General features: G+C 44.5%; 1 protein-coding gene across 3 annotated transcripts; it reads right to left on the minus strand.

The window, feature by feature from the left end:
• Positions 1-21,864: 21,864 nt before the first annotated feature.
• LOC123127318 (putative GPI-anchor transamidase) lies at positions 21,865-26,699 on the minus strand. 3 transcript variants are annotated; one of them, XM_044546968.1, is made up of 11 exons: positions 26,441-26,699; positions 25,479-25,520; positions 25,236-25,380; positions 24,525-24,754; positions 24,373-24,430; positions 23,769-23,846; positions 23,576-23,664; positions 22,762-22,843; positions 22,497-22,676; positions 22,295-22,428; positions 21,865-22,222 (listed from the first exon to the last, which is right to left on the minus strand). In XM_044546968.1, exons 1-10 carry the CDS (start codon positions 26,638-26,640, stop codon positions 22,309-22,311), a joined length of 1,224 nt encoding a protein of 407 aa, XP_044402903.1. In that variant the 5' UTR covers positions 26,641-26,699; the 3' UTR covers positions 21,865-22,222; positions 22,295-22,308. The 3 variants fall into 3 exon arrangements, with proteins under 3 accessions (XP_044402903.1, XP_044402902.1, XP_044402904.1); XM_044546967.1 differs by having other exon boundaries at positions 21,865-22,428; XM_044546969.1 differs by lacking the exon at positions 23,769-23,846 and having other exon boundaries at positions 21,865-22,428.
• Positions 26,700-72,089: the final 45,390 nt, after the last annotated feature.

Below are 72,089 nucleotides of genomic sequence, written 5' to 3' on the forward strand. Positions count from 1 at the left end.
CTGCAGTTTTATTAGGATCCGTTGGGTGTACTTGAAATTTGACTATTTCGTCTACTGGTTTAAAGGAAGTGGATTTGGGCCTCTTGTCGAGGATTACATCATCCTTGTCCACTTTAGAGCGCAGAGTAGTCAGTTCTTCGGCTGCCAGGGCCTCGGATAGCGCCTCGAGGGCTAGGGATGCGGTTTTGTTTTCGGCGCGGAGTGCTATATCCGGATCACTGGTGATAGTGATAACTCCGTTGGGCCCTGGCATTTTGAGCTTCATGTACCTGTAATGGGGTATATCTTGAAAGCGGATGAATGCTTCTCGCCCTAACAGGGCGTGATATCCGTTGTGGAAAGGTGCCACATGGAAGAGCAACTCTTCGGACCTATAGTTTCCGGCGTGCTGAATACGACGTCGAGTTTGATCCTCCCCGAGCTTATTGCTTCTCGACTAGGGATGATGCCTCGGAAAGTGGTGCCGCTTTGCTCAATGCGACTTTTGTCCATCTGCATTTTTTGGAGCGTATCTTTGTAGATGAGGTTTAATCCGCTGCCACCATCCATGAGTACTTTTGTGAGCCAAAAGCCATCTACTATTGGGTTTAAGACCAAAGCAGCTGGTGCTCGGACTGATCTGGCCCTTGGCTCATCATCGGCGGTGAAGGTTATCGCCATGTCATTCCAAGGATTTACTGCAGCTACCTGGTTGACTTCGTCAAGGTCGCGCAGCGCCCTCTTGTGCCAGTTGTTGGAAGAAAAGGTCTCGAAGACCGTAAAGACATTGAGATCGGCATTTTCCGAAGAGTGCCTCTCTAGAGGAATGCTGGTGAGGCTCGCCTCACCGCTCTTAGCCACCTGCCGGAGTACCCCAGCATGCCGGAAGGCTATGTGTTGGCTCGGTATTCAGTGTTGTATGTATCTGACAAGGTTTATCGAGCAGGTCGTCAAGGACAGTTTTGTGTCCCGTAAAGGGCTTCACTTTTTGTCCATGGGATGATAATCAGGTGCCCCGTAGGCATGCATCCTTTTTGTCCGTCCGGTGGGCTGCTTGAAGGCCGGATGTTCCCACCGAGCTGTTTGTGCCTTCTAGGTGCTTTCCATCACACTGTACTTGTGTACGATGTGTTCTAGATCTGCAAAGAGCAGTATGCGGTGGCGGTTGAGGGCGTTAAGGATTCCCTCGTCCGTGCAATTGAGGCGAAATATTGAAACCACGTCGTCGTCACGGAAGTCCTTGGTCTTGTTTTTGATAAGGAGGAACCTGGCCCAAAAGTGGTGGACTATTTCCTCAGGTTGCTGCCGCACGTACATTAGGTCACATATGTTTGGAGGACCTGGATTGTTTCGGGAATATTACATGTAGTGGGTCAGTGGGCTAAAATCCAAATCCTGACCCATTATTGCATCCGGAATTTGAAGAACTTGTGAAGTCACCGATCCAGGGTCCGGAGCGTCCTGGCAGTCTTCGGGCTCAATGCCCGGTTCTATGTTCGGAGGACATGTGGTCTCTTCCCGAAGATGGGTATCCGGCTCGTAGGACTCCGAAATCCGAACATAGCTTCTTCTTAACTTAGGGGGGAAGTATCATCGGCGTGTTCCTCCACGACCGCTACCATATGAGTGATCGGCGGGGACCTAATTTCCCTCTAATCGGGTTTAAGCCCAATCCGGTCATAGTCTGTTGCTACTCCCAGGGCGGCGATGCGATCAAGTAGTTCGTTTAAAGATGAAACATCTGCTGGATCCATCTTTTCGGGGTGTTTGTGGCCGACGTGAAGATGATGTTTAGCGATCTCGAGGGCTGCCCTTGACTTAAAGGTCGTACAGGCGCCCATGGTGAAACCGCCAAGGTGGAGGAGCTGTCCTAGAGCTAGGGTTTCTCCAGAGGTAATGTTGTCTTTAATGACAAGGCGAGCCATCGATCCCACCGTCGACGGTACAGTGGAACTCTCAATGAAAGCACCAATGTCGGTGTCAAAACCAGCCGATCTCGGGTAGGGGGTCTCGAACTGTGCATCTGAGGATCGAAGGTTACAGGAAACAAGGGAGGCACGATGTTTACCCAGGTTCGGGCCCTCTTAATGGAGGTAAAACCCTACGTCCTGCTTGATTGTATTTGATGAGTATAGGGGTTACAAGTGTTGATCTACCTCGAGATCGTAATAACTAAACCCTAGATGTCTGGCCTATATGATTTATGTTAGCCTCTACGGACTAAACCCTCCGGTTTATATAGACACTAGGGGGCTTAGGGTTGTACAAAGTCGGTTTACAGAGAAAGGAAACTACTCATCTAGGCGTTTAAGCTTGCCATCCACGCAAAGTATAGTCCCACCCGGACATGGGGGAAGGTCTTCTATCTTGTATCTTCATGGACCATCAGTCCGGCCCAAGCTACACAGCTCGGACACCCGAGGCCCCCATAATCCAGGACTCCCTCAGTTGTTGCATCTTGTAGTTAACACGCCTTTCCATTTTTATTTAACAATAACCAATGTACTTAGACCGGCACAATACCAGTTTGAATGACTATGTTTGCTTGTTGTTAAATGTTAGGCCTGTTGCAGTTAACACACCTTTCCACTTGTTTTGCTTTACTAGCGTGCTTAAACCTGCACACTGAAGCTATCTTTTGGAGATTATTTTGTCTTCCATGGATATTTTTGGTTGATGTTTAGCCTGTTGTGCTTAACATGTTTCTCGATGTACCTACACAGGACAATTTTGGGAACGAGTGTTGTTTTCCATCAAGGTTACTTTCATCCCATGGCTTATATTTGCTCACTGTTCAGGATATCGGTAGCTGGTACCATATAGGTCGGGGGCTGATAAGGGACTAATCGGTGAATCGGACTTTTAACTGAATATATCTGCAACCCATTTATCTTAGGTTAACTAGGGCCATATGTAATATATCTGAGGCTACATAGCAACATGCACTGTACTCAATGTCTAAATATGCAATCCTAGGCTACATAGCAACAAGGAAGAGTGTTACATTAATGTTCTAATTATGTCTAGATATACGTAGAAGAGCAGCAGCAACGGCAACAACAACAACACAGCCCTGTTTGGACACTCAACTTAGATAGAGGTTAGAGTTAGTTTCTAGGTCATGACTAACCCTGAACTAACTCCATCCAAAGAGTTGTTTGGATGGCAGGGTTAGATTGATAATAAATGCACTAGGAGAACTAGCTCCAATTAGCACCTCTTGGGTTGGATAGTTTTTTTGGGTGGGTTATAGATGCAACTAGCTCAAACAAGCCCTCATGTTTAGATATACTTTAGGGCTATTTGAGCCTGAACTAGCTCAAACTAACTGTAACCCATGGATACAACAGCAATTAATCAGCCGATAATTTGTAAGAATGCACTAAACTCCTTCTGGCCCATAATATAATATGTTAATTCATCTAATATGTGAGTATATTGGATGTTATAAGATACTCCCTCCATTCCTAAATATTTGTCTTTTTAGAGATTTCAAATGGACTACCACATACGAATGTATATAGACATATTTTAGAGGCAGATTCACTCATTTTGCTCTGTATGTAGTCACTTGTTGAAAGTGCTAGAAAGACAAATATTTAGGAACGGAGGGAGTATTATAAAAGAGTGTTGTACTACATCATTGTGCAATTGCTATTTAGCTTCTAATATTGACTTGGTGCTTTTAGGTACATATGTCATTGGTAAAGATCCGCGCTTCGACCCTTTCTGCATATCGGGCAATGAGATATCAATGAACCAGCATCAAATGAGGAAGCTAATAAAGATTGTTAGTAAAATGGGTCCAAAGATGGCAATTAAATTATTTGTTTACACTTTATCCAAGACAACAGCGAACTGCAGGATGGTAAGTAAGAACTCTGCAGCCTTCTTTTTACTGCCCATAATGAGTTGTGTTAGATGACAATGTCTAAATCTTTTGCTTTGCGGTGGTTGCCAAAGCAGTTTACTCAAGATTACCTCTCAAACTACATGATTGGTGGGCATGCAAAGGTTAAAGTATTTCTACCAGAACACGATGATTATCTAGATGTTTTCATGAAGACCGTGAAGGATGGGCGGTCGGCCATCACAAGGGGTTGGACTAGAGTCGTGCGTGCCTTCTGCATGGAGGAGGGCACAATATGGGCATTCTGCTTCACCTTGTTCAGCAACCAGAATGTATTTCGCCTCTTTCTTTATCGTCTTTAATAATACAAGTATACAACCGTGGATCATCATTCTTTATTTGGTTCTTATGTAATTCTTGAACATATGCACCTATGAATCGAATAATGCATTGGTTGTTTGAACCTGATGAATATGAATAAAGCTGCAGCATACATTCAAATTCAAATTCAAATCCGGTACAATTTGAAATAGCAGCAATTAAATTACGGTGAAATTACGCTCTCCAGGTTGTTACGGCACACACGATTGGTAAAATACAAACGTTTGCGATATAAACCATAATCCGAGACGGTTCACAGAGAGGAAACGTGTGCAAGCATGCACACAGTTATCGTTTGCAAAGCGTGTGCGATGTCAGACAATATCACAAACGGTGCAGGCAAACTAAACATTTGTGTTAGTTGCCTTATCGTACACAATTCGCAACCACGAAGTGTTTCTGATGAAGTATGCATCATAAACGTTGCACCACATAATAGCGTGTGGGATAGTTGTCGTGTACGACGATGTTATGATGGTCCGATGTTTCGTAATCCTGTCCGACACTCGTACGACGATTAGCTAATCTTCTTAATAATGAACCGTTTGTGATGGTTTGCGCATCATACACGTTCTATAGTAGTGAACCGTTTGTGATGGGCCGCGCATCGTAAATGTAGCACCACAGAATACCGACTGTGATGGCAATGCGAGCAAAAACAAGTAGGAGTATTGTAGGGTCCCTATCCCCGACAGTTTCTCGGTCGTGTGGGAAGGACCCCCCCTATCGCCGTCACTCGCTAGGAGACGGTTCCAAATGCCGTCGCGGGAAGGGGTTAAAAACCGTTTGCATAGCACCGATGCGTACTAGTGATCTGTCATTGATGGCTGATTGCACCTGTGAATGGAACACATTAAAATCACTAGTAGCATGAGAAAAATAATTATGCCATTTACAATAATCTCTTCTACCCAATTCTTCCTGAGATGGAATCACATGCCCTCCTTTTATTCTGATTAACTTCCCTTGCAACAACATATCAAAAATCTTGTCACACGTACTAACATCAAAAGTATATTTGATTTCCTCTCTTTTATCTGCCCTGGGTTTCAGGGCAGCACATCGAAAGGTTTGACTTAGGTGCTCAAACCCACTCGGCCATACATATATCAACATCGTCTTCACTAGTCGAATCACTATCATGCTCTATGACATTAACCGTAGATTTTCCTTGTCTCTATTCTTATTATCTCTAAACCGGTTGTATGGTTTAACTTCTTTAGCACAGTTTTCCTACGCCCAAACCTTTTGTAAAACTTGTTTAATATCTAAAATTGTTGCCATTCTAATTTATCTCTAATATGAGCAAGCAAACTAGAAAAAGCAAGATCAACTAAATCTTTATCGGCAATGGTCAAACTAAAGCACCAGTTTTTGACATCTCTAATTCTTTTAATATAATCATAAACAAATTCATTTTTCTTTTGCTTAATCATTATCAAATCTTAAACTCTAAGTTCAGTTTCACTACCATCAAAGTACTCAAGAAATTTCTACTTCAATTTGGCCCATGTTGCAATAGAATTAGGAGCAAGTGACGTAAACCAAGTAAATGCAGTACCATAAAAGACAAATGAAATAATTTCACTCTATAAATATGTGATGTGCCAACTTCATTGCATTGTGCTAAAAATTGTCCTACATGCTCAAAGGTAGACCCAGCATCTTCCTTAGTAAACTTAACAAAATCTGGAATTCTAAAACCATGAGGGTAAGGCGCTATGTCAAAGTGTATTCGGGTAGGGGTTTTGATATGCATGTGCTCTACCATAGGTTCCAAGCCAAATTCTCTAAGTATATTAGCAAGTTGACCCTCGAAAATTTCGGTAGGTTGCGGAGAACTAGCTTGTGGCATAGATGCACCATAGATACGTGGCGGTAACTCTAACAAAGAAGTTTGAGCATGGTACATTTGTTGTGGAGAACCATTAAAACATGTATCTGGCACCGGCATGTAAGGAACCATTAAAAATTGATTCGCAGAGCAGCACTGATTCCTCACTTTCTTGGAGGTTAGCCGACTATTTTTCAGTGCAGAATAGCAAAGGTGAGCCAAACTCTATGGTTGCTAGGGCTGGGTAGAAAGCTACGAGCTAGGTGCTGGAAAGAAAAGAATGTAGGAGAAAAAGTAACAGAAGGTTGTAAAAGGATCGGTTGGTTCCTTTTTCTAATGGGCCAAGTACCCCATATACATAAAGGCATGCATGGTCTTTGGCTGAATCAGAGTAGGGCTCCTTTTGCATGTATAGAAGGCAGCCCGTGTTTTGCTTCTTCTGCGAGCAGGTCAATATATAATATTTTCTAATCTCTAATTAGTTCGGCCAACACCCAAAACACATGGGACTGTAGCCCAACCCTATACTAGTACGTACTAGCTTATATTTGGGTTTGCTCCAGACAAACAACTACCTCATGCAGAACCTTCTCGATCTCAAATACTCTCCAGACCATATTTCTTCCTCGCCCCTCTCATGTCTAAGAAAGAAATCCATCATGGAACCATGCCGCATTTATCCTCCGCACTGGACATATTTTTGATATGCACTTTGAGCTGAACTTCAATTCCAACATTTATTAAATTTTTAAAACTAACAAGCCAAATTACACCATCAACACATGCTTGATGTATACCGCACTTCAAAATTAGCTATCTTGCAGCGGGTAGGAGTCTGTTTGATTTGCAAGAGCAGTCAATTGATACATATGGATGTGCAAGCATGTCAGCATCTAGACCATAAATTTCTACTAGGTCCTGAAGAGCATCACGTGTGCTACTTTCTGGCATAAACCTTGATCATAACGCTCATAAAAAATAAATAAAGACTATTTAGAGAAATGGATGCAGGTTATGAATTGTCTTTTCATTTAAGGCGGTCCCATCTCGCGTCCCTCTCGCGTCGCCTCCCCTGCGGGCAGCTCGGGAGGGCTCAGCCGCCGCCTAGTAACTCTCCAGCGCCCTTCTCCCCCCTCCGCTGCTGCCGATGGTCGGCGCCGGGAAAAGCCCGTGCGTGCGACGGCAGCGGCGGAGGGTCTCTCCTCCTTCTCCCGGATCCGCGACAGCGCGGGCGTCCTTATTCGCAGGGTGCGGTCCTCCCGTCGGTGTGGCGGATCCCGAAGGCGGCGGGCTCGCGGCGGTGCACGGGCGCCCGGATCCATGGGTGTGGGACTCCCGACAGCGTGCGGGCTCCCGGCGGCGGCGGGATCAGTCGACGGCGGGCTTGGGCGATGGTGCCGGATCTCGTCGCTCGTGGCAGATCTCGCCACTCCGGCCATCATGGAGGAATCTGGACCTGGGGCGGCGGCCCCGTTAGGCTTGGCGACGGCGCCCTTGGCTGGCGACGTTCGCGGGGGGTGGATGGACAGCGTCTTGATCGCGTGGGCGGTGAGTTGCCGGTGGATCTCCTCCACGCTGCAGGCTCTCTCCCGCTGCACTTGGTGGCTTACGATCGCGGTCGTCGGCCTCGGTGCGTTCGCGGGGGCTAGTAGAGGTGCCATCGGACCGAAGAAAACTCTGGATGACTCGTTCATCCCGACGGTGGCGACGACCAGGGTCATCGTTCTCCTCCTTGCAGGCGCCGTCGACGTCCATGCCCTCCACCCTGAGCCCATGCCCGGGTGAAAACCCAAAATCTCCTCAGATTGGGCAGCGGCGGCACTGCGTTTATCGTACCCTTCTTGGAGGCGCCGCCTGGGGCATTTGGGTGCTCGGTTAGAGGAACTACAGGCGGAGGGGATGCGACCAGTGGCAACTGGTGGTGTTCGCGACGAAGGAGCGGCGTGGCATCTGGCACGTCGACAATGGCACGTCGACAATGGCAGGTCTCAGCAGCATGGAGCAGCGGGGTCTCGCCGGTGGGCGTGTGATGATGGACGAGCGCAGGATGGTCTGGCATCGCGGTGGTGTCGACGGCAACCAGACCAGGCAAGGTAGATCCAGCAGTACAACACTGGAGATGGATTGGTGGCAAGTAGCAGGTGGCTACGGCGGGCTCATACCCGGCAGGTGTCCTGGTTGAGGAGTGCGCCGGACTGGTAGGTGCCCCATACCTGGCAGAAGTCCTGATTGGGACCTCAAGTCTTAGGTGTTATGTTTGGCTGCGAGGTCTGTTTGGTATTAGGCCCGGGCTATCAACATTCCTTCGTCAATTGGATAGGAGTAGCGACAGATGTTGCCTAGACGGTGGCTTTACTCTTACTATTGTACGACTTTGTAAAGTCTTGTGTGAATTATTAATAAAGTGGCTGCAGGCATCATTCAGATGCAGAGGCCGGGGGTCCTTCTTTTTTTCTATTTTTTTTAGAGAAATGGATATATCAAACGATACAAAATATAGTTTGTATAGAAATAGTGGATGTTGGAATTACCATAACAATGCAAAACATGAGGGGGGGAGGGGGGAGATAGGGAGAGAGAGGGGAGGAGGGGGGAGAGATGCATCATCCATAAAGGTGATCAGTTTGGATTCAGAAGTAAAAACACCTGATACTCATGAGAACTCTAAAGCTACTATATGTTAAATATGATTGGTGTTGAACAAATAGAGTATGTATGGTCCCCGAGCACTTACCTAGTGAATTTCAAATTTTGTAATTTTCCAAATATATTCACAGATTTTAAAAACATTCATGAATTTAAACAATGTTTATAAATTTAAAAATTCTTCATGAATATGAAAAAATATTCATGAATTCTAAAACTTAAACAGTGTTTATAAATTTATAATTGTTCATGAGTTTTTAAAAACGGTCATAAATTTTGAAAAGTTCATTATTTTTTCTTTGTAATTCAAAAAATTGTTCAAAATATGAAATAAATATATGTATTTTAAAAATGTTCACAATTTTGAAGAAAACATTTTTAAATTTTAAAAAATGTTCAAGAATTTAAATTATGTTCCTGAATTTAATAATATTCATGAATTTGGAAAAGAAAATCATGAAATAAAAGATAAAAATAAAGAAAACATAAAACCTGTTAGAGAAAAAAAAAACTATCAAATGAAACCTTCCCAAAATTGGAAGGACTAGCCTACATGGCCAACCCAAGAGCGCCCGCAGGTGTCCGCGTTTGCTCAATCTCGATCGCCTCAGCGGTATGCATGGAATTTAATTACCAGAAAGCAAAATATAATTAATTCCAAAACCAAAGAACGACGTGGCAAAGCTGGCTTCATCTTCTAGTATAGATATAGATCGATGTACTCCCAAGACGGCCTTCAACGCAGCCAGCTCAATACCAATTGTGCTGCTAGGCGTATATCTTGAAAGCTTTGAGATTTCCCATCTTACTCCCCGTATCCGGCTATCCCACAATTATCCGTGTGCAGAGTTGGAACTAGAAGACTTGACACCTATTGTCTCTCACAAGTCATCACAACAGTAACATGACTGCATGACCAATCATGTTGTTAGAGATACGACAGGCAAATTATCAGCGATCAAGAGCATAGTGAAGAGAGGACGTGGGCATAGCCCAGTGGTTGGGGGCGCATGATTGTAAACCTAACGACCAGAGTTCGATCCACGTCGGGGACGAATTTCTGGAATTCTCATGAGGGATGCTTCTTCTATATCAATAAAACCGTGGGTGCTAGTGCCCATGGAGTTTCATTTTTTTTAAGAGCATAGTGAAGAACATGTGACACGGGAGACGGAGGTTCAGACTACGACCAGGCCCCGACGCAAGCTTCAGCGGCCCACTAGGCTTGCTGGGCCTGAATGGGCTACATAACTATAACGAGTACTTAAGCAAGTGGGTGTGCGTGAGTAAGGGTAGGCTGGCAGGACGGCTAGAGGCCGGGGGCACGGCTTGTGCGTGTATCTTCAGAGACTCTCGATCCCCAAATTATAGCTCGAATTACTTATAATCGGCCATGATTGATGAATAGCAGGTGTAGTGTTAACAATCTGGCATCAGAGCCGTTTGATCCGTCGGCCCTTCCGACTCACCACCGGCACACGAGGTTCGCCAATCGGCAGCGTGCGACGGCGATGGACCGCATCCCGCCGGAGACCAAGGCCATCTATGACCTTCTGCGCGCCGACTTCGACAAGGTCGACCGCGAGCGCGATGATTCCACAACCCAGGCCATCGCGCGGCTTAACGCCAAGCTCGACCTCCTTTCCGGTCACCTGGATGAGGTTAAGGTTTCGATCGGAGTCGACCTCGACGAACTGCGGCAAGGGCTTGACAAGCCGGCTCCACCGACTCCACCAACCGCTGATCCCTGCGGTGCGCCTGAAACGCTGATCTGGGTGCAGGGCAACAATTCATCAGGTCCTGAGGGGCATTGCCTCGACTCTAAAAATCGGGAGTCAGCCCAGCGGGTGTACGTACCGCCACCAATCAGAGGTATGCATCTCGAACAAGCGCTACAACGTGCTCCTTTTGCTCCCGTGGATTCGACGCAAAATGCTACTGATGTGTACGACGTTGGTCCTTGAATTGAGATGCCGCATTTCGATGGATCCAACCCGAAACTGTGGCAGACCCATTGTGAGGACTATTTCAGGTTTTGAGGCACACCGCAGGGTCAGTGGATTTCTCTGGCTACTAAGTTGTTTGAATCATCAGCTGTGAGATGGCTTGCGTCAGTTCGCCGTAGGGCACCGAACGCCACCTGGGATGAACTCTGCAGACTGCTTCACAACAGGTTTGATCGTAACTTGCATCAGACTGTCCTACGAATTTTTTTTCCACATCTCTCAGACCGGAACAGTGGAAGATTATGTTGAACAGTTTTCTGAGTTGTTTCATCAGTTATCTGCTTATGAGAGTGCCCCAAATACAGTGCATTATGTGACTTTTTTATGGAAGGATTGAAACGTGCAATCAGGTTGGCTGTCGGCATTCAGCAACCAGCCGATTTGGACACAGCTTATCACTTAGCTATTTTGCACGAAGAGTTGGGCGCAAGTTCAGTCAGCCCTTCCCTTGCTAGCATCGGTCGTAGAGCTTCAGCATTACCTTTACCATCCCCACCTCAGGTCTTATCTACCAACACAGTCTCTGCTCGTTTGACTGATGATAAGAAAACAACTGAAACATTCAGAAGAGCTGCTACGGATGATAGGTGGAGTGCCTTGCATGCTTACATGAGAGCCAAGGGATTATGTTACGTCTGTGGTGAGCGATGGAGCAAGGACCATGTATGTAAACAAGAGGTACAACTTCATGTGGTACAGGAGATGTGGGATTATGTGCATCATCTCCCAGCTGATTTTGCAGACTATCCTGAGACTGATATTGCTTCTGAAGCAAATGCCATGTTCCTGTCTGCAGCTGCACTAGGTGACATTCCTGAAGCTCCAGTTATGACAATGAAAATGAAGATTCAATTACAAGGCAGAACTTTAATGTTTTTGGTGGATTCTGGCAGTATTAACACTTTTCTGAACTGTACTGTGGCTGAGTTACTATCTGGAGTATCTAACATGCCTGTTTCTATGGTCAGGGTCGCAAATGGTAAACTGATTCCATGCTCTCAGCAGATTTTACAGGGTAAATGGTCCTGTGGTGGCCACAAATTTGTTAGTAATTTCAGGATTTTTCCACTGGGCTCATATGATGGAATTTTTGGCATTGACTGGTTAGCTACCCATAGCCCTATGCAGGTGGATTGGTCTGCCCACTGGCTTGCCTTTCAGCATGAAGGTGCTTTGGCTACATTGCTAGGAGAAAATGCTACTCCTCCTGTTTGTACTTTGTTGAGTATACATGCAGTAATTACACTTGCAGATGGCACACCATCTAATGTCCCTCCTGAGATTCAAGCTCTGTTGGAAAAGTTTGCCTTAGTCTTTGTAGCTCCAACTGGCTTACCTCCTCGAAGGCAGTATGATCACACTATTCCCTTGGTCTCACATGTTGCTCGGGTATCCTTGAGGCCATATAGAATTGCTCCTGCATTGAAAAATGAAATGGAAAGACAGACACAAGAGATGTTGGACAATGGAATTATCAGACACAGCAGCAGTCCTTTCTCATCACCAATGTTAATGGTGCAAAAGAAGCACACCACTTGGAGACCAGTGATTGACTATAGACATTTGAATGCTATCACGGCTAAGAGCAAGTACCCTATACCAGTTATAGATGAACTTTTGGATGAGTTAGAAGGATCTCACTGGTTTTCTAAGCTAGACCTTAGAGCTGGCTACCACCAGATCATAATGGCACCAAGAGAAGAGTATAAGACTGCCTTCCAAACACACATGGGTCATTATGAATTCCTGGTTATGTCTTATGACCTCACTGGAGCTCCAAATACCTTCCAGTTTGCTATGAACAGTGACTTAAAACCAGTTCTTCAATGTCATAAAGGAAAGAAATTTGTCATTGTCTTCTCTGATGATATTCTGGTTTTTAGTGTTACATGTGCTCAACATTTGCAACATCTGGAAGAGGTATTGCAACTTCTCAAACAACAACAGTGGCAAGTCAAGTTGTCTAAATGTGCATTTTCCCAGTGGCAAATTGGTTACTTGGGGCATGTTATCAGTGGGCAAGGAGTTGCTACAGATCCTTCTAAAATTGAGACCATTCAGAACTGGCCTGCCCCTATTTCTGCCAAGGAAGTCAGAGGATTTCTTGGGTTGGCCGGATATTACCGAAAGTTAATCAGACTCTTTGGAGTGATCAGCAGGCCTCTTACCAATCTTCTTAAAAAGGGCATGCCTTTTCATTGGACAGATATTGAACAACAATCCTTTGTAGCACTCAAGCAGGCCCTTGTGTCTGCACCTGTCCTAGCTCTTTCAGATTTTTCTAAGAAGTTTGTCATTGAAACAGATGTGTGTGATGTGGGAATTGGAGCAATTCTCATGCAAGATGGACATCCACTAGCCTATGTGAGCAAGGCTTTGGGCCCCAGAAACCAAGCCTTGTCTGTTTATGAGAAGGGGTATTTGGCCATTTTGCTGGCTGTTGACTACTGGTGTCAGTATCTACAACTGTCTGAATTTATTATCAAAATAGACCAGTGTAGTTTGTCTATTCTAAGTGAACAAAGACTTCACACTGTATGGCAGCAAAAAGCACTTACCAAGCTTTTGGGGCTCAGTTACACTATCAGTTACAAGAAAGGTAATGATAATGGTGCTGTTGATTCCTTATTACGAAGGCCACACACTGCTTCAGAAGCCCTGCCTGAAATCCTAGTTGTATCTTCAGCTCAACCACTTTGGCTTGAGGAGATTTTACACAGTTACTCGGACGACCCCTTTTGCATTGGGTTGTTGCAACGCTTGGCCACTGACTCTGATGCTGACAAGAATTTTTTGTTAAAAGATGGGTTGCTTCGTCTGGATAACTGTATCTAGGTTGGCAGTGCCTTCGATGACAGCCCGGTTGGTGGCCATTCGGGTTTCCCAGTCACTTACAGAAGAGTTCGTTAGCTTTTCCGTTGGGCAGGCATGCGAGGATTCATTAAACAGTTTGTGCGCCACTGTGTAACTTGCCAGCGGGCTAAACCTGAACGCATTTCCTACCCGGGCTTCTTCAACCATTACCTATTCCCAACATGCCGCGGGAGATGGTCACTATGGACTTTGTTGAAGGATTGCCTACCTCGGGAAGGTATAATTGCCTTTGGTGGTCATTGATAAGCTGTCAAAGTATGGTCACTTTATCCCTCTGCATCATCCCTTCACTGCTCAGACTGTGGCTAAAGCCTTCCTCAATTCAGTTTATAAACTTCATGGTATGCCACTGTCTATTGTCTCCAATTGCGATCGCATCTTTACTAGCCTTTTCTGGAAGGTGCTCTTTCGTAAATCGGGTATTTTGCTTCGCATGAGCTCTGCTCGCCATCCCCAATCAGACGAACAAACAGAGCGTGTTAACCAGCAAGTGGAATGCTTTCTTCGCTATTTTGTCAGCGCTCACCCCTCTCGGTGGGCTCAATGGATACCACTATGTGAGTTTTGGTACAATACTAATTGGCATTCAGCTACAAGTGCTACTCCTTTTGAAATCATATATGGCCATCCTCCACGCCACTTTGGTCTGACAACTGATGACACGATCCAGTCTCAAGATCTTCAGCAATGACTCTCCCAACGCCAAGTTGTCATTGATTCAGTCCGTCAGCATTTGTCGCGTGCTCAGCAGCGCATGAAGGATCAAGCAGACAAGCATCGCATAGAGCACACGTTTGTTGTTGGTGAGTCTGTGTTCTTGAAACTACAGCCCTACCTCCAGTCGTCAGTGGCTCCCCGCGCTAATCACAAATTGGCCTTCAAGTATTATGGCCCCTTCAAGATTGTTGCTCGAGTGGGTGAGGTCGCTTATCAGTTGGACTTGCCTATATCCAGCCGTGTGCACCCAGTATTTCACGTGTCCCTCTTGAAGCGAGTACTAGCACCAGACTGTCAGGTTCGTCCTCACTTGCTCCCCCTTGACACTCATCTCCAGGTCCCTGAACAGGTGTTGCGACAGCGGGTGGTCCGCAAAGGCAATGATTCTGCCGTCCAAGTCTTGATCCGATGGAGTGATTCAACTGATGAATTAGCTACTTGGGAAGACAAAGATACCCTCAAGCAGTTGTTTCCTCGTGCATCGGCTTGGGGACAAGCCGTCTCTAAGGGAGGAGGGGTTGTCAGCGATCAAGAGCATATTGAAGAACATGTGACACGGGAGACGGAGGTTCAAATTACGACCAGGCCCCGACGCAAGCCTCAGCAGCCCGCTAGGCTTGCTAGGCCTGAATGGGCTACATAACTATAATGAGTATTTAATCAAGTGGGTGTGCGTGAGTAAGGGTAGGCTGGCAGGACGGCTAGAGGCCGGGGGCACAGCTTGTGTGTGTATCTTCAGAGACTCTCGATCCCCTTCCTCGATCCCCAAATTGTAGCTCGAATTGCTTGTAATCGGCCATGATTGATGAATAGCAAGGTGTAGTGTTGACACAAATCAACACGATGAAGAATGAAAACAAGCAAGGGACATGAGATTTTAACGTAAAAAACCCCTTCAATACGAACGAAAAAACCAAGTCAAAATCTTGCACGGCTTAACCTGCTAATTAAGGGATTTAGCTAGTTCGTTCAGGGGCGGCGCCAGCGTGGGGTCGTGTAGGGGCGGCCGCCCCGGGTAAATTTTGGGGCCTAGGGTAGCTCCTCTACTAGTACTTTGGTAGTGTTCCCCATGAAAGATGAGACAAGTTCCCTGTAACCTGTGTGTTCGGTCGTGGGATCAGCCGAGGAGGAAGACAAGCAGAGAAATAACGATTCGCTTTTGAGATGGGCCAGCTAGTACGTCTTATAAGTTGGTAGTAAAGGCCCAATTAAGCAGGAGCCCATTTTTATGTACAGCTTTAAGCGTGGACGTTCCCCAATTTCTCTAACTTCCCATCACGATCAACTGAGTAAACAAATCTGGGCATTAGGCCATCACGTCTTCCGCCGCCGGCTCGCTGCCTCATCGTGGTGCTGCCCAAGCCCGATAGATGGTGCTTAATGGAGATCTGAGAGCTGGGTCGCTGCCTCGCCGTTCCCAATTTCTGGCGACATCACTTGAATAGCCATGTGCCGTGCATACAAGTACTTTCTCCGTTTAAAAAAATTGTCCCTCAAATGAATGCATCTAGCACCAATAAGTTAGTGCTAGATACATACATTTGATAAACAAATTTGGGACAAGTTTTTTCAGATGGAGGGAGTACAAGCAAGCAGCCATGGAGGAAACAAGCAGCATGTTCTTCTGCTCTCCCCAATCTTCTTTTCTTATCTTTTCTTGGAATAAGTGTCATATTATGCTAAGATTTATATTTTATTTTTTGTGCATTTTTTTAACAATATGTGCATGTTTTAGGTACCTGGACTTGAAGATTGGACATTTTGGGATGAAGAATGAAAGTTTCAATCAGCGGGGGCCCAAGTTAGGCCTTATAATTGTTTTGGTTGTTTTTAATGCTTTTTTACCTAGTTCTTGAGATTGAAACTACTTTGAACAATTGTTTGTGTTGATTGTCTTATCTGTATGCATACTACTTGCTAAATTTAGTGTGTTGATTGTCTTGGTTGATAACATCATGGATTCAGATTTTGTTTATTTTAAAAGTCCATCCCGAGTAACTTCAAATCCTGGATCCACCATTGAGTTCGTCTATACGACTTCAGTGACACGCGGCTCTACAGCCAGCCCCATGCTGCTATCATAGCTATCCACCATCATTCAGCAGTACTATACGTCCCAAAGAAGAAAGGATAGGTGCAGTGAGAACACGGTATGGGAGATGTCCATGGAAACAAAAGAAATAAGGTAACAAGCTGCACTTTGGCATATATTCCATGAGAAAGAAAGGGAAGGAGACGTTAGCAATCGACCGAGAGATCTTCCCAATAGCCTGCCGCACTCAGTATTCTAGTGCTCTCTCGTGCATGTGCTGTTTGTTTTATGTTGGACAAAGTGCCAGCGCAGCGGCGATGTACTCATGCCGTCATGCGTGATCAAGGATGGTGTCTGTACGCGCGCACTTGCCGTGTCAGACCTGGGGCGCCTTCAACTCTACGCACGCTTCATCGTATCATTTCTTCGGGGGAAAAACACTGAACATTCGTGTTTGTTTCCTTCTCGAAATCAAGCAAACGAAGAAGTTTCAACAAGTGAAGCTCAATAATACTTGCGGCTCCCCACACTTCACTAACAGGTGGCGTGTAAGATTGAGGCCTCTTTTGATTCATAGGATAGAATTATCATAGGAATATGAATCTTGTAGGAAATGAGATGACATGTATCTCAAATCCTATGAGTAGGAATAGGAAACAAGATGTCATTTGGTTGATACTAAAGGAATTTTTTCATTGAGTCTAGGCTTTTTTTTTTATTTTTCTATGAAATGTGGAGGATAGGAATCAATCCTATGTAGGAATAGAAATCCATTCCTATAAACCAAAGGGCTCTAAAGGAAAAAAAATCCTATAAAAATCCTATCCTCTAGAATTTCTATGAAATTCCTCTAAACCAAAGGAGAGCATGTACCTACTACTACAAAGAAGCCTCATCTAGCTTTGCTGAAGGGAGCGGACAACTCGTTTATGGACCACATATTCCATGAATGATATAACAATGATGCTGTTGATTCTGTTGATTTCTAGGAAAGCTGCTCAAAAATGGAGTTCTGGCATTTGTGAATGAGGTAATATCATCAGGAGTTATAAAACTTGCGTTCGATGTTTAGTTTAATGTTAAACTTTGAAAATACAAATTTATGATCATCCAACTTGTGTTCTAATGTAAATACAGTCACTTCGCTTGTATATAGCCATATGGCCTGCTCACATGGCATGCCAACATGGGGCGGCCCACCAATCAATGGGTGGGAGTGCAGAAGGCGTTGGATGACACCAGCATGCTGTTTTTTTGCAGAAAACTCCATCGCAATTTATTTAACTATGCACAAAAACCCTCAAATATAATTAAAAATAGCTGGGGCAGATGGGGTTCCAACACATGACATGTTATTAATTAATTAAATACTCAGATGTACATCAATTTCACCAGTGCCGGTTCACGCTGAACATGCACAACTAAAATTTATTGAATGTGTTTAGGGCGCATCTAGATGTGCTCTAGTTTTAGTTACACACAAAAGCCTGTCCCGGTCAATCAGTGGGATACTAACAATGAATTAGGCTAACCAGGTAATTACGCTGATCTACACATGGCCCACCAGGTTATTCATGCTCATTTAAAAAAATGGTCTTAGCACTATAACAATGAATTAAACTTGCAACCTTCTACAAATTCGTATTTTGAAAGTTTTACTACTAAACTCTTTTATAGCACTTACAAATCTTAGAGCATTTACAACTGGACTCATCAAAGGTCCAATCGGACAGCCTGATGACTGTCCCAGACAGGAAAGAGAAGAAAAGTCATCCAACCGGAACCTCTTATTTTGTCTTCATATGACCAGGATATTCGCAAATCCCCATATCCACACTAAATATTGGAAGCATAAAGGGATGTCCAGGCAACTGCCTCCACGTAGGATGTGGCCCACCCTAGACTATTTTCTCCCTTTCTTTTCTTTTCTCTCTCCATCTTCATCAATCACACACATTTGACCGGACAATTTGAGAAGGATGTAGAGGGCATGATTGCGTGCATAAACAAATAGAGGCTCAAAACTGACATCGCACATCCGCAGACGTCTAGGGATCAAAATTAGCCAATCCTGATTGTATACGCTCCTATAGACTTTGGCGACTGAATAGTTATCAAAGGGAATGGAAACATTTCGTCTTATATACCATCACTGACCACAATAATGCTTCCTTTGATAAGGAAAAAAACTTGTTGTGCTGCCATGATTCCACCCCTCACACTTTCAGTAGTAATCCTACACTTCAACTAAACCTCGAAAGCAAAGTCTATACGCTGGTTCATTCCACTTAAGTGATAATCGTGTGAGTAGCTTGGGACACCGATAAAATAGTCATTTGCTTTTAACCTTTGACATGGGAACAACCGCCCTTCTAGACTCCTACTCCCTCCGAATGTATTTAGATGTATTTTAGTTTTAGAATATTTATTTCTGTGACGAGTAATTTGGAACGGAGGAAGTAGTTGTTTGGTTCCATTGATAGCAGTGCAGCAGAAAAAGCGAACACCTAACAAAAGCACTATACCGAACCCCAGACAGAGTCGTCCTATTTAACCATTCATCCAGACCAGCTAAGATGCAGTAGATATCTTTGCTGACCAACTATGATCATTTAACTAAAGTACGTAGTGATTTCGCAGCCACTCGGGGGTACCTTTTTGGCCTTTTCACTAGAGCAATATGGAGCACTCCATAGATTGATAGATACAATTATTAACAATAAATATGCATATTAGGTGTATTTGGTGCTCTCGTTATGTGGATCCACACCCAACAAAACCCAAAATGTATCGTGGACCTGGCATGCGCGTGGACCAGCACAAAGCAAACCTAGGGCCTGTTCGGAGTCCTTCCGCTCAGCCGGAGCTGCAGTTAAAAACAGCGGAGCGAGGAAATAGGTACTCCGTGGATTTGGGGATTTTCGGAGCTGATGGGTTGCCAAACAGCTCCCTAGTATAATCAACCGCGGATCACAGAGGGGCTCAAATCCAACACAGTTACTCACAAGATTCAAAGTGCAAGTGCAAGGCTAATCATATGAGGCAGAACACCGTAGCGCTCACCCAGTAAACAACCTCATACGTAGAACCATCCTTTTCTTTGTGTGATATTACCTTCGTCCCAAAATTTTGGGACAGAGGGCGTACTATATTTCAGACAATCAAGGCAGGAAAATCGAGCGTCAGCATCAAGTTAGAAAATAATACCTTGTTAGTGTGTAAGTAGGTTTGAGCTATGAAAAAGCATGCTGCAAGAGTACATATAACTGTGGCTCAGGCCCTTTTTGCCAAACTTCAGGCTCTATCAGATCACCTCTAGTTACCAATAAATTTAGCTCATACTTGCTTCTCCGGCAACAGAATTCAACCCCCACTAACAGTGACGAAACAAGATGCCCCGCTGATGGCTCTGGATAAGAATATCTCATGCAACTGCACTCCTCTTGCAAGCAACTTGAATAGCATTATATCCCTTCCAAGTTCCAACCGTCCATCCTCTTTACTTTAGGCAACTCTCATCCCCAGGAAATCATTGTGCAGTTCCACAAACCAGCCTCTTACCTCACTGGTAGAAACAGAAGAATAGAAAATATGAGCAGCCAATTCTTGGCATTTCCAGCATACAACCCTCGGACAAGGATACCGAGCACCATGTGTATGCCAATTATTACTGGAAACGCCCTGCACACCATCCGGGATACTGGTTCGTGGTTGACATAACAGAGTTGGTGGCAAGATGATCACCGTGATGTGTACTGCCCCACTACAACCAATTCAAGCTTCGGCTTCTTCCAAATATAGCCAACCGGCCGGTATCGGAGTCCAGAAAATGCCACAGATCCATACCCAGGTAACCTGCACGCCGATCTCCATGCAAGATTTCTCATTGCTGTCATTATGGTTGTTCGGCCCTGCGGCTCATCCACATGCTCGTTTATCTCCCTGCGACACACTGCAACTATTCAGTCAGTACAAGGAACAACTGAGCTCCAGAAAGGACAACACAATTAACTGCTAGTATTACTGAGCAATGGGCATCCAGCAAAGACATCTAATATAGTGGCATCCAGATATTTGCTGAGGTGAAGTGTAGATCTCTGGGACCATGCCTTGATAGAGAACAGCTGAGACAGCAAACACTCTTTTGCTCAGATTTTCGCTCATAACTCCAGTAATAACTTGCACCCACCAATCGGATCTGATTTATAGAAAATATTATGCAGCAATGCATCCAAAACTGCACCCTAAACCACCCACTGTGTTGTTATTGTACAATAAGTACTGGAGCTGTCCTGAACTCAGGTCGCTCTAAGGTCAGAATATATAGTATAACAGATCTGGTAGATGTGCAATCGGCACTCTTTTTTCCCCATTGTTGCATACTCTTGTAGGTGCATGAAAGTCCTTCAATAGGCATGACAATATCGATGTCTGGTGGACAGTTTTCGGCTACTGCCACAATGGACAGCCATTCCTACTTTGGCACAACATAAATAGGACAGATACCAGGGCCAAAATAAGGTCAATAATAATTAATACAAAGGACCCTCAAACATAGGTGATGACAAAATACATGGGCACAAACTTTTTATCATCGATAACCCATGTGGATTTTCTTCCTGAGCTCAATATATAGAGGAAGGACCCATCAGTGATATTCAAGAATTTTTCCCTTCTCTTGATCCCAGTCATGCATAGGTTGCAGCCACAAACAGTCAGCTCAGCTTGCTGAGAAGAAGCACCAGACTTCCCAGTCTTATCAGAGGAAATGCCAATCTTCTCATTGTTTAGTGGTTTACAAATGAGTTTATAACTGCTATTTGCCGTTTGACAGAGTTCTATAGCATATACCTCATAATTCCATAAGTTATAATAATCGGCATGCCATAACCGCTCAAAACAAGAGATACATGATTCTGGCATTAACGTAATCAATAAAATACAGCATCCAACTGAAAACCCTGACATGACAAATAGCATAATCTTATGAATAAAGAAGCCTATCAAACATTTTCACAAAGGACGGTAATTTCTTAATGGCATGCCAACTAGTGGCATAGATACCACTGAGCACATGCAGGTGTGCAATGCTCCCTGATGGAACATAATCTATGCTCATCTCATTTGCCTTAGCAGCATGTCCACGGTTCTACTGGGTGCACAGCTTCTGTGCATACCGTCCTATGAGGCCCATGACCAGCTTATTAGTTCTGTACTTGAGCATAAAAAACACACCTTTCGGTTGTATTATGCAGTAATGAAAACAATAGCGACACTTCACATACAGAGCAATGCATACAAAGATAAAATTAATCATATATTATGAAAAAAAAATCTTCATACAGATATACACATTTGGCCTTAAGTAACCTCTAATAGCACATAAAGTAGGCATCAAGGCAAAAGTCGCTATAAGATGCAATGGACTGCATAGGGGGGTAATGGAGTTTTCCTTAAACTGAAAATTGTAGGTGGTAAATGGAGTAAATATTGTAATATATCTAGTCCAAATAAAAGACGACCTGCCAAGTGCTGAACAATTCCAGACTGAATGAAGTGTATTATCTTGGACTAAAAGAACACTCAGCATTTTAAGTTTGGGGTACATATTCATATCCAGATCTAGCCGAGGTCATCAAACTCCAGATTATATGCTACATGGAAATATTTTCAAGTAGCAATGAAATAATCTGACAGGTACAATATGTGATGCAGGAGCACAGATGCATAAAAATGACTACGAAACATATCGAGCTACGTATCCAAAAAGTAGAGGGTACCATGCGAAAACTACATACAACAATTTGTTCCAAACTGAATGGATGCTATGATTAGGTAAAAAGGAAATACAGAACGTTGACCGCCAAAGTATCTCTCTTCTTTTCATTCTTCTTGGTCCCATCCTGTGAAAGTTAGTATGACTAAGTTTTTCTGCAAGAAGATGATGTGTTAAGAGCACACTTCAGAGTTCCTACATTGATAGCCAGGTTCAAATTGCCAGCAATATGCCCATAGTTCCCAGACCATACATCACAACAACATCAGAATTTTTGTCTTCCAGCTGCTCTAGCAGGACCTCTGTCCATCCATGGGACATTAATTGTGCCTCCTGGATGTTGCAATTCACAAAGTATTAGTCTCTCAAATAAATGAAATGCAAAACTTACTAAAACTCACATTCATCTCTTCTATGTTCGATCTTCTTGCACTAGCCTCATTCTGTGACATGACATGATCAAGTATATTATTTCCTGCAGAAAGGGGGAGTTCCGCGTCATGTGCAGCTAGAAAGCCTGTGTAGGCTGAATCAGTGTGGATAGTCTTCATGACTGATCCAAAGAAATTTGTCACTGGGACCTGGTCAAGGACAGGATAAAAGGAAAAGAAGGCTTAGTCGTGGACAACATAGCAGCCATTAGAAATAGATATATCTTTCCATTACCTCGTTTAATGCACGCTTGTAAAGATCCATTCGATAATATGCAGTAGACAGCAGCATAGAAGGGTCGTATGAGTTGAAAAGACTGGAACATAAAAGGCAAGGTTGTAACCACCCAGGTACATTGTGTGTAGAAACATAAGATTGAATCTAGTTGAGTGCTATTGCGCGTAATTAAGAATAGAGGACACAACTGACTCCTAATTCTTGTGAATACAGAAAACAGTCTGAATTAATTTTTTAAGTTCACTGCAATCTGATTAGCCTGCAGTTATTTCAATTATTTTATGTGAGTTCGAAAGAAAGCACATTAATATGCTTATCTCTCCTTGGTCGTAAAGCTTCGCTTTGCTTTCATTTACCGAAAATGCCATTGGAGGTGATAGCCCTGTTCATTCGTTCCCATGGTTCGATCCTTCCCAGTAAAACGCGGCGTGTTCGAATGATGATCGCTTTTAACTCGGACTTTCATGCTAGAATTAAGAACCCCCCTAAACAATGACAGCGTACCGAGCGGGCCCTACGTCTATCGGGGAGCTCAAATCCTCACTAGTTTCACATCGTATTACATAGAAATATGAAAACTGAACAAGAACATCAACTATATCTTAATATAGAAACAGTGAAGCAAATTGTACATCACAGTTAGATCATCATCTGGCATAACACAAAGTTTAACACCAAACAAAGAAAAGTAAATGACTATTTTTCAGGAGTTACACATCGCAGTAAGACCAGCACCTTCTCATATAGATAGTTGATGAACTTTCAACCGAGATACATAATTCAAGAGAAGAGCATGTAAAGTATAATTTACCTGTTCAATGAAGCATTGCTATACATGTTCAGCTTCTCAAAGAAAGCAAGTGTATGGAAGGTAAATCTATCCACAACAGAAACACCAATCTGCCACCAGAAATGTATAACATTAACCAGTTTCATGACAAAGTAATAAGGTAAAATAAGTTTGCAAATACTATCTGAAATAACTGTATAGGGCATGTTCTCACGTCTGAGTCGAGATGGTGAGAGTAAGAGTTTTCCCCCTTCATGCTGCTACCAATCGCCAAAACACCGGGTGATTGAAGCTGTGGATACTAAATATATCAGGTACAGCCTTTAGATAGAGCTTTCAGATATACAAAAAGTCGAAAGGGTGAAGTCCACTCTAGCAGCGCAGATCATCGGCTGATTCTATAATTATGTGAACTATTATTCAAATCATGAAACACAAGTGGTTAGCATACCATATAGCACAAACACCATATGCAGCATTTGCCACTCCCATATGCCAAACAGCTATTTCATACTAAAAAGTGATGTACAGCAACAACGAATGTTACATAAGTGTATACTATGATATGGTCATATGAAAAATAAATTCAGAATGATGAACCCAGAGCTAACTGTGCCCAAAACAAAACAAAAAATGTGAAGAAAATTCATAGATGTACAACATGCTATAGTTTGCGCACTTGCTAACAATATAAGAACATTTGTGAAGGATACCCAAAATGTAAAAGACATTTTGAGCGATTACAAAATGAAATGGATAATATGTATAACAGTAATTCGGTATATGTCAAGACGAACTTGTAGCAACTTGAAACGAACCTGTGAAAAAAGAGTAGCAGCCTGGCAGGTATCTACCATTATCAACAACTCTTTAAATCTGAAAGGAAGGCCAAGGTGAAAGGTCAGTACACGAACCCAGAAACAAAGAGGCACAAGCCAACATCCAAATGTTGATGATTAAAAAATTCAACCTATGCTTCTCCTTCATTTGCTTTACTGCATCTGCTAAATCATGGCTCTGAAGTTCTTCGTTATCTTGGAACTTCAAAAATTCATCCCCGCCATGTCCAGTCATGTACAAAAGAATATGGCTTCCTTCATCACTTAAGAGACGCTTTGATCTTGGTACAGCGCTCTCATGTCTTCCAGTCAAAACTCGCAAAAAGTTTTCAACTGTAACCTCATAACCTCGGTAATCAACCTGTCATTAGAAAACCAAAAGAGTAATCAGCATAGCAAGATAAGATATTAGTTTTTAATAAGACTAGATTGCATAGCATTATGAGTGGACAACTTTAAGGATTGCCAGCTGCCACCTTTCATAAATCACCTAACTGACCATATTGAACTGTGTCGAGTGTCTTAAGTATCCATCACTTTGCAAAATTTGACCATCTTTTAGGAGGCGTTGTTTCATAATATTTTCAGTGGGAAAATCAGGATTGTAGGTATTGCAATATAACAAGGTGTCTACTTGTTGTAAAAGAGGTTAAGAACCGTAGAGGGTCATTTACAATGGGTATGCATGCTTTAATATCATAAACTATTTCGTAGATTTGGTACCTCGTTGGTATCAATGATACATGCACATCATGGGCTAGGGAAAATATTGCCAACCTGAGGGATTATCAAACTACAATGTTATGATTCAGCAACAATATTTTCAGAGTAAAGAGATTCACCTCAACATTGTCACCATAAAGATTAAGCTGGTGGTTCTCATTGTTGAACACTTGGGCAGGATAATTGTTCCGAGGATTACAAGCCATATCATCAGCCAACATAAGTATTATCCTCTCGTCAGGTATTCCCAATCTCTTAACAGTCCTGGAAAAAAAGGGTATATTTACTAATAAGGAATAACCTTTACATAGGACATAGATTCATATTTGCATATAACGGCATAACTATAATTAGTATACTACCTGTACAAAGACAGCGTGTTGGCCATATGTCTATAATTAAACCTGCATAACATTTGGATAATAGATCAGATTTAAGTGACAACAGGGATAAGCAGCGGGACCCAACATCAACCAGATAATATAAAAGCATAAGGACATATTCAAATGCTATTGGTAGATGGGAACAAAACTTCCGTATCAAAAGGAAAACTTCTAAAAAAATTAGCTGGCATTAACACAACTACAATTGTGTGCATATGTGCCTTCTTGGCGTTCTTCTTCTGTGTATTCAAGGAAAAACTACAATTGTGCAAGTGTTCATACCAAAATGTTTGTCAAAAGACACTTGTGCTTGCTGAACTTACATCACGGCTTAAATATTTTAAGTCATCATTATTATTAGTATCACATACCAGCCGAGAAAATGATAGAGCCACCCCTGCCGACCCTGGGAGGCTGCCCAGGTTCAGCCTGGATCCTCTGTTGAAGTCATTACAGGGAGGGAGAATTCGATAGAGCTTCATGGGCAAATGTTTCCCAGTGCGGTCACCATTAGACCTTGCTCAGGCTCTACGAACAGGCTGGCTCCACCATGATGACAACATTAAGCTATGTCGCAATCAGAAGAGTAAAGGTACTACAAAATGGATTCCAACCAGTGAGAAAAAATTAAATCACTCCATACACTGACATCGATAGAGTATACTACTTCGCAAACAGGGGATGGACAAACTCGTTGATACACAGACAAATTAATAAGCTGATTCATACAGCAATTGGATCCAGATACTTCTATCAATCGTGCGTACTTTTCAGCACTTACATCAAAACCCTAGCTTCTTTAGACCTCTCACTGCTACATTTAGCACAGTGAACCTGAACCCACTACAATTGCGTTGATCCACAGCAAATTTATGATGCGACAAGTAGGCAGCAACGAGCGGCGAGGCGGTAAGGCGCAGGCATGATAGATGATGGCTCACCAGAAGCGAGAGGTACAGACGAGCACGGCCCAGTTGTTGTTGTGCACGGCGGAGGGTGACGCCGCCGCCGGGGGCGCCGCGGCGGAGGAGAAGGTGAGGAGCACGAGCAGCGGTAGCATCTTGAGGAGGGAGATGACAGCGGGGTCCCGTCCGGCGAACGCCATGCTCGCCGCCGGAGCAGCGCGCGGGATCAGGGACATGCCAGTTGGGAATCTGGGGAAGAAATAAGGCCAACTCCACCGCGCGACCCTATCTTGTCCGGTGCGTCCGTTTGGGATAAAACAGACAAATAGCACGGCCCAACGCGCCGACTCAAACAGACAAATGTCCGGATTCCGTCTGTTTTCGACCCATCCCCGGTCCAAACTTGCGCTCGGTTTGGGGTGAAACGGACGCGCGCGGACGGCCTCAACGCACGGCTTTGTCCCCCCGTGGCCCGCCTGTCGGGGACACTAGCTTCCACCCTCTCTCCCCGCCCTGCCATGCCGCCGGCACCGCCGCTATTCTCCGGACGCCTCCTCACCGCGCAGCCCCCCGGCCGTCCATACCAAACCACGTCTCGACATGACCACCACCACGTCTGCGCTTTCGCCGTAGTTTTGGTCGTCGATCGGAGGAGGTTTGGTCGTCGTCGTCTTTGCCAGTAGCAGAGGGGGCACGACCGCCGGCGACGTACCACGTCGGCCGCGGCAGATTCCGACGAGAGATCCAGAGTGGCCAGTAGCCGGCCGGCAACCATCCCTGCTGCGTCGAGGTGATCATCGCGGCCTCTTCGTTACCACGACCGCAAGGTGTTCGACATTTAGCCAACAAAGGTATGGACAGTGGAAACGAGTTTTTCTTCCATCACTTCCTTTGTTCATCGGACGATTCGTCGTCGGATGATGACGATCTTTTGGTGGCTGCACTGGTCGTTCACGACCATATTCAGCGGCAGCTTTCTCGGTACAGGGGGTCAGTCCCTGGCCGTGCTCCCAACCTGAACCGCAACAGGGAGAGAGGCCACGCCCTGCTCTATGCCGATTACTTTTCCAACACCCCGCTCTTTAAGCCGGATAAATTCCGTCGCCGTTTTCGAATGGCAAGGCATGTGTTCAATCGTATCCGAAAGAGAGTGGTTGCTCATGACCCATACTTCGAGTGCAAGACGGATGCCCTTGGCAAGCTTGGATTCTCCTATTACCAGAAATGAACCGCGGCCATCCGCATGCTTGCATATGGAATTCCAGGCGATCTAGTGGATGAGTATGTGCGTATGAGTGAGACAACATGTCTGATGTCAATTACAAGTTTTGCCAGGTTGTGATCGAGGTTTGGCTCAGAGTACTTGAGGCAGCCAATTGTAGCTGATACAGAGAGATTGTTGGCGACCAACGCAGTTAGAGGCTTTCCAGGCATGCTTGGCAGTATAGATTGTATGCACTGGGAGTGGAAGAGCTGTCCATTTGTTTGGCAGGGCCAGTACAAGGGGCATGTCAACGCGTGCACTGTCATATTAGAAGCGATGGCTTCGCAGGATCTTTGGATATGGCATTCTTTCTTCGGCATGGCAGGTTCTTACAATGATATCAACGTGCTGCAGCGTTCCCCAGTCTCCGCAAGGCTTGCAGAAGGCCACTCCCCACCTGTCAACTTTGAGATCAACGACCACCAGTACAACAAGGGATACTATCTAGCTGATGATATATATCCTCAATGGTCAACTTTTGTGAAGACAATCTCGAAACCCCAAGGTGAGAAGAGAAAGAGATTTTCCCAAATGCAAGAGAGTGTTAGAAAGGATGTGGAACGCGCTTTTGGTGTGCTTCAATCCCGGTGGGGTATCGTTCGAAACCTTGCACTGTCATGGGATGAAAGGAAGCTTTGGGAGGTGATGACTGCTTGTGTGATCATGCACAACATGATCGTCGAGGACGAGCGTGATGAGAGTATCTTCGACCAAGGATTTGATTATCAAGGTGAAAATATTGAGCCCCTGCACCAAGACCCGGCCACATTTGAACAATTTGTGCAATTCCACCGTGAGATGCGTGATTGGCACAGTCATTTGAATCTTCAAAATGACTTGGTTGAGCACATGTGGGATCACATTGGCAACCAATAGACGTATTGGCTCATTTTATGTTCAGTCAAGACAATTTCGATTTGGTTGTAAAACTTTTTTATTAAGGACAATTTCAATTGGGTTGTAAAACTATTTTAATTTTCAGACAAATATTTGCACGTGCAAATTAGTTTTGATGAGAATATGGGCATTTTTGGCCCTGACGGACAGGATGAGGCAAATGGATGCGCCCGCGCTCTGCACGCACGGCCACCGCATCCCAGGACATGCTTGAACACGACGTCAAATCGCTACCCAAACGGACAGAATCCGGACAAAACGGACGTCCGTTTGGAGTCGCGCGGTGGAATTGGCCTAAGAGGCTCGTCTCACGGACCCACCGCCACCGTCGCACGAAATGGTGTTTCTTAGACTAGTAGTAACATAGACTAGTAACATGCATATGTTAATAGCTCTATAGTGGGAAATAACATATGTGTAATAACATGCAACACTTTATTTATTAGGCTATAAACTCATCTTGCCTTGATATGTGTGATGTTACTCAGACTAGTCACAGTGGGTAGTAACTTAGAGTAGTAACATGCATATGTTACTAGTCTATGTTACAACCTCCACAGTGGATAGTAACATATGTGTTGTGTCATGCATCACTTCATTTATTAGGTTGTAGACTCATCTTTTCTTGACACGTGTGATGTTACAGTAACTAGCTATGTTATCACATACCTCTTTTTCTTTATTAATTACATGCTACATCATCTATTTTGCCTAGATAAGTGTGATGTTACCACCTATATTACTCCCATAGTGGGTAGTCTCATACTACTAGTAACTAGCTATGTTACCACTTTCCTCTCTTTCTTCATTTATTGTTTGCCACATCATCTATTTTGTCTAGATATGTGTGATGCTACTACCTACGTTACTCCCATTGTGGATAGTCTTATGGCGGGTGCTACAAATCATCCGATTGATTTGTTACAAATATAGACGCCCCCAGAGCCGTTCGATCACACGCTCCCCAGCCCAGTCGCAGGATCAACCAACACACCACACATCAGTCCATGGCAGCAGCCCATGGCACTGCCGCGCAGCACTTACAGTGCCCGGCGGGGGCGCTTCAGTGCAATCCGGCGATGTTTCAAAGGCCACCCTGCGGCGCTTCATAGCAGGCACCTGAAGTCGTCGGTGATGTTTCACTACAGCTCGCGTCGACGCGACGAGCTCCATAGCAGCACACGACGCCATCGGTGATGATTCACTGCAGCGATGCAATGAGCGTCACAGCAGCATCCGATACCGTCGGTGATGTTTCATTGCAGCCCGCACTGACATGGTGAGCTCCATCGTAGCAACCCGTAGGCACCGCGAGATACCATAGAACCCTGTTAATCTTCAATCAACCATAGTACCAGACATGATTAAAACATGAGCAATGCTACATCTACGGGCTGGTTGTTACATATCCTACGTAATGGATGACATGGCAATGTTTAATTGAATATTAACTGGGGGCGTTTAGTTAGGTGGAAGAAAGATTACGTAGCATATGTAACAGAGTTACGTAGGTGTATCATTTTTGTTAAAACATCTACGAAAATTTCTGACTTATAGTTCACGATAACAGGGCGTGCGAGGTAAAAGAGAATGACGTGGCCGCATGAGCAATAGTGGCTGAGTGGGGCATGTATGGTGACGTGAATAACTGCACGTTTAGATAAATAATTAATGATGATGGATCTCTTACGTTCTTAGGTACTCCCTCTGGTCACTTATATAAGATGTTTAAGCTTGTTATAGTGCTCTAAACAGTTTGAAACCAGTTGCCTAAATTGCTTTATAGTCTACTTCTGACTTTCTGCGATTCGTTTTGTAATCTTTCTCTGCTATACTTGTTTCAATTTGGGCACAAAGTGATAATGTGATGGCCTCTACAGTGATAGTGTGATGGCCTCTACCGATTGCCGTTGTCGGCTTGCGCTCGCCTGTACCAACGTCTGGTCGAGTGCACCCATTAAGAGCATCTATAGCTGGATTTGGCAAATTCGGCCCCTTAAACGTCCGCGAATGTGTTCGGGCGCATCCTCGGGCACTGACCAGCCACCCCTCATATTTATCACTCTGCATCCGCGTATCTCATATCCGACACCTTATATCCATATTACACATGCAAATGTTAATCTATCTTACGTGATCAAACGACGGACACCAAAAATCAGCTGCAAAGGAACACAAAATCAGCTGCAAACGAACATTAACATACTTCACCACATCCAAAAGATCGTAGTTCGTCCCCGAACAAGTTCTTAAACTTCTACAACTAAAAACGATATAAACATTGAGGAGGAGGGAGGCCGGAATCACCACTTCCTCGTGGGCCTTTGCCCTTCCGGTCGCGGGCGCAGCTGTAGGTCCGCGGCTGGTGGAGGGTCTTGGTCGTCCGACGAGGAGGTGCAGTTGTCGCCGTCGTCGGAGAGGACGATGAGCCCCTTCATCCGACGGACGTCCTGTCCTGCTCCGGCTTCAACCTTGCCACCTGAGCCTTCTATACCGCTGCCTCCTTCGCCTCGCACTCTAACTGCTCAATAGCAAGCCGGAGCCCCTTGGCATTCTTCCATCGGAGGCGGCGAGCGTCTGTCTCCACCGTCGTGAGGGAGTGGCGGTAGACCCATGCGAGGAGACACGTGTCCTCATCGGCGTCCGCATCCGTCCCGCGGTGGTGGCGCGCGGACTGCTCCGCCATGTCCCTCTCCCATGCACACTGCCTCTCGCAGCGCGTGGCGCGCACCTCCGGCTCCGGAGTGCATGTGCAGGCCGGCAGCGCAGGCACAAGCACCCAGCGATGGCCGCATGGAGGAGTGGCGGGCGCGGACTGTGCTCTCCTTGTGTCGCTACGCGTGGGCAGGAAGGGTCCAGCTCCGGGGTCCGCGCTGCGGCGACGCGGGAGCTGCGGCGACGCTCCAGATCCGGAGTTGCCACTGGTCTCCACCTTGGACCGCTCCAGCACAATGCGGAGGGCCATCTCCTCCTCGTAGTTGAGCTTCGAACCGGAGTTGCTCATCTTGGTGGATGAGATCGAAACCGGAGAGAGAGAGGAGTGGACAGAGCGAGAGAGAGAGAAAGGGGGGGGAGAGTGAACTAGGGTTTGAGCTCATCGCCCGGATTGGAGTTTTTTGTGGGGTCATTGGTGGCCGGGCCTATCAGGCGAACGCGCCAGGGTCTGCCCAGGCCGTCCCATATCCGCCCTATATTTGAGTAGATATGAGGGATGCCGGTCAATCCGGGCGTTTGTCCGCGGTTTAAGAGGTCCGGTTGGGTCGAACTTTTTGACTGGTCAGTGACCGGATGACATGTCCGAGCGTTTGAGATGGGTATGATAGGCCCGGCTATAGATGCTCTAACAGATCAATTTCTCAAGGTATATGTACTCCTAATCTCTATTACGTCATGTGCTCAGGTCTAATGACTTAGTAATAGTAGTTATATGTTTGTAATTATATGTTCATGATTAGACGTAGAGATCTAATTTATCTTTTTGTGTGAAATATGCTTCTCTAGTTTAATATAAAGAACGACAATTGATTTTTCTGAACCTGATTCAATATCTAGGCCAACTCTAGTGAGAGAATATTAATCCATACATAACTTCTAGATAATCATATGGCTAAATTAGACCCACAATTTTCAAACATACATTTATCCTTGTGCTTATGTCTTACACAAATATTAGCGTTGTTGCAAAAATGTGATGATGTTACATGAGCGTTGATATATACGGTCTTTGAAGATTGTCATATTTGCTCTCCCCGTCTTCAAATCCTGGCTCTGCCTTCTACTTTAAGGAGGCTTTGGGCGTTTCCCTCAATGCCACCGGCACCCATGCCGTTCCTCTGAGTCGGCTTCAGCCTCTCGAGCTTGTCATTACTTTTGGTGCAATATTTTTCTACCTTTGTTTTGGAGATTGTTGACAGAAACAGGTATGGACTGATTTGTTTGCTAGTGCATACAGAGAGAAAAAGTCCATACAAAATCGAAGAGAATGCTATCTCCGGTGCCAACTTCAAGGAACTTCACCGAAGTACATCTGCGCTGCAGAGAAGAACGAGCTATATTTGTTGAATTCATATAGACGAGAAGATTGATGTGAAGGAATTAACCCCTCAAAAGTTTACTGCTGAAGCGAAGCATATGTTTCGGTATGGCCGTCCGAAGAAATTGACTGCAACGAAAGGAAGTCGAAGATAAATTGAAGATGTCGTATTCTTTTCATCTTTCTTCTTCTATTCATTTGAGTCATAGGACCTCCGTACTATTAAGAGGGGTATAGGTTCTCGAAGCTTAGATCCGTTGTGATGCTTAGCCAAAACCTATCAAAGTTGTGAGAGAAATCTCTTTGTGTTTCGAGCAAATACTTGCCAGCAAGAGACTGTGATCTTCTTCGCTGCGAGATATTTGTCTCAGACCGAGGAGTTAGCATTACTTGCTCCGCAGGCAATGTTACCCTTGTGCTCAAATTCGACCGTTGGACTCGTGTCATTCGGCCATTGGCTTCTCTCGATGTCTAATTTGCTCATTTCCCATCAGGGAAGGCTGCGGCTATAAATAGCCACCCACTTTGACATTGTTTGTTGGCTGCTTCGCTTGAGATTTTTGAGAAGATTGATTAATTTGAGCAACCCCTCTCCGAGTGATTTGAGTTTAAGATCCATCGAGAGAAAAATCAAGAGCCCAAACTTAGACAGTGGTTTAGCATCACAGTAGTTCTGAGTGAGAGTTCTTGTACCTATTACTCTTGAGAGCTATGCACTCTCTAGACGAATAGGTTACGGCTCGAATGTTGAAGAGTTGTTATCTTCACCGAGCTAGATCTTCAGCAACCAAGAGTGATTGTGGTTCACAAAGGTCGATTGAAGGTTTGGAGATCTCCGTCGGATTTCGGGTTCCGGCAAAACCCTTGAGGTTCGAACACTGGGGTGAGCACAAAGATCTCTCCCCCTCTCTAGCTCGCACTCCGTATGATCTCACGGCCTAGCTCGACGAACCCAAGGAACACGAGACACAAGAGTTTATACTGGTTCGGGTGCTACCTCTTGAGCACTGCGTTGGTTTTCCCTTGAAGAGGAAAGGGTGGTGCAGTAAAGCAGCGTAAGTATTTCCCTCAGTTTTTGAGAACCAAGGTATCAATCCAGTAGGAGACCACGCGCGAGTCACCTCGTACCTACACAAACAAATAAGAACCTCGCAACCAACGCGATAAAGGGGTTGTCAATCCCTTCACGGCCACTTGCAAGAGTGAGATCTGATAGAGATGATAATAATAAGATAAATATTTTTGGTATTTTTATGATATAGATTGAAAGTAAAATATAGCAAAATAAAGTACATTGGAAACTTGTATGATGGAAAATAGACCTGGGGGCCATAGGTTTCACTAGTGGCTTCTCTCAAGATAGCATAAGTATTACGGTGGGTGAACAAATTACTGTCGAGCAATTGATAGAAAAGCGAATAATTATGAGAATATCTAGGCATGATCATGTATATAGGCATCACGTCTGAGACAAGTAGACCGAAACGATTCTACATCTACTACTATTACTCCACACATCGACCGTTATCCATCATGCATCTAGAGTATTAAGTTCATAAGAACAGAGTAACACCTTAAGCAAGATGACATGATGTAGAGGGATAAACTCATGAAATATGATATAAACCCCATCTTTTTATCCTCGATGGCAACAATACAATATGTGTTGTTTCCTTTCTGTCACTAGGATCGAACACCGCAAGATTGAACCCAAAGCTAAGCACTTCTCCCATTGCAAGAAAAATCAATCTAGTAGGCCAAACCAAACTGATAATTCGAAGAGACTTGCAAAGATAAACCAATCATACATAAAAGAATTCAGAGAAGATTCAAATATTGTTCATAGATAAACTTGATCATAAACCCACAATTCATCGGATCTCGACAAACACACCGCAAAAGAAGATTACATCGAATAGATCTCCAAGAGAATCAAGAAGAACTTTGTATTGAGATCCAAAGAGAGAGAAGAAGCCATCTAGCTACTAGCTATGGACCCGAAGGTCTGAGGTAAACTACTCACACATCATCGGAGGGGCCATGGAGTTGATGTAGAGGCCCTCCGTGATCAATGCCCCCTCCGGCGGAGCTCCGGAAAAGGCCCCAAGATGGGATCTCTTGGGTACAGAAGGTTGCAGCGGTGGAATTAGGTTTTCGTGGTGCTCCTGGATGTTTGAGGGGTACATGGATATATATAGGAGGAAGAAGTAGGTCGGTGGAGCAATGAGGGGCCCACGAGGGTGGAGGGCGCGCCTAGAAGGGTGGGTGCGCCCCCTACCTCGTGGCCTCCTTGATTGATTCTTGACGTCCACTCCAAGTCTCCTGGATCACGTTTGTTCCAAAAATAACGCTCCCGAAGGTTTCATTCCGTTTGGACTCCGTTTGATATTCCTTTTTGGCGAAACTCTAAAATAGGCAAAAAAAACAGCAATTTGAGCCGGGCCTCCGGTTAATAGGTTAGTCCCAAAAATAATAAAGAAGTGTAAAAATAAGTCCATTAACATCCAAAATAGATGATATAATAGCATGGAACAATAAAAAACTATAGATACGTTGGAGACGTATGAAGCATCCCCAAGCTTAATTCATGCTCGTCCTCGAGTAGGTAAATGATAAAAACAGAATTTTTGATGTGAAATGCTTCCTAACATATTTCTCAATATAATTTTTCTTTATTGTGGCATGAATGTTCGGATCCGGAAGATTCAAGATAAAAGTTTAATATTGACATAGAAATAATAATACTTCAAGTATACTAACTAAGCAATCATGTCTTCTCAAAATAACATGGCGGCCAAAGAAAGTTATCCCTACAAAATCATATAGTCTGGCTATGCTCTATCTTCATCACACAAAGTATTAAATCATGCACGGCCCCGATGACAAGCCAAGCAATTGTTTCATACTTTTGATATTCTCAAACTTTTTTAATCTTCACGCAATATATGAGCGTGAGTCATGGATATAGCACTATGGTGGAATAGAATGGTGGTTGTGGAGAATACAAAAAAGGGAGAACATAGTCTCACATCAACTAGGCGTATCAACGGGCTATGGAGATGCCCATTAATAGATATCAATGTGAGTGAGTAGGGATTGCCATGCAACGGATGCACTAGAGCTATAAGTATATGAAAGCTCAACAAAAGAAACTAAGTGGGTGTGCATCTAACTTGCTTGCTCACGAAGACCTAGGGCAATTTGAGGAAGCCCATCATTGGAATATACAAGCCAAGTTCTATAATGTAAAATTCCCACTAGTTTATGAAAGTGACAACATAAGAGACTCTCTTTCATGAAGATCATGGTGCTACTTTGAAGCACAAGTGTGGAAAAAGGATAGTAACATTGTCCCTTCTCTGTTTTTCTCTTATTTCATTTTTAGTTGGGCCTTCGTCTTCTTCTCTTTTTTTGGCCTCTTTTCTTTCTTTATTTTTATTTTTCGTACGGAGTCTCATACCGACTTGTGGGGGAATCATAGTCTCCATCATCCTTTCCTCACTGGGACAATGCTCTAATAATGATGATCATCACACTTATTTTTACTTACAACTCAATACTTAGAACAAAATATGACTCTATGTGAATGCCTCCAGCGGTGTACCGGGATATGCAATGAATCAAGAGTGACATGTATGAAAAAATTTATGAACGGTGGCTTTGCCACAAATACGATGTCAACTACATGATCATGCAAAGCAATATGACAATGATGAAGCGTGTCATAGCAAACGGAACGGTGGAAAGTTGCATGGCAATATATCTTGGAATGGCTATGGAAATGCCATAATAGGTAGGTATGGTGGCTATTTTGAGGAAGGTATATGGTGGGTTTATGGTACCGGCGAAAGTTGCGCGGTACTAGAGAGGCTAGCGGTTGTGGAAGGGTGAGGGTGCGTATAATCCATGGACTCAACATTAGTCATAAAGAACTCACATACTTATTGCAAAAATCTATTAGTTATCGAAACAAAGTACTACGTGCATGCTCCTAGGGGGATAGATTGGTAGGAAAAGACCATCGCTTGTCCCCGACCGCCACTCATAAGGAATGCAAGAAATAAATAAATCATGCTCCGACTTCATCACATAACGGTTCACCATACGTGCATGCTACGGGAATCACAAACTTGAACACAAGTATTTCTCAAATTCACAACTGCTCAACTAGCATGACCCTAATATCACCATCTCCATATCTCAAAACAATCATCAAGTATCAAACTTCTCTTAGTATTCAATGCACTTATATGAAAGTTTTTATTATGCCTAAAAGCAAATTGCCATGTTGTTCTAAAGGACTCTCAAAATAATATAAGTGAAGCATGAGAGATCAATTATTTCTATAAAATAGAACCACCGCCGTGCTCTAAAAGATATAAGTGAAGCACTAGAGCAAAAACTATATAACTCAAAAGATATAAGTGAAGCACATAGAGTATTCTAATAAATTCTAATTCATGTGTGTCTCTCTCAAAAGGTGTGTACAGCAAGGATGATTGTGGTAAACTAGAAAGCAAAGACTCAAATCATACAAGATGCTCCAAGCAAAACACATATCATGTGGCGAATAAAAATATAGGTCCAAGTAAAGTTACCGATGAACGAAGACAAAAGAGGGGATGCCTTCCAGGGCATCCCCAAGCTTAGGCTTTTTGGTGTCCTTGTATTTTACCTTGGGGTGCCATGGGCATCCCCAAGCTTAGGCTCTTGACACTCCTTATTCCATAATCCATCAAATCTTTACCTAAAACTTGAAAACTTCACAACACAAAACTTAACAAGAGAATCTCGTGAGCTCCGTTAGCGAAAGAAAAGAAAACACCACTTCAAGGTATTGTAATGAACTCATTATTTATTTATATTGGTGTTAAAAATACTGTATTCCAACTTCTTTATGGTTTATAAACTCTTTTAGTAGCCATAGATTCATCAAAATAAGCAAACAACACACGAAAAACAGAATCCGTCAAAAACAGAAGAGTCTGTAGTAATCTGTAACTAACGCAAACTTCTGGAACCCCAAAAATTCTAAAATAAATTTCTGGACGTGAGGAATTTATCTATTAATCATCTGCAAAAAGAATTAACTAAATATCACTCTCCAATAAAAAATGGCAGCAATTCTCGTGAGCGCTAAAGTTTCTGTTTTTTACAGCAAGATCAAAAAGACTTTCCCCAAGTCTTCCCAACGGTTCTACTTGGCACAAACACTAATTAAACACAAAAAACACAACCAAAACAGAGGCTAGATAAATTTTTCATTACTAAACATGAGCAAAAAGCAAGGAATAAAAATAAAATTGGGTTGCCTCCCAACAAGCGCTATCGTTTAACGCCCTTAGCTAGGCATAAAAGCAAGGATAGATCTAGGTATTGCCATCTTTGGTAGGCAATCCATAAGTGGCTCTCATAATAGATTCATATGGTAATTTAAATTTATTTCTAGGTAAGTGTTCCATGTCTTTCCTTAATGGAAATTGGAATTTAATATTCCCTTCCTTCATATCAATAATTGCACCAATCGTTCTAAGGAAAGGTCTACCAAGAATAATAGGACATGAAGGATTGCAATCTATATCAAGAACAATGAAATCTACGGGCACATAATTCCTATTTGCAACAATAAGAACATCATTAATCTTTCCCATAGGTTTCTTAATAGTGGAATCCGCAAGGTGCAAGTTTAGAGAACAATCATCAAATTCACGGAAACCTAGCAAATCACACAAAGTTTTTGGAATCGTGGAAACACTAGCACCCAAATCACACAAAGCATAGCACTCATGATCTTTAATTTTAATTTTAATTGTAGGTTCCCACTCATCATAAAGTTTTCTAGGATAGAAACTTCCAACTCAAGCTTTTCTTCATAGGATTGCATCAAAGCATCAACGATATGTTTAGTAAAAGCTTTATTTTAACTATAAGCATGAGGAGAATTTAGCACGGATTGCAACAAGGAAATACAATCTATCAAAGAGAAATTATCATAATTAAATTCCTTGAAATCCAAGATAGTGGGTTCATTGCTATTTAAAGTTTTAACCTCTTCAATCCCACTTTTACAATTTTTGCATCAAGATCTAAAAACTCCGAATTTTGGGACGCCTTCTAACTAAAGTTGACTCATCTCCAGTCCCATCATTATCAAGATTCATATTGCAAAACAAAGATTTAATAGGGGACACATCAATAACTTTTAGATCTTCATCTTTATTATCTAACTCTTCTGGTTTAGCGGCCATCTTATTAACTAAAGTGACCTGCTTATCAGAAATTTGGGCAATTAATTTTTCAAGATGAGCAAACTGAGATTTCAAACCATAAAATTCCTTAGACATATCATTGAGCTCTTTATTCATGAAACCGATAAAACCTTTTTGTTCTTTAAGCTCGTTTCTAAAGAAATTATTATGCTCAAATTGCAAGGACATAAAACTTCTGACGTTGTTTTCGATTTCTTCCAACCTTCTAAGGTGAGGATCAACACCTTTTGGTAAAGCCATAAGGGTAACAAGCAACAAGAGGCAAGAGAAAAAGAGGCAAACGGAAAGAGAGGGCGAAAGGAAAAGAGGGCGAATAAAACGGCAAGGGTGAAGTGGGGGAGTGGAAAACGAGAGGCAAATGGCAAATAATGTAATGCGAAGGATAAGAGTTGTGATGGGTACTTGGTATGTCTTGACTTGGCGTAGATCTCCCCGGCAACGGTGCCAGAAATCCCTCTTGCTACCTCTTGAGCACTGCGTTGGTTTTCCCTTGAAGAGGAAAGGGTGGTGCAGTAAAGCAGCGTAAGTATTTCCCTCAGTTTTTGAGAACCAAGGTATCAATCCAGTAGGAGACCACGCGCGAGTCACCTCGTACCTACACAAACAAATAAGAACCTCGCAACCAACATGATAAAGGGGTTGTCAATCCCTTCACGGCCACTTGCAAGAGTGAGATCTGATAGAGATGATAATAATAAGATAAATATTTTTGGTATTTTTATGATATAGATTGAAAGTAAAAGATAGCAAAATAAAGTAGATTGGAAACTTGTATGATGGAAAATAGACCCGAGGGCCATAGGTTTCACTAGTGGCTTCTCTCAAGATAGCATAAGTATTATGGTGGGTGAACAAATTACTGTCGAGCAATTGATAGAAAAGTGAATAATTATGAGAATATCTAGGCATGATCATGTATATAGGCATCACGTCCGAGACAAATAGACCGAAACGATTCTGCATCTACTACTATTACTCCACACATCGACCGATATCCAACATGCGTCTAGAGTATTAAATTCATAAGAACAGAGTAACGCCTTAAGCAAGATGAGATGTAGAGGGATAAACTCATGAAATATGATATAAACCCCATCTTTTTATCCTCGATGGCAACAATACAATATGTGTTGTTTCCTTTCTGTCACTGGGATCGAGCACCGCAAGATTGAACCCAAAGCTAAGCACTTCTCCCATTGCAAGAAAAATCAATCTAGTAGGCCAAACCAAACTGATAATTCGAAGAGACTTGCAAAGATAAACCAATCATACATAAAAGAATTCAGAGAAGATTCAAATATTGTTCATAGATAAACTTGATCATAAACCCACAATTCATCGGATCTCGACAAACACACCGCAAAAGAAGATTACATCGAATAGATCTCCAAGAGAATCGAGGAGAACTTTGTATTGAGATCCAAAGAGAGAGAAGAAGCCATCTAGCTACTAGCTATGGACCAGAAGGTCTGAAGTAAACTACTCACACATCATCGGAGGGGCCATGGAGTTGATGTAGAGGCCCTCCGTGATCAATGCCCCCTCCGGCGGAGCTCCGGAAAAGGCCCCAAGATGGGATCTCTTGGATACAGAAGGTTGCGCTGGTGGAATTAGGTTTTCATGGTGCTCCTGTATGTTTGCGGGGTACATGGATATATATAGGAGGAAGAAGTAGGTCGGTGGAGCAACGAGGGGCCCACGAGGGTGGAGGGAGCGCCTAGGGGGTGGGCGCGCCCCCTGCCTCGATTGATTCTTGACGTCCACTCCAAGTCTCCTGGATCACATTTGTTTCAAAAATAACGCTCCCAAAAGTTTCATTCCGTTTGGACTCCATTTGATATTCCTTTTCGGTGAAACTCTAAAATAGGCAAAAAAAACAATTTGGGCTGGGCCTCCGGTTAATAGGTTAGTCCCAAAAATAATATAAAAGTGTAAAAATAAGCCCATTAACATCCAAAATAGATAATATAATAGCGTGGAACAATCAAAAATTATAGATACGTTGGAGACGTATCATCGGGCCACCGTTGTGGTGTAATACCCTACTCCAGTGTGGTGTGGTGGATTGCCTCTTGGGCTGAGGATGAACAGTTAGAAGGGAAGAACAGCCTCCTGAGGTGAGGTGTTCTTGTGCTTTCTGAGTCGATGCTGTCTCGGATCAGAATCAGATGCCTCCCTATGGTGGTGGCTAGTCCTATATATAGAGGCTCGGGTCCTCTTCCTAAATATTGGGCGGGAAGGGATCCCACAACGGCCAAATTCAAAGGGAGACAACTAGTACAAGCTATCCTGACAAAAATAGTCTTCGTCTGCCAAAGGCTCTGGAGATGACGCCGTCTTGGGCTCCACGGTGACCTCTGTCCTACTGTCCTACTGGTCTTGGTCTTGTTGCACCGATATGGAAACATTTGCCTGATGCCTCGGGACTCCTCGCCCGTGCCTGCTCCTTTAGCACCAAAGAGGAAACGAGGACACTGCGCGTGCTGGCGCCCGCCTGGCTCCAGTCGTCATGGCTTGCATCACACAAACCTCGCGAGGTGTCCCTTGCCTTGATCTCTTCGCCCCTCGCGAGCCAGCCTGGTGATGAGGCCGCCCCTGAGGAGGTCTTGCGTCGTCCGCCTCGCGAGGCTTGGCCCCTCGCGAGGGTCTTGAGTGTTTGCTGGTGAAGATGTGCTGTACAGGGCCGCTGGTGGAGCCACGCCTGCGGGCCGCAGGCAGGCAAGTCTGGGGACCCCCGTTCCCAGAACACCGACAGTAGCCCCCGGGCCCAAGGTGCGCTCGGGTTTGGCTTCAAGGCGAAGCCGAAGGGCAAGTGCGGAGAATTGCATGCCCCAACAGCCTACGGCCCCGCCTGATGCGTGGCGATTGATTGGACGTGAGCATCCCCACTTCCCCATGCAGCCTTGATATCCGCCTGGCTAGGCGGCCACGATGTCCTACACAGTTATTCCCCCCTTGCTGGCAACGCACTCCCCGACTCCTCCGCTTCTTCGAACCTCAGCCTCCTCTGCATCCAACCTGAGCTCAGTCCTCTCCATCACCATGGCGCCGAACCGGATGGAGAAAGGGAAGAAGCCCCTGTCCTCAGCCAACCTGTCTTTGGCCGTCGAGCCCGCCGTCGGCCAATCGTGGGTGCTCAATGAGGAGGCCATGGACAAGGTCCGCCTTGCGCTTGCCACTAGCTTCAACGAATGGGGAGGGACGGCGGCATGGCCGGCGTACCGAGCTTCTATCAATAAAACAACCACTGAGGTCCAGTTCTTCGTCGACGCCCTGTGGGCCAGCCTGGTCCCCCCTTCTCTGCCTTCTTTAACGCTGTGCTTTCCCATTACCAGATTCATCTGCTGCACCTAGATCCCCAATCTGTCACTCTTCTTGCCGTCTTTGCCTTTGTCTACGAGGCCATGGTGGGCATCGCCCCCTCCATGGCACTTCTGCGCTTTCTTCTCGCTGCACCTGACCGACCCCCGGCAATGCTCAGGGTGCCTAAGCTTCCAGGATGTGGCGGCGACGGCCGGCTCGGGGGATTGACTTTGAGCTCCCACCGTCCGCGAGTGGGTTCCAGACGCGGTGGGTGTATGTGGATGTCGAAGTGCTCAGTCCTTTGCTCTTGCCTCCTTCTGCGCCTGCAATTCCCAGCTCCGGCTGGGCTCACGAGAAGCTTACGAGCCCCCGCATTGCCTTCGTTTGGCTCCGACTGAGGAGGTTGAAAGACCTTGGCTTGACCACGCCCATGGTGATGAAGGAGTTCCTCCGACGCCACGTTGCCACACTCCAGCGCCATTCTCAGCCGATGTGGGCCCTATCTATCGGCCCGGACCGCATGATGCTCCAGGAGTCAGAGCTTCCACTTGAGGCACGAAGAACGGTGCTCGAGGTCCTGGTGGGCAACCCCTCGCCAGCCGATATGCCACCGATGGGCTGTCTCTTGTACGGTTGCTCGAACAGGGTGGAGTTCGCGGGGCAGATGCCCCCTTTGACAAATGGGGGCTGCGTCCGGTTGGCCTTGAGGGATCCCGCGAGAACCCCATCACCGTGGTTCCCCTCCTTGTCGCCGGCGCCGAACTTGCCCCAAGAGTGGACGCCGGAGGGCAAGCACCACCAAAGGCCGGAGGCGCAGGAGCCCAGGTGTCGAAGCCTCCCGCAGTTCCTGAGGCGTCATCTTCGGGAGCCCGTAACTCTCACGCTGAGGTGGCAGTTGAGGGGGCGACGCAACCCGCTGCCCCCGAAGCCAAAGCTCCCGAGGCCTGTAGAGGCCATCACGAGGCGGTACTTGATGGCTCTCCCCAGCTTGGCGCTCTTGAGGTCACCTCCTCGGGCGCTTCACCAGCCACGCCCTGCGTTGGTCGCCACGCCCAACGCTTTGGTCGGCGCCATGTAGACTTCAATGCACTCCGCAAGAGGAAGTGGTCCCCAAGCTGCAGCAGCGGCGCTTCCCGGCCGTTGAAATAGAGGAAGTACATCACCATAGATGAGTAAGTACCTTATCTTTGTAATTCCTTGAGTGATGCTTCCCTTCCTGACGGTGGATCTTCAGGATCCCATCTGCTAAGGCTACGAAGCCCTTCAGGAAGCAACCTCCTCCTGCCTTGGATCTCCCACTGGCCTTGAGCGTCCCAGGCCAGCATGATGCCCCCGTCGCGAGGTCGGCTGGTGAGGCAGACGTGCTAGCTTGGCGCCTTGAGCCCGCGCTCCTACCCTCTCTTCTTCATGGCCTCGTCAGGGGTGTGACGAGCGTGCCGAGGGCTCCTCCTCTGGTTATAGAAGGCGGCCGGATGGCTTCGGTCTTGGTTCCTTCTTCGAGCGGTGAGCCTCAACCCAACCGGGCTCCTGCCAAATCCCAGTCGGTGACCGGAGGGGTGCCAGCCCCTAGCCCCCTGCGGGAAGGGGGAGAGCCGCTTCAGATCCCGTCGACGGCCTCCGCTGTGGAGGACGGAGTCGGCCGCATGCTCAAGGTTGCGCACGAACAGAGCATCGTCCGCCACGAGCTCTTCCGGGAGGCGATGGGCGCGACGAGCCGGCTTGGCGGGGAGCTCGCGGATGTAGATGCGCGCCTCGAGGCCGAGGGTCTTCGGCTGGTGGAAGAGTGGCATAAACTGAAGGTGGCCATCAACCTTGGGCGCCACCAATGCGAGCTTGATAATGCGAAGGCTGAGGCGTCTCTCGCGACCTCGCGCGAAGCTTGCACCCGAGCCTTGGATGAAGCCCAGGAAGGTGATCGACGCCACGAGATCGCAGAGAAACGCGCGTGGGAGCTCCAAGCATGGAGTGCCTCCCTAGAGCAGCAAGTGGAGGCGCGCAAGGCCGCCCTAGTGTTGATGAAGGGGACCCCTGCCGAGGAGGAGGAGATCCTGAGGCGCGAGGAAGCGCTGGCGCTGGAAGCCACAGAGCGCAGCCTTGAGCTTGAGCGGTTGGAGATGAGGGAGCGCCAGGTTGCCCAAGCTAAGGATGTTGTCGACGCGCACGAGGCCAAGGCCCGGGAGGAAGTCAACAGCCGGGTGGCCGAGGCTCGCGTAGATCTTGTGAGCAGGTACGACCTGAAGTTGAAGCTTGTGGAAGCCGAGGCTGAGGGCAGGACTAATGCCCTTAGGTCAGGGTTGGATGGGGCGGAACATCGCGAGAAAGCTGCCGCAGTCGTTCTGACCTTAGTGCAAGCTGAGCTGGCTTCCGCTCGTGTCGAGCTGCTTTCCCTTCAGCAGCGGGTCGCCGGCGCCGAGTCCTCCACGTAGCAGAGCAGGGAGGAAGCGCTCCGGCGGCGGATGCTGGAGCACGAGCATGCCCCCATGCTCCAAAGCCTCAGAGTCAGAGCCAACACGGTGATGGGCGCCATCTGCGATGAAGATGCACCTCATCCCCACTCGAACGACTATGCCAGCCATCTCCTTTTCTTCACCGACATGGTGACACGCCTGGAGAATCGATCCGAGAGGGCTCGCATGCTTGTTGAGGAGAGGAGCCGCGGCCTGCTCAAGCGCGCGTTCTCCCGTGTCTTCAGCCACCTTTAGAACACCTACCCCAACTTTGACTTTGATGCCGCCATTGCCCCTATGCCCGAGGCCATCTGGGGCGACCCAACACACTGGGTAGAGGACAATGTGGATGCTCTAGTCAGGGCCTTCACCTCCGAGGATGACGCGGTGGTAGTCGCTGCGGATGAAGGCGGCATGGTCGACGATGGTGCGGGCGACGCCAGCAATGGTGATGGTGATGCCGGCGACGAGGACGGTGATGCCAGCGATGGTAATGACGACGCCAACGACGCGTCTGAGGGTGACCCGAAGGACGCGGTGAGCGATATGTCCGATTGAGCCCGTGCTTCCTTGTTGCTGACCCTGCAAGTAAAAACTTGGGCACGGCCCTGAAAATTGTAAGAGCATTTTGGGAGGGAGAGCCCCTCATGTAAACAGATTACTGCCTCTATTCCTTAGGCCAAGCTGAAGATGTGTTTTTATGAGCCCGTGAGCCCGACACGAGCTTACTGCTGCAGTTTACCTTAGTCAGGGCCGGTTCCCGACCGGCTCGTGAGGTCATGAGCTTCTGAGGGGCCTCCCAATCCGCCCGAGAGGGCCTCGCGAGGAGCAAGCGCCAGCCAGGGAAGGTCGTGTGCGCCACGTGCATGCGCCGCGCTCAGCCCCCGCTCGCGAGGAGCTCGTGAGGGGGGAGGCAGCTGGTGTGAACTCCGAATCAGGGCAAGGAACCAGATTGCAAGAAATCGCACGACTTGAGAAAAGACACCCCCCGCGCATACCAATGAAAATTCAACTTCAACTTAAATCCAAAGCCAGAAACAAGGCTACAGAAAAGAGGTTAAGAGCAAATGGCCGCGTCCGGCACCTAGTCTAGTCTTCTTGTCTTCTCACCAGCCTGGAGCTAAGTGCTATCACTAGGCGTGGGAGGGAGCCCCCGAGGCCCGAGGGCGGCGCTCCTGAGACTCCGAGGCGTGTATAGCCCCACTCATTATTACGTGAGAGTGTCACGAGCGGAGATCTTAACAAGCGTGAGCCTTACTTCATATCGCCAGGCGAGGGACCCACCTTGCGCCGCCCTCGACCACCGTTGGTTCGACCAGAAACCAGGACGAAGCCAAGGGGCAAAGAGGACGCCCGCGGCGCCCTCGGCGACCACGGGTCCTCTATTGGGGGAAGGCTCACCAGCACCTCCCCGATAGAGGGCCTACCTCCAGGGGGTGCCTTGATCCGCGCGATGCAGGGAGGGACCTGGCTCCCGGCCCCTCCCCTGCAGCTCTCGGTGTGCTCCTCCTAGTGGGAGGGAGGCCGTTGAGCTGGGGCCGCCGTCCGCCGTTGTGACCTGATCCTCCTGTGACCCATGGTTAGCATAAGATTGCTCCTGAGAGATTAGTGGTACCCTATATCTGTCGTCACCGGCATGGTTGGTGAGGCTCATGGCGCGCTCAGGGGGCTCCTAGAAGGCCTCAGCTTCCAGCGCCTCCTCCTCCCATCCCGGCTCGAGGAACGAGCCAGGGTCGTCTTCCAGCGCATACTCCTGGTCTATCATGCGCGGCACGTAGGCCTCCGAGGCCGCTGCCCTGAAGACCTCGCTGAAGTGCCCCACGCTCCATGTTGCGCCGCCCTGAGGATGGTAGGGCGGCACTCCGCGGGTGGCAACGCTCGTGCCGGCGCCCATCGGAGGTGGCACGAGCATGAGTGGGCGTCCGGTGCTTCTGGTCACGCCAGTGTCGATGAAGCCTCCTGGCGCACCTGGGGGTGCGCGGGAGCGGCGAGGCCTGCCATGCGATCTGGCCATGGCCTGAGGCGTAAGAAGGGAGCAGAAGAGCGGTGCTCCCGAGTCCGCGGCGTCCAGTAGCTCGGCGACGTGCTCTAGCAATGCATCCCGGCCGCTCTCCATCAGTCGACATCGCAGCAGCTCCGAGCCACCATGAGTGCGGCCCTCATGTTTGCTTGTTCCCGTCGGGTGTCGGCGCAGTGGCCGCAGCGTGGCTTGAGGCCTTTACGGCCGCCCGCACTTGTCATGGAGTGAGGGTGGACGGCGTTTGACCGCACCGCCCGTGCCCCACGGCGCTTGGCGGCGCGTGTGCCGTCTGGGGCGCTAGGTTGAGGTCTTCTTGGGCGGACAACGCTGCCCGGGCCGGCCAAACTGCCCAGCGGTCAGCATTGGTTCTTGGGTCGCCAGACATCAGAACCACAGAGCGTCGGCAGATCAACAGGGGGAAGAGAAGCTCCGACGCACCCATACCTGGCGCGCCAAATGTTGGATTTCGGGTTCCGGCAAAACCCTTGAGGTTCAAACACTGGGGTGCGTACAAAGATCTCTCCCCTCTCTAGCTTGCGCTCAGTATGATCTCACGGCCTAGCTCGACGAACCCAAAGAACATGAGACACAAGAGTTTATACTGGTTCAGGCCACCATTGTGGTGTAATACCCTACTCCAGTGTGGTGTGGTGGATTGCCTCTTGGGCTGAGGATGAATAGTTACAAGGGAAGAACAACCTCCTGAGGTGAGGTGTTCTTGTGCTTGGCGAGTCGATGTTGTGTCGGATCAGAATCAGATGCCTCCCTATGGTGGTGGCTAGTCCTATATATAGAGGCCCGAGTCCTCTTCCTAAATATTGAGTGGGAAGGGATCCCACAACGGACAAATTCGAAGGGAGACAACTAGTACAAGCTATCCTGACAAAAGTAGTCTTCGCCCGCCAAAGGCTCTGGAGATGACGTCGTCTTTGGCTCCACGGTGACCTCCGTCCTGCTGTCCTGCTGGTCTTGGTCTTGTTGCACCGATATGGAAACCTTTGCCTGATGCCTCGGGACTCCTCGCCTGTGCTTGCTCCTTTAGCACCAAAAAGTAAACGAGGACACTGCGCACGCTGGCGCTCGCCTGGCTCCAGTTGTCATGGCTTGCATGACACAAACCTCGCGAGGTGTCCCTTGCCTTGATCTCTTCGCCCCTCGCGAGCCAGCCTGGTGAGGCCGCCCCTAAGGAGGTCTTGTGTCGTCTGCCTCGCGAGGCTTGGCCCCTCGCGAGGGTCTTGAGTGTTTGCTGGTGAAGATGGGCCATACAGGGCCGCTGGTGGAGCCACGCCTGCGGGCCGCAGGCAGGCAAGTCTGGGGACCCCCGTTCCCAGAACACCGACAATCGCCGACAAGTATCTACCATGAGTGAAATCAACCTGGGTCTGATTAGCTCTCCGTCGAAAGAGAATAGGGTGAAGAGAGTTTATCTTCCATGTTAAGTCACAAGTCACAACCCCTCCAACCAGACGTAGCCCTTTGGCAGAATGGTGAACTAGTCTACCAAATCTGACTGTCGCCATAGAGCACCACTGGTTCATCCCACTCCACTGTAATTCCTTCAGTAGTTTACATTGACGCTCTATGTCAATACTTTACCTAATCATTATCACCTGTTGTGTTTCCCTCACGCATTGTTTTATTCTATTGTCAACCTCATATATCATTGTGTTCACTTCTGTTTCATTCTCATCACTTGTTTTCATTCGTCTTTGTCATATTCCTCGGTTCATCTCTGCTATCTTATTGTAGTATCATTTCTCTATGCGCATCCTGTTGTGTCTCATTCTACTGCATCTGTTTGCATGTTGCATTACTCTCATCGTAGTTAAACATGTTATTTCCCAAGCTCATATTGTTACCACTTCCTTCATCGAGGAGTATGCTTCTGAACATGAAGATTGATTTAGTTCATTTACCTCTTTCATTAGTTCAGCTGCTATGATTGGGATCAGTTTTAGAACATTTGAAAGAATTTTTGAATCTCCCATTCACCCCCTCTGGTCGATATACTCTCGGTCCTAACAATTTGTATTAGAGCAGATACTCCCTCTCTTTGTTTATTAAAGGTCTAACGTCCTTGGAGTTTTGAGTATGTTGCATGCAGGTAGATCCTTGCACTCTTAAAGATTTCCTATCTTCGATGGAAATGACTATCTCTACTCGAAGGAACGAAGGAGAATCAGAATTCAAGCGATCAACTATGATATGTGGTAGATTGTGGAAAATGGATATACTATTCAACCACTAAATGATCCCAATTCAGATGACAAAGCCAATCTGCAGTTGGATGCTCAAGTGAAAGATATCATATATATAGCAGTCTCTCGAAAGGCATTTTCTTTCGGTTCCAAATGCTCGACACTGCAAAGCAACTATGGGATGCCATAAAAAATGCTCATGAAGAATTCATCACCAGAATGGATCCCCACACTTAAATGATTTGTGCCATGTTTGCTGGTTTTGGAAGTTTGCGTAAGGAAAGTGCTATGGAACTCACTAATCGATTGACAAAAATTGTCAAAAGACTTCATCAACAAGGAGTAACTGATATCATCGATAAAGATGTGGTTGATAAGCTACTGAGTGCTCTTGATCCATCCTTCAATTCCATCATAGAAGAAATCGAGAAAAAACCTGACTATGAAGAGCTTCACTATGTAGATGTCTCGACGTTGTTATCAATTCATGAAGAAAAGATGGAACTAGAAAATACAAACCAAGAATCTTCCTCGGAAGGTGAAGGAGAAATTCTCTCACACTATGACAGTTCAAAAGAAGAAGAAGAGTTGAGAATCAACACACCATCACCAGAGAACTAGAAATGCAAATAGACATGCTAAGTGATCTCATAAGACAAAATATATGCCTCACAAATGATGGCGAACTTGACTTGTGTGAATCATCAAGAAGGTTGCCTCCGAAAGAAATGAAGCGCTTCAAGTGCAAACAGTTCGGTCATCTCATTGCAAACTCTCCTTGCTAGGAAGGAAAACCTAGCAACAGATGGAAATATCTTCATTGCAGTGGATTCACACAAATGGATCGTCATACTAAGCTCTCGAAGGAAAATGAATCTTCCTCATCTTCTTTGACGAGACCAATCACTGACGTGAAAGGAGAGCAACCATCGAGTCAAATATGAAGAGGATGTCACAGCTGAATAGAGCATGTGCTGATCTGACTTTGGACTCTGAAGAGGAGGCAACATACACCGAATCAGATGATGAAGAATTTCACAAAAGGATTGGAAGAAGCAATGCCTTCATTGCCTATGAATTATCAGAAAATTCACTAATCAGACTCCGATGATGACGCATCAAGTGATGATGAACCAATCACCTTCTGTCTCATGGCAAAATCATCTAAGGGTCGGGTATCAGCAAAACATCAAAAATCCATGAGTGGATATTCTCCTGAATACATTGCCTACGCTAAACTAGTTAAGATTTCTAAATCTCAACATGATGAACTTGAAATGCTTGAGAAAAATCTTAGGAAAACCGAATGATTACTCGTCGAAGAGATGGAGAAAAATCAAAAGTTGATGGAAAAGCATGTTGCTTTTTCTTCGACTATTGATGATCTTTCCAACAAATATGATTCTATTTCAGTCAACTTCGAGATTTTATCTGATGAATTCCTTTATATGAATCAAGAACTCAAGTCTCTAAAAGAATCTCATAATAAGCTTGCGAAAGAAAAAGCTTCTCTCTTCACCGAGCAATCTTCTCGACTTCCTGATGATTTTGTGCCCCCTTGCTTAAAATGCCTAGAACGTAGCAATGCTGAAACTTCTACTGCTAACATCTCGAACATTGCAATCACTATGAATGATATGTCTAACCCCTCTTCTGAGGAATTTGCTGCTGTTACTGAAGAAAATTGCAGGCTAAAGGACTTACTTGAGACAGGAATGCTAAGGAGCCTGAAAGGGCATCAAACCCTCTGTGATGTGCTGAGAAGTCAATACTGCACAAAAATCCTCGAAAGGAAGGATTGAGTTTCGAGAGAAAACTCAGTGTTGATGGAACCTACTGGACTCCCGAGCAATATCCTTGGATGAGTTGGGTTCTTGCTAAAAGCAAAATAATCGAACCTGCAATTCTGTCAGAATGTGATACTTCCACTTATGTTGTTTCTGATGAGTCTGATGACTCAAACTACAAACTATTTAAACAATAGAATGGTAAAGCTTTTGCTCGTTATGTTGGAACTAACTGCAGGTCTGGTTCACACAAGAAGCAAATCTGGGTAAGAAATGCATTATTGAAAATCTATCTGTCACTACTAACGTGAACTTGCAGAGTAATTTTCTTTGAGACAATAGTTATCATTCAAAGAATGATGCAGGAAAATACTTGAATGAGTATCGGTCAACCTTCGATAGAAGGAGTACATGCGTACTTCCTCGAATCATTATACTCATATCTCTGGAAATAACTTCAATGCTTACTCTTATGATTATTCACGAAACGCACATGTGTCTTACAGATCTCACCGAAAGAATGCGCCTGCTCAGACGAAGAAAAGGAGATCCTCGTTGCCCATGCAAGTGCGGGTTGTGAAAAAGAACTAACCCCTTCTTGTAGATACTATCTCGGGAAATTCTCTTGTTTATCCTTCATCCTGAGACTGATTGTTAGTGCTAGTTCCTTGTGTTTTTCATTCAATTTCATTGTTTTCCGTCATGTTTGTGTTCTGTCTGTATGTCAAATCACTCAAAGATCGTTGGTTTTATGTTTTCTCTAGTAACCTTAGTGCTTTGATTCAAACTTTGTTTTCACTCGTTTCTTTTTCATCCAATCTTTGTTGTTCGTCATAAACATGCAATTTGATCTGAAGAAGATTTCAATCCGGTGTCCTTGATCGCGAATGAAATCAACTTTGAACTTTAATTTATTTTGGCGCTTGCCCTTCCTCAAACCTTTCAGCCTTCTGTTCAGTTTCTGAGAATTTCGCGGGAAATGATTGACATGTGCCCGCGATCTCACAATCATGATCTCATCTGTTGAATGTGGAACCTCAAGTGCTTTTCGGTCATAGATCTTGGAGGAAGCAGTTTCGCCTATGAGATATATAAATACCCCCTCCAGTCGTCTCCTTCCTCTGCTCTTCTTCAGTTCGTCCACAAACCCTATCTTGCTCTCCTCCCGAGCCCGAGCTCGAAGCAACGCCGACGACGCGCTTCACCGTGCAACTCCGATGAAGCCTCGCCATCGTTGATCACGCCAGTGCAGTACTTCCTCTTCTCCGCATTGTCGTAGTTGATCTTTGCTGCCAAGTTAGGGCGCATAGATCTGGAGCTAGCCATGTCTTTCCTCTATTCTAGGGTTGTTCTTACCGACGTGATTTCTCTCTGTTTATTTTGCTTGCGGTAGATCTTTAGGCTTCCCTAAGTTGTGACTTGTACAGTTTGTAGTTTTTCCTCGTACCAGTCAGTTTGGATCTAGGGTTCATCTGTGCTCTGATGAAAGATTAGATAGGTGCTACTCTGTCTGTATGGCATATAACATTCCCGTCGATGATATCTTCCCAAGTGTTCACCATGGACTCCTTCGTTGCTTCTGAAAAACCTTCTGTTTATGTCAAAAATGTTTCTGTGCATGTTTATGACCTTGTCCTGTTTTCCCTCGCATTGTGTTGTTTTTCACTCAGGATTGGTCATGGCTCATAGTTCGGAAGAGCAGTCGGGGTCAAAAGAAGAAATGCCTCAGCAACTGCCTATGGCTGAACGAGTCAAGATGACTAGTGGTGGAAAACCATTGAAGCCACCCAAGGTTCCGAAGAAGAAATCCGAGTCAGAATCTGAGGAAGAAGAATATGATATTCCATCGGCTCACAGTCAGCCAGAGGATGAACAGATCACCAATTCAAAAACCTTATTTTCTGATGGAAATCCCAAGAAGGGAGGTCGTGGAAGAGAAAGGAACACTGCTGCTGAGATGTCAGACCCTGAAGGATATAAAACTCCACCTGGAGTTGAAATCGCAACCGAATGAAATAACAGGCTTAGGAGGATTCGCCATCATTGGGCGAAGAAGTGGTTCAATTACGAAAATATCCAAAGAAAATATCAAATCTTGTTCGCATTCACTCCACCCTGGGATGATTGCATCGCCAAATGTTGCCTCGGTCCAGATGATGTAAAAGCCAGGCCTCCTCCTGAAGATGCCAATACCGATTCACTGAAAACAATTACTGATTTTCCCGAAGAAGTGGAAAAGAGAGCAAAGACCAAGTCCAAGTGAGAAGCCAAGGCCGCGAAGAAAAATGAAGTGGAATAGTGAAATGTTGAGTTGACCCAACAAGACGTTCAAGAGAAAAAGGAACGGGCCTCTGCCCGAAAAGAAAGAAAGGCAAGGAAGTCAATTTCCCCTCGGCTTACAGAAACAAATCAGTTGCTAGAAAATCCAAGAAGGCAGCTTCTGCCTCTGAGTCCTCTGATGAAGATGCTCCCGAAGAAATACCGTTGTATCATCAACGATCTCTTCTTGAGAAGCCATATAAAACTCCCTCACCAGTGAAGGTTTCACCTCTATTGAGAATGTCACCAAGGCTTGCTCCCACTCAAATCTCAGATAAACCTTCGGGTTCTGCTGCCCCTTCTAGGGAGAGAAAGCTATTGCCTGAAGAGAAATCTGTTGTTGCTACCAAGAAGGCCAAAACCATTGTTCCTGCTTCCATAGAGGAACAAAAGTATGACTTCTGTCTGATGATTGATCTTATTGAATGTGCTGCCTATGATGCAATATCAGCTGATTTGAGCAGTTTGGGTCTTCGGGCAAATGAGGAATAATGCCAGTAACGAATCTGGAAGAAAGACCATGAACAAGGAAATTCTAGAGCTCACTAAATCTCTCACTATTATGAGGAACAACAAGATTGAGTGGCACGCACGGCTGAAGATGGAAGTTCCTTAGTTGTGTGACCGAAGAAATGATGAGATTGCACGTCAAGCAGAACTTGCTCGACGAAGGGAACGGGAAGAAAGGCGTCAGTAAGAAAAAGCAAGAGCCAGCAAACCAAAGGCTATCAAAGATCGCCGCATCCAGAATGTTGCTACTGATGCTCCCATTGATTCAAGTGCTTCTCTGCAGCAGATACTTCTGTCCCCTCATCACGAGGATGATCTCATGCAACAAGGTGAACCTACGTTAGTTATCATTCCTACCACAGTTGCTCAACAATCTGACATGATAGATGTCTTTATGAATAATCCAGATGAAGGAAATGTACAACCCGGGCAACATGCCTTTGAAGAGAAAATTGATAATGAGATTGAGGTCGAGAAGGTTGTTCCGTCGCCACCAAAGGATATGCAAGTTAATCCCTCACGATCCAATAAGGAGGATGACAAGATTGAGGGGGAGCAAAATGCGTCCCGAGGAAATACCACCCCGATCACCTCATCTAGTGCCCCTACCCAGATGGAGGTTGATCTTGCTCCTACTTCTATTGCTTCATAGCCAGAACAGGAAGAAAAGAAATCAGAAGAGCCCATGGCTCGCGAACAAATCGTACCGCCTGTTGTGCCCCAGGAGACTGAAAGACAAGCTGCTGTGACCCAAGTGTCCACGGAAGTTGTTGTACCACCATCCGATAAAAGTGCACCGAAAGAAAAGGCCATAGTGCCTGAAAGTCAAAATAACGCTAAAGGAGTTCCAACAAAGGAAAATGAAGGTCAGACTAGTGTCCCAATGCCATCTGTGCCTCCAAAGATGAAAAGGCCCCTTGCTCCACTTAAGCCAATCGATGAAAATGTGCCAGCACCTGATGACATTCGGCCCATGGAGCTAAGCGATGATGAAAATCCAAAAAACCAAGAAAACACTTCCCTTGCTCCCTGCTAGATATGGCTCACATGGTCCTGCATTTTGATACGTCTCCAATGTATCTATAATTTTTGATTGTTCCATGCCGTTATATTATCATTCTAGGATGTTTTATAATCATTTTATATCATTTTTGGTACTAATCTATTGACATAGTGCCAAGTGCTAGTTGTTGTTGTTTGCTTGTTTTTTACATCGCAAAAAATCAACACCAAATGGAGTCCAAACGTAGCGAAAGTTTCTGTGGATTTTTTATTGACCAGAAGACACCCAATGGTCCGGAGAAGCACCTAGGGGGGTGCCCCAAGGGGTGCACAACCCACCAGGGCGCGTCTGGGCCCCCAGGCGCGCCCAGGTGGGTTGTGCCCACCTCAGTGGCCTCCTGTACCGCCTCTTTGTTTTATAAATACCCCAATCTTCCAAAAACCCTATGGGAGTCGACGAAAATCAATTCCAGCCGTCGCAAGTTCCAGAAACACCAGATCCAATCTCGACACCATCACGAAGGGGTTCATCATCCTCATTGGTGCCTCTCCGATGATGCGTGAGTAGACTTTTGTAGACCTTCGGGTCCGTAGTTAGTAGCTAGATGGATTCCTCTCTCTCTTTTGATTCTCAACACAATGGTCTCTTGGAGATCCATATGATGTAACTCTTTTTGCGGTGTGTTTGTTGGGATCCGATGAACTTTGAGTTTATGATCAGATCTATGTTTTTATCCATGAAAGTTATTTGAGTCTTTTGATCTCTTATATGCATGATTGCTTATAGCCTCATATTTATTCTCCGATATTTGGGTTTTTGTTTGGAAAACTTGATCTATTTATCTTGCAATGGGAAGAGGTGCTTTGTGATGGGTTCGATCTTACGGTGCTTCATCCCAGTGATAGAAGGGGAACTGATACGTATGTATTGTTGCTATTAAGAATAACAAGATGGGGTCTATTTCTACATAAATAGATCGTGTCTACATCATGTCATCGTTCTTATTGCATTACTCCATTTCTCCATGAACTTGATACACTAGATGCATGCTGGATAGCGGTCAATGTGTGGATTAATAGTAGTAGATGCAGGCAGGAGTCGGTCTACCAATCTTGGATGTGATGCCTACATAATGATCATTGCCTGGATATCGTCATGATTATTTGAAGTTCTATCAATTGCCCAATAGGAATTTGTTTACCCACTGTTTGCTATTTTTCTTGAGAGAAGCCACTAGTGAAACCTACGGCCCCTGGGTCTCTTCTTTATTATATTTGCCTTCGCGATCTATTTTTATTTGCTTCTATTTTCAGATCTATTAATCCAAAAACCCAAAAATACCTTGCTGCAATTTTTATTTATTTATTTTATCTCGCGCTCCCGCGAGATCCATTTATCCAATCTATTCCAATTTTCCCTATCTTTTTACGCGTGAGGGATTGACAACCCCTCTCTTACGTTGGGTTGCAAGTATTTGTTCTTTGTGTGTAGGAGCTGTTTACGTGGTGTTGCGTGGTTCTCCTACTAGTTCGATAACCTTGATCTCATCACTGAGGGAAATACCTACCGTTGCTGTGCTGCATCATCCCTTCCTCTTTGGGGAAATACCGACGTAGTTCAAGCAAACATCAAAAGGAATTTCTGGCGCCGTTGCCGGGGATGATCAAGTCAAGACATTCTCCCGTCAACTTGCCAATTTTTGGCACCGTTGCCAGGGAGGCATCATCAACATCTACCAAGTTCCTAATCACAAATCTCATCTCCTTGCAATTTACATTATTTGCCATTTTCCTCTTGTTTTCCTCTCTCTCACTTCACTAAAATTTGCCATTTTTATTCGCCCCCTTTTTCGTTCGCCATTTTTTCGTCAGATTTGTTTTTGTTTGCAATCTTGTTTGCTACCTTTGCTTGTGTTACCATGTGCCTTCTATTTGCTTGCATCTCCGCTTGTTAAAAATCTATTGATATGGATCCCCATCCACTTGCTAATCTTTTTAAAAGATCCAATCATGATGAACCAATTATTAGTGAGTTGAGTGCATTGGATTATCTTTATGAAGTTTTGCTTGAGATTCGTGAATCTGAAAATTGTGATGAAGAAATTTATGAAGTGGTTCATGATAGCTCCTTGAAAGAAAAGCATGATTGCAATGATGTTATTATAAATTCTATTAATGTCAATTGTGTTAGTGATATGCAAAACCCCAAGCTTGGGGGTGCTTGTTTTGTTGTTTCCACTACTTATTGTAATGATCATGATTGGGGTGATGATGATTCTTGTGATCTTGAAAATTTATTTAAACCTCATGATGAATATGCTTGCGATAATATTAAAATTAGGTTTGGAAGTGTGTCAACTTTAGCTAAAAATAATCCCACATATTTGGAGAGTGTTCAATCTTATGAAATTTTTGATAAAAGAGGGCTTGGAGAGGTCATGACTTTATTTGATGATAATCCCACTATTTTGGAAGAGTGTCAACTTTGCTTGCATGTGGATCTTGAAGATAATATTTTATGTGATAGTTATATTGTTGAATTTGATTATGATCCTACATGTAATTATTATGAGAGGAAAATATGGTTTTAGAAATTTTCATGTTACTAAATTACCTCTTATTATGTTGCGATCGTCAATGTTTTATTTCTCTCCTATGCATATGCTAGATGTTTCTTGTCTTGATAATTTGTTCCCTATAAAATTCCTATGCATAGGAAGTATGTTAGACTTAAATGTGTTTGTCACATGTTTTATGATCCTCTCTTTGTGTTTCAATTACTATCTTTCTTGTGAGCATCATTGAAACTTTATGCCTAGCTAGGGCATAAAACGATAGCACTTGTTGGGAGGCAACCCAATGAATAAAATTTGTTTTGTATTTTTCTTTCTGTTCTTGAGTGTTTGCACAATTATGCTGCTGTTATGATTGTGTTTTTTTGTGTTTTAATTAGTGTTTGTTCCAAGTAAAGCCTTTAGGATCTTGTTGGATGATAGTTGATTTGATCTTGCTGAAAAACAGAAACTTTTGCACCCAGAAAAATGTTTTTCATTTTTAACAGAAGCGCGATAAAATACTTATTGTTTTTGCAGAAGATTTACATACAAATTTCTCATGTTTTCCTAATGTTTCATAATTTTTGGAGTTACGGAAGTATTCGAAATCTCCATATTGCTACAGACTGTTCTGTTTTTGACAAATTCTGTTTTCTTTGTGTTGTGTGCTTGTTTTGATGATTCTATGGTTTTCTTTGAAGAGTTTTTGCCATAGAAAAGTTGGAATACAGTAGATATAATGCAAAAATAAAATATGAATGGGTTTGCAATAGTACTTACAGTAGTGATTTGCTTTCTTATACTAACGGATCTCACGATGGTTTTGTTGAGTTTTGTGTGATTGAAGTTTTCAAGTTTTGGGTGACTTTACGATGGATGAAGGAATAAGGATTAACAAAAGGCTAAGCTTGGGGATGCCCGAGGCACCCCAAGATAATATTCAAGAAGTATCAAGCAACTAAGCTTGGGGATGCCCCGAGTGGCATCCCCTCTTTCTTCTAACAACCATCGGTATTTTACTTGAAACTATATTTTTATTCGTCACATGTTATGAGTTTTGCTTGGAGTGTCTCGTGTGATATGAGTCTTTGCTTGTTTTGCTTTGTGTTTTTAGTCATGAATCCTTGCTGGACACACCTATTTGAGAGAGCCAAAATTATGCCATGACTTGTTAGAATTGCTCTCTATGCTTCACTTAAATCTTTATGAGCTATGGAATTACTCTAGTGCTTCACTTATACCTTTTTGAGCATGGTGTGCTTTTGTATTTTTGGAGAAATGCTCTCATGCATCACTTATATTTGTTTTAGAGTTATTAAATTTTAAGAAATTCTCTCTTGCTTCACTTAAGTTATTTTGAGAGAAGGAAAAATGTTATGCTCATGTTCTTCACTTAGATTTGTTTGAGCTATCAAAAGCAACATATGAAACTAGTCCCAAACTGATAGATATCCAAGGAGGATATAATAAAAACTTCCATGAACATCATTGGACAAAATAAACTTGATTCCTTGTAATAGTTTTGAGATATGTTGATATAATATGTGAGTCATGTTGATGAGTAATTATGCTTTAGTAAGAATATTGGTGTTAAGGTTTGTGATTCCATATGCAAGCACAAAATTCAATAGTTATGCAATGAAATTACGTCCTACTTATGGTGCATTATTTGGTATTAGTTATGCCTAATGCTCGCTTATGAGATTTTTCATTTCTTGGTTGGTCGCTTCTCAATCTTTTGCCAGCCTTCATTTTGCACTAAGTATGATCACTACCTGTGCATCCAAAATCCTTTAAACCGGTTTTGCCACATGAGTACACTATACCTACCTGTATGCGGTATTCTTTTGCCATTCTAAGCAAATTTGTATGTGCCATCTCTAATTTTCAAAATAAACTTCTCTTTTATGTGCTCGTACCGCTCATGAAATGGTAGGGGGTGGCTGATATATTTCCATGCTAGATGTGTTATTCTCAAGATGAGTGTTTATTCACTTGTCATTGCACGAGAGTACGACAAATTTATTAGGCATGTCCAGTTCCGATATGAAAAATGAATTTACTTTATGTTGTCAAATAATAAATTCCTTGGAAAGTGTTGGTATGGAAGGCACCCGTGGATACAGTTAGCCATGGAAAGTGAAAGCATGGTGGAAAAAGGAATAAACTTTATTATCTGTTTGGGAACTGCCTATGATATATCTAGCACGGAAAGTATTGGGAACTACTCGATCATTTTCGTTGACAGGAAAAGCATGCCTCCCAAAATGTTTTGTCTCTATCTTTTTCGCTTTGAGCTCTGGCACCTCTACAAATCCCTACTTCCCTCTGCGAAGGCCTTTCTATTTACTTTATGCAATTTTTATTTTTATTTGAGTCTCCATATTCTCTTATAAAGCACCAACTAAGGGGCACTATGATCTTACTTAAGCATTGGGTGTAGCTAATATGCGAGTATGTTTCATGAATAGATCAATGATTGAGCATAATGGGCTAGGGATAACTTGCTTTAGCGTTGATATTTTGAAAGACATGGTTGCTTGTTGATATGCTTGAGTATTAAAGTCCTCATGTCAAAACTAGACTACTGCTTTGAACCATATAAAAGTCTGGTTGTCCATGCTATAAAAGAAAGAATATGTGATGAACATGTTAGGCAGCATTCCACATGAAAAATTCCGTTTCTATCATTTACCTACTCGAGGACGAGCAGGAATTAAGCTTAGGGATGATGATACGTCTCCAACGTATCTATATTTTTGATTGTTCCATGCTGTTATATTATCATTCTTGGATGTTTTATAATCATTTATATCATTTTTTGGTACTAACCTATTGACATAGTGCCAAGTGCCAGTTGTTGTTTTTTGCTTGTTTTTTACATCGCAGAAAATCAATACCAAACGGAGTCCAAACGTAGCGAAACTTTTTGTGGATTTTCTATGGATCAAGACACCCAATGGGCCGGAGAAGCACCTAGGGGGGGGGGTGCCCCGAGGGGTGCACAACCCACCAGGGCTCGCCAGGTGGGTTGTGCCCACCTCGGTGGCCTCCCGTACCGCCTCTTTGCTCTATAAATACCCCAATATTCCAAAAACCCTATGGGAGTCGACGAAAATCAATTCCAGCCGCCGCAAGTTCCAGAAACACCAGATCCAATCTAGACACCATCATAGAGGGGTTCATCATCCTCATTGGTGCCTCTCCGATGATGCGTGAGTAGTCTTTTGTAGACCTTTGGGTCCGTAGTTAGTAGCTAGATGGCTTCCTCTCTCTCTCTCTCTCTCTCTCTTTGGATTAACAATACAATGGTCTCTTGGAGATCCTATGATGTAACTCTTTTTGCGGTGTGTTTGTTGGGATCCGATGAACTTCAAGTTTATGATCAGATCTATGTTTTTATCCATGAAAGTTATTTGAGTCTTTTGATCTCTTATATGCATGATTACTTATAGCCTCGTATTTCTTCTCCGATATTTGGGTTTTGTTTGGCCAACTTGATCTATTTATATTGCAATGGGAAGAGGTGCTTTGTGATGGGTTCGATCTTACGGTGCTTCATCCCAGTGACAGAAGGGGAACCGACGCGTATGTATCATTGCTATTAAGAATAATAAGATGGGGTCTATTTCTACATAAATAGATCGTGTCTACATCATGTCATCGTTCTTATTGCATTACTCTGTTTCTCCATGAACTTGATACACTAGATGCATGTTGGATAGCGGTCGATTGTGGATTAATAGTAGTAGATGCAGGCAGGAGTCGGTCTACTAATCTTGGACGTGATGCCTATATAATGATCATTGCCTAGATATCGTCATGATTATTTGAAGTTCTATCAATTGCCCAACAGTAATTTGTTTACCCACCATTTGCTATTTTTCTCGAGAGAAGCCACTAGTGAAACCTACAGCCCCTGGGTCTCTTCTTTATTATATTTGCCTTTGCGATCTATTTTTATTTGCTTCTATTTTCAGATCTATTAATCCAAAAACCCAAAAATACCTTGCTGCAATTTTTGTTTACTTATTTCATCTCGCGTTCCCGCGAGATCAATTTATCCAATCTACTACAATTTTACCTATCTTTTTACCCGTGAGGGATTGACAACCCCTCTCTTACATCAGGTTGCAAGAATTTGTTGTTTCTGTGCAGGAGCTATTTATGTGGTGTTGCGTGGTTCTCCTACTAGTTCGATAACCTTGATCTCATCACTGAGGGAAATACCTACTATTGTTATGCTGCATCATCCCTTCCTCTTTGGGGAAGTACCGACGTAGGTCAAGCAAACATTACATTCAATCAAGAGCTCCATCTTTCAATGCAAGCATTCTTTGGAACAAGCCCTTATGAAGGAGAAAGGACTTCACTGTCACCAAGGTTTTGGACCAAAGAACAATCTGTGTATTATGATCGGATCCTGTTTGGCAAGAATAGAATTTTCAACCACAAGATATTAAACTTCGTTGAGCTCAAAGAAATACACCGTTTCCAGCATGCCATCGAGCATATTGAGCATGCCCTCCTGGAAGGCTTCATGTGCTTCAATAATGGTTGGAATGGAGAGGTAATCCGTCAGTTCTATGCTACATTGTACATCTCAGGAGAGCTTGGAGATATCAACATGGATTCTCGAGTGGATTACTAGAAGGGAAAGGATAAAATGCTCGAAAGATCAGTTTTTGGCTAGGCTGAATCTTCCTCGATGTGAGTTTGAAAAAGGTCCAGAACACAGGCTGCATTATTGGGAAGTGTCTGAAGAACATCGTCACATGCTGATGCATCCCAATTTGGTCGGACATGAATGTGTTGATATAGATCCCAAGAAGTTGGCCTATGACAACGAAGTGATGTTTCATATCCTTTGCAATTCTCTCACGCCAACAAACATACCAAGTTCTATCAATGGCATCATAGGAAATGCTCTTATGGCCATATCTCAAGTAATTCTGTTTGATATTCCTGATCTTTTCATTCGCAACTTGGCTCGTGCTGCTGATAGTACCCAATCACTGAAGCCATATGCGCCGTGGATTATGTATGTAATTGAGTAGCTCACCAATGAGAAATTCTTTTGGGATTACATTCCAAAAGTTTTCATGCCACCAGTACGTGCCACCGGTACCTTAGGCAATTCATATCTAGGAAGGATAGTTCTAGCAGGTGTTTCAAGATTTTCAGTTTCAAGCTCATCATCAGATTCAACAACTTCATGTTGTCTTACTCTAGCAATTTGTTCATCAAGAAAATCACCAAGTGGCATATCATCATCATCAAGCAAGGTACTAGCATCATCATAAGTATCATTCATAGCAGAAGTAGCATCATCAACAACTTGCGACATATCAGGATTAATAGCATGTGGTGGTGTTGCAAGTTTACTTATAACAGAAGGTGAATCTAAAGCAGAACTGGATGACAGTTCCTTACCTCCCCTCGTCTTAGAGGGATAAATTTTAGTCTTAGCATCCTTGAGATTCTTCATAGTGATAAATTGATAATAATCCCAAGTGACTCAACAAATATAGCTATGCTCCCGCCAGAAAGAGGTCTTGATAACCCACAAGTATAGGGGATCACAATAGTTTTCGAGCATAGAGTATTCAACCCAAATTTATAGATCCAACACAAGGGGATCCAAAGAATATTTGAAGGTATTAGTAGTTGAGTTGTCAATTCAACCACACTCGGAGATTAATTATCTGTAGCAACATGATCAGTAGCAAAGTAATATGATAGTATTGATAATAGTAGCAGCAACAATAGTAACGGTAATAGTGATAGCAGTAGTTTGTAGCAAGTACAACAGTAGCGATAGCAATAGTAACTGAGCAAGAACAATATAAGATAAATTCTTAGGCATTGGATCAATAATTTGTTGGATGATATCCATCATGTGACAGTCATAACCTAGGGCGATACGGCACTAGCTCTAGTTCATAAATATAATGTAGGCATGGATTTCGTAAATAGTCATACGTGCTTATGGAAAGAACTTGCATGACATCTTTTGTTCTACCCTCCCGTGGCAGCGGGGTCCTATTGGAAACTAAGGGATATTAAGGCCTTCTTTTAATAGAGAACCAGAACAAAGCCTTAACACACAGTGAATACATGAACTCCTCGAACTACGGTCATCACCGGGAGTGGTCCTGACTATTGTCACTCCAGGGTTGCCGGATCATAACACGTAGTAGGTGACTATAACTTGCAAGATCGGATCTAGACCATGGATATAATGGTGATAGCATAAATGGTTCAGACCTGAAATCATGGCACCCGGGCCCAAAGTGACAAGCATTAAGCATGGAAAAGTCATAGCAACATCAATCTCATAACATAGTGGATACTAGGGATCAGGCCCAAACAAAACTAACTAGATTACATTATGAATCTCATCCAACTCCTCACCGACCAGCGAGCCTACGAAGGAATTACTCACTCCCGGTGGGGAGCATCATGGAATTGGTGATGGAGAAGGGTTGGTGATGACGAAGAACGAAGATCCCCCTCTCCGGAGCCTCAAATGGACTCCAGATCTGACCACCCGATGAAGAACAGGAGGTGACGACAGCTTCGTCTCGTGGATTGACATAATTCTTTCTCCCTGATTTTTTCTGGAAAAAAATAGGATTGTATAGTGTCGGATTCAGGGTCTGCGAGGCCACCAGGTGGGGACAACCCACCTGGTGCTCTTGGGGGGGGGGGGCAGGCGCGCCCTGGTGGGTTGTGCCCACCTAGGTGCCCCCTCAAGTGACTCTTGGCTCCAGAAATTCTCTTTTATTGTATAAAAAATCCTCGCAAAGTTTCGTTCCGTTCGGAGAACTTTCATTTCTGCACAAAAACAACACCACGGTAGTTCTCCTAAAAACTGCGTTAGTCCAGGGTTAGTTTCATTCAAATCATGCAAATTAGAGTCCAAAACAAGAGGAAAAGCATTAGGAAAGTAGATACGTTGGAGACGTATCAACTCCCCCAAGCTTAAACCTTTGCTTGTCCTCAAGCAATTCAGTTGATAAACTGAAAGTGAAAAAAAACTTTTACGAACTCTTTTGCTCTTGTTTGCATAAATAAGCTTAAACATCACCCAGGTTTTCAGCCAACATTATAACTAACCATGCCGACGATAACTCTTAAAGATTATATTAACTCATATTAATAACATAATCAGCTAGCGAGCAATAATAAGATATCTCAAACGGCAACACGTTGTCAAAACAACCATGATATAATATGACAACCGTTGTATCTCGCTAGCCCTTTCTGAGACCGCAAAACATAAATGCAGAGCACCTCCAAAGTTCAAGCAGTGACTAAACATTGTAATTCATGGTAGAAAATATCCAGTCATGATGCACCCAACATTAGCTACACACAATGCATAAGCATGATGATAGTGCTCTCAGGTTCCAGCGCTTCTTTTAGAAGGTGATGACACAACATAAAAGTTAATAGATAGTCCCTTCGTAGAGGGAAGCAGTGATTTGCAGAGGTGCCAGAGCTCAAAACTTTAAAACAGAGGTAAATGATATTTTGAGACATGCACCCTTCTTGTTTACTTCATGACCATCAGTTATCAATATCTTCCATGCTAAGCACGCTAGTGGCGGTTCCCAAGCAATAAAGTAAAGGTTTTGACTCCATTGGGAGTTTTTGTTTGATTACTTGTAAGCTTTTTCTGTTTGCAGTTTGGGACTGGGCATCCCTATTACCGCCATTTTCTCGTGTGATGGTGAGTGAATAAACACTTGACCTAAGAATAACCCGCTTAGCATGGAAGATACCGACCAGCTCCTGTCGTTCCATGAACGATCCACGCACACAAAAGGATATTTATTAGAAGTTTTTTAGAGGTGGCACATGCAAATTTACTTAGGACGCCAGTGTAATACCTGTAGCGACTAGACCTCAAACAGTCTGATCTTTGTGCTCTGGTGTCATCCCTGGATCAGTAATGCTGACACCACACAGTACTCAGAGGATTTATAGCAGAGTAGCAATCACACACTTATTACATCGAGTGTCTCAAAAGAGAACTTATTACAATAAATATGGCTTAAGGCCATCTAATAATAATAAAAGCGGAAGGCTTGGAAGATAAGTGAGTCCATCAACTCCAACGGCATCACTAAGTATAGAACCACGACCTAAAACTCCTTAATCGTCGTCTGAAAAGTCTGCAACATTAATGTTGCAGCCCGAAAATGGGTCAGCACATGGAATATGCTGGCAAGGTAACACATAGAGAGTAATGGAATGCAACAGCTATACTATATGCATATTTGGCTGGTGGAAAGCTCTATGGTTACAGTTTTGCATAAAGCCAATTTTTCCCTACTTCAAAAGGAATAAATTTAATTACTATCATGGTGGTTGTTAAACATTGAGAATGGTTGACAGCATTCTCAATCCCAATTAAGCATCATCATTAACCCAACAACATTAGTTTTAGAGTAACATGTTGAGATTCACATGATAATCCAGATACTAGATACTCAGGATGTCCATAACCGGGGACACGGCTAATCATGATTAGTTTGTTACACTCTGCAGAGGTTTGCGCACTTTTCCCCACAAGACTCGATCGCCTCCGTTAGATTTCTCGCACTACATGGTGTTTGAGAAACGGATGACCGAGACACAGTCTTTCAGAAGCGCTAGCACCTTACGATGGATAGACTGGTACACCAACTTTCCCCTACATCTGCTAGTCTACCCTGTAAGAGTTCGCACGACTTAATCAACTATGCCAGAGCCCATAATGGCTTGTGGCTGCACACAGAAGTTTCTAGTTTGAAAAATCTCATGATCCCTTTGAGTCTGGGTGGCGGTCCAAAAGAAAACAGGCATGTCCTGGAATACCCAGGTGCTTCAGTCCACCCAGATGTGTATTTGAGTTGCCACCTTAGATAAACCATTAATTATCAATCTCACATCTGTCATGGATTTCACTCACCCAATCCACGTCTACTAGCATAGCATGGCATAATAAGCAAACGTAGAAGTAACTCCCAAAGGTTTGATAATAAACAGGTAATAGGTACTACCTCATCTACTTCCCATCCCACAGTTTAATTAGATCCTAATCATGCAATGTGTGAAGATTGATCTAATGCAAAAAAACTGGGTTGTAGAAAAGGTATGATCAAAGTGTTACTTGCCTTGCTGATGATCCGTGAAACCTAACGATTCGAAGTAACAGGCGGCGCACTCCGGGTACTCTATCGCAGGCAAACAAACAAGCATACAATAAGTACTCATCTAATGCACAGGTAAAACTCAAATAAGAGATCTAACCAGAAGGTTCAACTTAAGAACTCCGGTTGGCAAAAGGAATCAAATCGAACGAAGCAAAGAAAATCAAACGGTGAAAGAAAACAACTTCATTCTAGTAATCTGAACCTAAGTCAAATTTTACAGTAGCAAAAACTTGTTTAAGTTGATTATTCGGATAGAGGGTTTCGAGACGAAACTCCAGGCGCTTGAATCGCCTGATTCCGATAAACGAGCGAAAAGAAAAACTAAAACGAAAATCAGATCAGAAATCGCGATCAAAAAATAACCGCGGAAAAATCCAACAAAAAAGAAAAACGACGAACAAATTTTTTTAAACCGGCACAGATTTCGAGGTGCGGCGAACCTCGGGCGACGCGCGGCTCCGGCGGATCGGCGGCGGCGGCGGCGGGGCTGGGGCTGGGCGCGGCTAGGGTTTCGGGGCGGCTGGGCCTTCGGGCTGGCTTGCCCCGGCTTATAAAGGCCCCGGCCAGGCGGAGTCCTGGCCGAGTATGGCCCAAAGTTGGTTCCGTTTTTTTTGCTCGGAAGAAATAAATAGAAAGAAATACTAAACGGACTCCAAAAATCCCGAAATAAATTTTCTCGGGCTTCTAAAATCAAGCCCGACAAAGTGAACATTTATTTGGGCCCTAAATGCAATTTTGAAAAACGCACATTTTTCCTAATTCAAATAAAAACAAAAAAAACTCCGAAATAAAACTATTTGATTTTTTTATTAAATCCTCAATATTTCTATATTTTGGGAAAGTCATTTATTCCCTCTCTCATATTTTTGTAATAGAAATAATTGCTGATAAAATAAATAAAATCAAATGATCCTATTCTCAAAATTTGAGAAAAACTCAAATATGAAAATAACGAAATCCCCAACTCTCTCCGTGGGTCCTTGAGTTGCTTAGAATTTTCTAGGATCAAAACCCAAAGCAAATAAAATATGATATGCATGATGATCTAATGTATAACATTCCAAATTGAAAATTTGGGAATGTTACAAACCTACCCCCCTTAAGATGAATCTCGCCCTCGAGATTCGGGTTGGCTAGAAAATAGGTGAGGGTGGTCTTTGAGCAAATCTTCCTCTCGTTCCCAGGTGGCTTCATCCTCCGTGTGGTGGCTCCACTGAACCTTGCAAAACTTGATAACTTTGCTGCGAGTAACTCAGCTGGCAAACTCGAGGATCTTAACTGGTTTCTCCTCGTAGGTCAAATCGTTATCCAACTGAATAGTTTCCAAAGGCACTGTGTCTCTCAATGGTATGTCAGCCATCTCCGCGTGACACTTCTTTAACTAAGAAACGTGGAACACATCATGAATTCCTGACAATCCTTCGGGCAATTTCAACTTGTAGGCCACTTCTCCCATACGCTCCAAAATTCGATATGGTCCTACAAATCGTGGCGCTAACTTCCCTTTAACTCCAAAACGCTTTGTTCCCCGAAGTGGAGATACTCGAAGATAAGCTCTGTCTCCAACTTCGTAAACTGTCTCCTTGCGTTTAGAATCTGCATAACTCTTCTGTCTGGACTGGGCTACCTTGAGCCTATCGCGAATCAACTTCACTTTCTGTTCAGGCTCCTTAATCAAGTCAGGTCCAAACAACTGACGGTCTCCAACTTCGTCACACGACAACGGTGTCCTGCACCTCCTTCCGTACAAAGCTTCGAAAGGGGCCATCTTCAAACTGGTTTGGTAACTGTTGTTGTAAGAGAACTCTGCATATGGCAAATTATCGTCCCAACTAGATCCATAATCTAGCGCACAAGCTCTCAGCATATCCTCCAAAATCTGATTGACTCTCTCGGTCTGTCCATCTGTCCGCGGATGAAAAGCTGTACTGAATTCTAGCCTGGTTCCCAAAGTTTCGTGCAACTGCTTCCAGAACTTTGAGGTAAACTGGGTTCCTCTATCTGATACGATACTCCTCGGAACTCCATGCAGACATACTATTCTGGTCATGTATATTTTTGCCAACTTAGCACTGGTATAAGTGGTCTTTACTGGGATGAAATGAGCTACTTTCGTCAATCGATCGACTACAACCCAAATCGAGTCATAGCCTGAACGAGTCCTGGGCAATCCCGTGATAAAATCCATGCCTAACTTATCCCACTTCCATTCGGGTATCGGCAATGGTTGTAACAATCCTGCTGGCTTCTGATGCTCTGCCTTTACTCTCTGGCATACATCACAAACTGCTACATACTCTGCTATTTCTTTCTTCATTCTGGTCTACCAGAAAATATCCTTCAAATCCAGATACATCTTGGTATTCCTTGGGTGAATCGAATAGGGTGAATCATGGGCCTCTTGCAGAATTAACTTCCTGATCTCCGGGTCATTGGGCACATAGACACGGTCTTCAAACCATAGGGTATCGTGCTCATCCTCACGAAATCCTTTAGCTTTTCCTTCTTTCATTTTCTCCTTTATGGAAGCAATCTCCTTGTCAGTCTTCTGAGCTTCCCTGATTCTGTCCATCAAAGTTGACTGAATTTCCAGCGTTGCTACATAGCCTCTCGGAACTATTTCCAAACATAGTTCACGAAGATTTTCTGCTAACTCCTTGGGTATTTCTCCCGTCATTAACGTATTGACATGGCTCTTGCGGCTTAATGCATCAGCTACTACATTAGCCTTCCTGGGATGATAATGCAATTTCATATCATAATCCTTGATGAGCTCCAACCATCTCCTTTGTCTGAGGTTCAACTCCTTCTATGTGAAAATGTACTTCAAACTCTTATGATCCGTGCACACCTCACAATGATTTCCGATGAGGAAATGTCTCCATGTCTTCAAGGCATGCACTACGGCTGCTAACTCCAAATCATGCGGTAGCGTAATTCAACTCATGGGGCTTCAGTTGTCTTGAGGCATATGAAACAACTCTCCCTTCCTACATAAGCACTGCTCCAAGTCCTCGACGTGAAGCGTCACAGTACACCTCATAATCCTTGGTCTGATCTGGCAAAATCAACACTGACGAGGTAACCAAGCGTTTCTTCAACTCCTGGAAACTAGCCTCACACTGCTCAGTCCATTAGAACTTGGTATCTTTCTTCAACAACTCCGTCATAGGCTTCGAAATCTTTGAAAAAAATTCAATAAACCTCCGGTAGTATCCTGCGAGTCCAAGAAAACTCCGGATCTCTCCAACGGTAGTTGGGGCTTCCCACTTGGTCACGGTTTCAACCTTAGCGGGATCTACTGCTATACCTTCTCCTGATATAACGTGTCCGAGGAATCCTACTTCCTTCAACCAAAACTCACATTTGCTGAACTTGGCATATAATTGATGTTCTCTGAGCTTTCCAAGTACCAAACGCAAATGCTCCTTATGAACACTACGACGAACTTATCCAAAAACTCCATAAACACTTTGTTCATCATGTTCATAAAATGGGCAGGCGTGTTAGTCAGACCAAATGACATAACGGTATACTCATACAGCCCATACCTGGTGGTAAAAGCTGTCTTCGGAATATCCTGTTCTCGAATCTTCAACTGGTGGTACCCTGATCGCAAATCGATCTTGGAAAACACTTTAGCTCCTTGCAATCGATCAAATAGATCATTGATCATTGGTAGCGGGTACTTGTTCTTGATTGTTACTTCATTCAATCCTCGATAATCAACAACCATCCTTAATGATCCATCCTTCTTCTTTACTAATAGTACTGGTGATCCCCAAGGTGAAGAACTTGGGCGAATGTAACCTTTATCCAGTAACTCCTTAATCTGTTTCTTAATTTCCACCAAATCCTTTGCTGGCATCCTATATGGTCTCTTTGATATTGGCCCTGTGCCTGGCAATAGCTCAATTAAGAACTCAATATCTCTATCCGGTGGCATGCCTGGCAACTCCTCTGGAAATACATCAGGGAATTCCCTTACCACTGGTACTTCCTCCTGCACAACTCCTGTTAATGAATTTACTTGTGTCTTGTTTGGCGCATGCCGGGATACATACTTGATCCTTCTCCCTTCTGGGGTGGTAAGCAAAATTGACTTACTAGCACAATCGATGCTTCCTCCATACATCGACAGCCAATCCATACCAAGAATCACATCCAGACCTTGGGATTCCAGAATAATTAAATCTGCTGGGAAAACATGCCGTCCTATACTTAATGGCACTTGAAAGCATCCTTGACTGGCCATGTACTCTACTCCTGGTGAGCTTACTAGCATAGGGGTTTTGAGAACCCTAGTGGGTAGGCTATACTTTTCCATAAATCCCCTTGATATGTATGAATGCGATGCACCAGTATCAAAAAGAATGAGTGCAGTAAATGACTTAACCAAAAACTTACCTATTACTGCATCGGGCTGAGCTTCAACCTCCTCCACATTAACGTGGTTCACCTGTCCCCTGTTGAAAGGGTTCGGCTTCTTTCCAGAGCTTCCATTGCCGTTTTGGCCTTCAGGACATTCATTGGCATAATGTCCGGTCTTGGAACACTTGAAACAAGTGACTTGACTCAGATCTCTCTTGGCTGGGGTTGATGGGGTGCTGCGGTTCTGGCCATTGCTTCCTCCATTCCCATTATCATTCTTGGTGCCATTGTGATTGTGCGAGCTACCTACTCCATGGGTATGCTGAAAATGTCCTCTCGGTCTAAGGGTAAAACGTGGCTTCTGCTGAGCTCCTGAATTATACTTTCCTTGTCCATACTTCCTCTTGCGGTTCTCAATTTGTTGCTGCTTCCCTTCAATCATAAGAGCACGGTCTACCAACTCCTGGTAGTTGTTGAAGGTGGCTACCATCAACTGCATACTCAACTCATCATTCAGTCCTTCCAGGAACTTCTCCTGCTTAGCTGCATCCGTAGCAACGTCATTTGGGGCATAACGTGCTAGCTTACTAAACTCCTCCACATACTGGCCAACTGTCCGTCCTCCTTGGCGCAAGTTACGAAACTCACGCTTCTTCATGGCCATTGCTCCTGCTGAAACATGGGCAGTACGGAAAGCCTGCTGAAATTGATCCCATGTGACAGTGTCGACTGGAAAGGTGGCTGTGAAATTCTCCCACCATGATGCTGCGGGTCCTTCTAACTGATGTGCGGCAAACTTAACCTTCTCCGCATATGTGCATCCTGCTATGGTCAACTCCCTAGCTGTCTTGCGGAGCCAATCATCTGCTACTATCGGCTCGGTGCTACTGGAAAACACCGGCGGATTCAGCCTAAGAAAACGGGCTAAGTGGTCAACAGGTGGTGGTGGTGGTGGGTTGTTGTTGTTGTTTCCCTGATTCTGATTCTGGACTAGCAACTGCATCAAGGTGTTCTACTGCTGGATCAACTGGGTGAGCTCCGGCGGAAAGGCAATCCGGGGTCACGTCTCGGAGGCATCTGAGGGTTTAGAAAAGATGAGATATAAGAATAGAGGGGGTCTAAAGAGACAACACCACCCATATGCACATGAGGCAAAAGCAAACAATTCACTTCATTCAAACAAACAAAGGCATACAATCGATCTAACTATCGCAAAGTGCTCGGACTACTATATTTACATGGTGGACTACTACTACTGATGAGGTGGTCTACTAGAAATATTCTACGGTTGTAGACTCCATGATATCTGCTCCCGCTTCATCAACATAGTCATCATCGCTACTATCTGCTTCCGAGTCGGTGCCGTCGATGATGATGTAGTCTTCCAGGCTAATCTCCTTGGGTTCTTCGTTTCCATCTACTGGTGTCGGGCCTCCCATAAATACTGCTAGCTTCATAGTTAGGTCGGCATTCTTATCCACCAATACTTCAATTTCTTCTTCATAAT

This window comes from Triticum aestivum, chromosome 6A (genome assembly GCF_018294505.1).
Source record: "Triticum aestivum cultivar Chinese Spring chromosome 6A, IWGSC CS RefSeq v2.1, whole genome shotgun sequence".
Taxonomy (NCBI): domain Eukaryota; kingdom Viridiplantae; phylum Streptophyta; class Magnoliopsida; order Poales; family Poaceae; genus Triticum; species Triticum aestivum.

Coding starts and splice junctions, on each gene's coding strand:
- LOC123127318 (XM_044546968.1), bottom strand. CDS start 26,640: ATGTCCCTGATCCCGCGCGCTGCTCCGGCGGCGAGCATGGCGTTCGCC. Junction 22,844..23,575: donor AGCAATGCTTCATTGAACAG/GTAAATTATACT, acceptor TTTATGTTCCAG/TCTTTTCAACTCATACGACC. Junction 22,677..22,761: donor ACAAGCGTGCATTAAACGAG/GTAATGGAAAGA, acceptor GTCCTTGACCAG/GTCCCAGTGACAAATTTCTT.